Consider the following 71108-nt stretch of genomic DNA (forward strand, 5'->3'; position numbering starts at 1 on the left):
ACTGAATGAATGAATTAAAGAAACAAGTCTTCTGATGTCTTTTCTGATAGTATGCAGAGATAAAGAAAAAGAAAACAGACAAAAATAAGTCATCATTATTCAATAATAGTAGTACTTACACTCTTCTTCTTCTTACCTTATCAAAAACATCAACCTCGTGATTAATGAATCAATTTTTAAGAAACATTTTGACTCAGAACTCAAGTACTATCTCCCGCTCTCTTCTTTCTTTTTCTTTTGTAACATCATGTCAAGAAAGTAGTCCATGTTAAAGAGAAGATATCTATAGGTGCAATGGGTAATTCTTATTTTCTATTTTTTGGTATTTGTTGAAGTTTTCTTGAGGAGAGGGTCTTTCAGAAACAGTCTTCCTGCATTTTAAGGCAGGGATAAGATCTGTGCGCACTTTATCCTCTCAAGATCTCACATTGTGAGATTTCACTGAATATGTTGTTGTTGTTGTTGTCATTTGTTGAAGGGTTTAAGCTATATTTTTACACTACAACAGAGCAACAAAGCTCACAACAACAAAAAATAGCTCTAACTTTTATTTTTTACAGACTTTAGTGAGTGTAATTTGTGTATAATCAATGTGTATACATTATATGTTGCCGATGATAGCTACTGATGGTTATGACTAAGCGGGTAAACAAAAAATAAGACTCCTTGGTAGAAATGTTAAAATCCCTAAGCTAGATACGTTATTATAGATACGTTGTCAATATAATTTAAGTTGTTATTGCAAGCTATTTGATTTTTTTTTTCTCTGAGTTATTAGATCGTTAATCTGACGTTTTTTAAGGTAAGTACTTCATGAGATTGTGTAAAATATTATAAGTACACTATTAGTGCAAATAAATTCTAAAATGCAAAAGGACGCAGCTATTTCCATAGAAGCACTCATCTCTCTTCTTCCATTCATTTTGTTTTTCAACATTATTGATTAATTGTTGTCTGAAATTCTAAAGTACATTACTAATGCAGATGTATCGCACTGTTAAAACCACTGACAAACCTGCAGCTTCCTCAGGTAACTAATTTTTCTTGCTCTAGACTTTTATAACATTGATTAAGGATTAATCAACAAAAATTAAGTATTATTGCCTAATGTCCATATAAAGTACATTGAGTATTTAAGCATTAGAATTTGATTTGTTATTATTTCTTGAAGGGCAATCAGATGGATCAGGTGAAGAAGATCTGTTAGCAATAGACAGGATTTTGGATCAGAGAGATGGATCTGATGATCATCCTTCTACTACAACTCCTACTCTTTGGAGTAACTCCTCAAGGTACAAAACATAAATAAACCTTTGAGTATGCTTATATATGTTGGTTTTTCTGTTAAGTTAAATTAAGTTATATATACTGACGGTATAAAAAATATTTGTATAATATTACGTTGCTTGTAAGGTAATTACACGTAAGTTAATCTTTATGATAAGCAATACTTCTTGTCTCATTTAATATGACACACTTTCCTTTTTAGGCTGTCCAAAAAAGAATAACAACCTTCTATATTTAAAAACAATGTAAGGTAATTACACGTAAGTTAATCTTAAGACGTGTGCCCGTCCAACACATACATTGGGATGGAGAGAGTAAATCATAACCTGATAAACTTTGTAATAAACCTGCTATAATAGGTTGAGTTTAAGTTTATGTGCATTGCAGGTGTAATTAGGAATATTTCACAATTAAGTAACTTAAAAGGTGCTTAAATGTAACTCTATTTAATAAGCATTGATTAGTATAAACTCGAATAAATTGTCAAGTAACCTGCTATAACTAGATGAAATCCGATAATAAAAAAGGATTTACATTATCATTATATATAGCTTAAATTAATGAGTCAGATTACTCTAATCGTCTAAAATGTTTATAAAAAAATCAGTGTATATATGTAAATTCTTTCGTTATTCTTCTCCTCTTCTTCATAACATATCCTAATTAAGGAGTACTCCCTCTGTCCCAATTTATCTGGGACTTTTCATTTCCTGATATTTAAATTGTATGAACTTTAATCAATATTTTAAGATGTTTGTTTTCGCCAAATTGATATAACAAAAGTTGCAAATTATAGTACTTTTCATGTAGTTTTCAAATATATAAATTTTAATCTTAAAATATTAAGTTAATCTAATCCTATTTAACTTTAAAGTTTAGTTGAATTGACTCTCGAAATTCGTTGGGACGAAGAGAGTAATATTTTATAAATAACTGAAAAATGGGTGGAAATATTTCACACGTTCAACTTTTGAAGTAATGATGGAGTGATGAATAAAATTGATAAAGGTGGGGGTTGTAGATTTTCTTCTACTTTTTGCATGGAGAATCCTGAATCTTTAGAAATGCAAACCCACGTACATCATTTTCTAAATTCTAAAGAAATATATAAAAGAATTCTTGTGACAGCTTTTGCTTTTCTCTGCTATTTTCCTTCTCTTTTCTCCTCTTTTTATTATCTTATTGTTTGGTTCATATTTCTTTTCCACCTGAAGATTTATCGACGTACACCCTTTGTTTTAATTAAAGAAACACAAAAAGAAAGATAGTACACAAATGGTAGTACTTATTTACTGCAACTAGCACTTTATCTTTTCTTTTTCTTTCTTTGCATTTAATTGGAATTGTTTTATTTTATTTAATAGACAGACCCTTTTACTTTACTTTGTTGTTATTCTCTTCACGAGGAGACTTTAACACATAGGTCCAAAAAAAGGACCTGTCTCTTGACTTAAGTGCTCTCTTTTTCTCAAAGTTATACTAAGTACTATTTATTTGTTTAAAGAAAGTATTTATTTATGTATGGTGTTTGTGTGGACGTGTATTTGTCTCTTCTGTGTATAGTTAATATAGTATATGTATATATAGAAAACAATGTCTATAACAGAAACCAATGAGATCTTGTTAATTGAAATTTGAAATGCAGCTTCCATGTATGTACGTATTAGGAAAACCCCTGCACCTATAGATTGTCCTTTTCCTTAATTATATTCTATTCATGAATGCCTTCTTCTCCAAAACATATATCCATAGTCCAAAAACTCACATAAATTCAATATAAAAGACTGAGCATTCAACCCAAACCTTTAGGTTATATCTGTAGTGGCAAAACAAGATTCTAAGACATTAATTATAAATCCTTTTGAAAACTCTTATGTAAGTAATAAAAAATAAGTGTATTCTGACACCTTCCACAGTATAATTAATCTAGTTCTAGGGGTTACACGACTATATTGAATTCCTTTTTTTTTTCTTTCTTTTCTTTGTGTTTTTTCTTTTTGAGGAGAAACTGTGGCTAGTGAAGTAGGGAAAAAATGAACATGTTGAAGACCACGCTTGGAGTAGAGAACCCGGCTGGAGCTCGAAGGGTGCGGGGGTCAATTGAATCCCATTTGTTAAAAAATTATACGACGTAGATAGGATAAAATAATTTTTATTTACATATATAACTTTGTTGAATCTTCTTCGCATTAAGAACTTTTTTTTTCTGAATCCCCATACTTGAATTCCTGGCTCTGTCACTAATAAAAGAAAGAGTAAGCTCAATAAGCTAAAGGGGTGGGGGGGTGGGGGGCTGGAACAAATGTCACTGGCTCGATGGGCTAAAAAAGAGAGATGAAAAAAGCCCAAAACGGCTTGATGTGCTGATTTGATTAATTAAATGAGACGTTTAAGAGAGATATACAATGGATATTTTAGAGAGACATTCTAATAAAATTAAGGCTATTAAATGTCTTTCTTAAGAAGTTAATTAATTAATTGTGGATCTCTTCCCTGTTTCATTACTAAGGTTATGGACATAACACGTGCTGAATATTTTATTTTCTACTTGAATTTTCAGCAGTAGAGAAAAATGGTCACAAGCTAACTTCAATGAGTCCACTGGCCTCATCAGATCATCCTCTGTTCCATCTCAACAAAGATCCAGCCACCATATAGAGGTATACTTCCCTCAGCCGTTCCTTGTTTTTCTTATAATCATGATGTCAGAATCAACTTGTGCGTATCTTAACTACTTCCTCACTCTTTTCTCGTTTTATACCGTAGATTAATGCCCCTATCTTTCAATATAGTGGAGTAGTACTTTTGCTAATATAACTTTGCGTGGAAGAACTATCAATTGTTTAATTTTCTGTTTTCGCCAATTGTAGTTTAAATTTCAGAAATTGTTCAACTTTTAAACCAAAAAGGGATAATAACACTTTTGCTCCCTCGGTAAATTCTGATTTGGTCCTTTTGATATCTCAAAAACACATTATGTTAGCCTTCAACTAATCGAAATGTGACTTGCAAATGTTTTACTTATGGCCCCCTATTCTTTTTCTTTCGTATAGTGGTCTACGTTTAGTAAACTCCAGCACTATATGGAGATTTTATTCAACAACAAAAAGCTGACACTAGACCAACAATAACTACGTCTCAATTTCAAAAAAAGTTGAGGTCAGCGAAAATCTTGATGTACTAAATGTGTGAAGAAATTATTTGCAGGAATTTGAATATTCAAGGCCAGTGAGCTATGTAGGTTGCAGTTTGGATCAGAAAAACCCTAGCTTGGAGTTCACATTAGGAAGACCAGATTGGGTTGAAAAGGAGCATGACTGAAATATTGTTCATCAATCCTTCAATTAGTTTTGTTTTTTGTTTTTGGCTTAGCTGATTCTTTTTTTTTCTCTTTTGTAATTTGAGATGAAAGAGATGTGACATGCATCAAAATTAGAATATTAAGAGCTATTGGATTAGAAAAGAAAGCCAAAAAAAAAAAGAAAAAAAAAGGAATGGTTTTCATTAGATAGCATGGCTAATTAAGTTCCCATGCAGCTTCAACTATTGCTGATCTTCCATGCATATATAACCTAAGTTGTGACTTGTGACCTACCTATATATACAGCCTACATTATTTTTTTGGTTTTTTTGATTTTGTTAATTTGACTTTTTTTCTTCTGTTTTTTGTTTATTGTTTCTTTTTCGACCTCTTGGGTTGGCTCTATGTAATGTAAAAATTGTTGGAAGAGTAATGTAGCTTGAGGCTTGAAGTTTCTCTTATTCGTATTAACAACTACTCTAAGGGAATGTTTTTTTTTTTTTTGCGATATAAGGACATTATTATTCAGAATATTAGCGCAACAACAAATAAATTAATGATGAGTCACTCAAGATCCAACAGCAAAACATCAAGAATATAAACTCAAAATTAAAGACTGTAATACCCAAGAAGTAGAAGTGATCGATTTATGTCTTGTGTATTTAGCTAGCTAGCTTTATGATAAAGTCTTGAGGAGTCAGATAAAATGAACCTCTTAATTAAATTTCCCGCTTTCTTGAGTTCAAGAACAGATTCTTGCATGTTCCTTGTCCATCAGCTAAAGGTGGTAGCAAGACATAAAGGGAGAAGATCGAAATAAAAGTTGATTCTTTTATGATAGATTGAATTTGGCCAAATGAAAATAGGAGAAATTTCAAAAATATATAATTTGCTCATTTACATTGCAAAAAAATAGCCCAAAACTTACATTGCAAAGCTTTAACCCAAAAACACTTTTATACAGTATTATATACTTATATACAAAAGATAGGTACATTATTTATATAAGTGTTTGAAGGTGCATTATGTGTAGGTATATACACTAAATTATACAATATTATACCCGAAAATACGCAAGTATACACATTTATACACAATTATACAAATATTGTATAATGCGATAGGTATATACACTAAAAAATATAATTATACAATATTATACCCGAAAATACGCAAGTATACACATTTATACACAATTATACAAATATTGTATAATGCGATAGGTATATACACACTAAAAAATATAATTATACAATATTATACACTAAAATACACACGTATACACATATATACACAATTGTATAATGTGTAGGTATATACACTAAAAAACATAATTATACAATATTATACACAATTATACACTTATACACAGCCTTTGCTTTCTCTTTTTTTCCCGAGAAATAAAAAACTAAATAAAACTGATTGTTTCTAATATGGTGAAATATGGATGGATCTGGAAAACCAATAGACACAGTATATGTAAATAATATGGAAGATTTGTAAGATACGGTGGTTTACGGCGGAGATGTGGTGGTTCACGGCGGCGAAGAAAGGAGAAAGAAATGAGAAAAATGAGAGGATAAAGGTGGTGGTTAGAGACTCTGAAGTCTGTATTGTCAGTTCCCGCATTTTCAGGCAGCGGGCATAATTGGGTTTTGATTCTAAAAGCTTCAATGATGCGTCGACGGTGGCAGAGAGAGGAGGCCGAGAGAGGGTGAGAGAGAAGAGGCAAAAAGAGAGAGAGAGTGATAGAAAGAAAAGTTTGGGTCAAAAAGATTTAAAAAGGTGGGTCAATTTTGATAGCATTGTTATCCTAATTATCATAGAGCGTAATTAACTCATGAAAAGGAGACAATTTTTTTATTAGAATATGTATAACATGATGGATGAAATTTTCTTTTTCTCAAAAGGTGCCTTGGATCACGTCTCACAATTATCTCGCGCTAGGAGAGGGGAACATGAATTGGGACACAATTCACAAAAAACTATTTTTCAATCCCTATAATTAAAAAATGGTTATTGTCATAGAGTTAGAAATTTCATGATAATGGCTAGCTCGGTTATTAGTACCAGAAATCACCCCTTTAGGCCTTGGCCCAAATTTCGTGCATCAAAGCCCAACTGCGCTGTCTCCTCTTTTGTTGGGTCATTTGCACTTCTGTTCCTGTTTTGTGCTGGTCTTTAATTTTTGGCCCTTAATGTCAAAAATATTTCCTTTTAGTTATGTCTTTAATACTTTTATAAGTTATATTTTCGTAAAAAAAAAAATATATATATATATATATATATCTCATACGTGATGCCCCGCGCACTTAGAGAACTTATGGCCGCTAGACATAAATTGAATTGCTAAGGACAAAAATTAAAGATCAGCCCATTTGAAGGGCAAACCGTGCAATTTCTTCTCTGTTTTTTTCTTTTTCTTTTTCAGGCTCTACCTCCTCTTTTTCTTTTTCTCACTACAAAAAAAGGGTTAATTTCGTAATATCTCATACGTGAGGTTGAGAACTTTTGACATAAATTCGTGGAGGTTTTAACCTGTTTTTTTTTCTTTTTCTTTTCGCTACCTCCTCTCTTTTCTTTTCTTTAATTTGCGAAGGTTGAAATTTGTAATTCGCGGAGGTTTAACCTCCGCTATTTGCTAAATGAGTTTAAAACCTCCGCGAATTGTAACTTTCAACCTTCGCAAATTACTCATTTTTTTGTAGTGTCTTTTTTTCATTGAAACTAACCACTTTGTATTAATGCATCAACGGATTACCTAGTTTAAATGTAGCCTTAGCATCACGTACAATCAGCTTGGGAAAACCATCTTCCAAGAAATCTCCTTCAGCAAAGAAATAGAAAAACTAGTTAAATTATGAGCTATTTTTGTTCCAACATCTTATCATATATATATAAGGCATAATACATAAATAGGCCCTCCAACTTGGCTTCAGCTGGAAAGTATGCCCTCCAACTTTAGGTGTGCACAAGTAGGCACCTCAACTTGTATAAAGTTGAACAAGTAAACACGAATGATGACGTAGCACTGACGTTGGCTAGAAAAAAATTCAGGTCGGGTTGAGTTATTTTAGTGGGTAAAAAATTATTTGAGGGTAAAATTTTGAAAGGCTGGGATAATGCCACGTGGCAGCTGTTAGACATAAGGGTATAATTGACCCCATAGTATAACGGTAAGGGTATAATTGACCCTAAAGTATAACGAAGGGTATGGATGAACTATTTTTCAAAGTTCAGGGTTAATTTTGGCCCTTTTCCGTTTTGTATTATTTCCTAGCAATTTCTTAGTACTTTACTTACATCTTTGATTTGAAATTGATATATTCGAGCTTATACAGCTTTTAACTTGTTTGTGATGTCTAGGTATATTTAAGAAGATTGGAGGAGTTCCGAGCGTAATTCGCCAAAGTTTTGGAAGCGTCGCGCATGAAGACGCAAAAACAGTGAAATTCTCATGGAGCAGTTGCGCCACCGTGCTGAGCAAAGGTGGCGCAAGACTGATAGCAGTTGTCATGGTGTTGTGCAGCGAAGGTAGCACGAGAAAATCAGCATTCTGAAGAGTTTTTGTGAGAAACAATTATTAAATCAGAAATTCAAATAGAAAGATCTAATTTTGATTCATGGAATACAAATATATCAATCATTATTACTTCAAGAATTTAGATTAGAGACAAGAATATAACCTATCATGACAATGTATGAAATGAAATAAAGAAATAAAGTAAAACGAAGCAAAATATGAGACATTTTGTAGAGATATGTGAAGTAAAGGTCTTTTAAATGAGAAATATAAAAAAATAAAAATAATGTAATTATAAAAAGAATAATATTTTAAAAAAGAATTCTAAAGAAAGAAGCAACTAGCCGCAAACAGGTTGTCTAGCTAAGATGTGGGTTCAAGTGCATGTGTAGTTGAGGAATTGAGAAAATAACAAAATAAGCAGCGGATATAAAAGATACTACAGGATTTAGGACAGAGCTACTGCCCCCTGTGTGTACACTTCTTCCACTCGGGGAAGGAAAGGGGCTGAAAGCCACTCTTTAGTAGGGTTCGACTTTTTGCATTATTCCAAAGAAAAAAAGAATCTAAAGAAAGAAGTTGTTTTTCTGTCCTTTAGAGAACGGATTTTACTCATAGAAGGCGAACACTAATTTTGTGTGATGACAAGAACTAAACAAAGAAATCAGGATTAATCTAACTTTTTGTCTCGGTAAAAGGTTAGCAGGTATCTGTTGGAACTGTTTAGAATCGTCGGGCACAGCTTGAATTTTACTATTTCAAAACAAGGACCTGCTTCGGTCTTACAATTCTTACACTTAATTTTTTCTTTTACACTCACACTCTAGCAACTCTCTTTGTTTCTCTCTACTATTGGTCACTTGATCATTCACTTGTTGCTTGCTTCAGCAACATTCTTTACTTGAGCACTCACTCTTATCTTGAGCAAACACTCCTTACTTGAGCACATGTTACTTGCCCTCACTTCTTGAACTCCTCTTACTCTCTTGCATGCTTGCTTACAACTCAAATGGCCACCTCTATTTGTAGGTGGAGATGGAATGATCTAGTAAGAGGTATTTACTACTCTTTTCTAGAGTCTTTCTAACTACCTTTTTCTAGAATTATACTTCTATTTATTTCTAGAGTTATCCTTTCTAGAATCTTTCTAGACTTCACTCTAGAACTTTCATTCTAGATTTTTTCTTTCAACTCTCTAGAATTACTTGCACATTCTAGATTGATCATCTATTGTTTTGGATATTAAGTTGGTGATGACTTTTAACACTTCCCCTCAGCACTAACTTAATTTGTTCTTTGCATCCGTTGTGAACGGTTCTTGAAACTCTGCAAACATCATGATGTCCATGCCCTTGGGGAATATCTTCTTTTGTCACACCCCTACCAGGAGTATGACAGGCTCCGACCCGTAGGCCGGGAACCACCTGACTTATCCGTTACTTTGAACATTATAAACCATAACTCAAAGAACACATGCACGAAGAAAAGGCCCAACATAGGAATAGCCGATCATTCAGCACATATGTTCATATGCGGACCGACAAGGTCGCCACAACATAACGTATATCCTAAAGCCGACAAGGCTAACAGTAAAGTATCAAGGGCTCAAAATAAGGTCGACAAGGCCACCAATATATTATACAACAATATGAACCGGTGGAGTGCTCCTGAGAATTTCGATAGAACACCTATGGGTCTGATCTATCTTCCTGCCTACCTGCGGGCATGAGCGCAGCGTTCACAAGAAGAGACGTCAGTACAAATAATGTACTGAGTATGTAAGGCATGAATAACAACATAATATAGATATGAAAGGTGACATGGAATATGAGAGATAACCTGTACATCTGGATGCCTCATAAAGCGGTGTCATGCATGCTTAGCCTTTTAAAAAAAATATTTTTATACATATATATAGTACTATGCCCGGCCATTAAGGCTCGGTGTCATATATATAGTATCATGCCCGGCCATTAAGGCTCGGTGTTATCATCATTAGCCCGCGTCCGGACAATATTATAACATTCCCACTACAGTGGTGTGCACTCTACGTGCCATGCCCAGCCGACTATAGCGTGGCGCCGTGTGAGAAAATACATACATATATATAAAGCATGCGTGAGAGCCCAATCAAAAGCCACAAATATATCGGAGTGACGTAAGATCGGTAGCCTCCGATTATATTATGGATCAAGCATCATCGTTTATCCCACCTTGAAGGAACAGGGGTCATAAGGTGAGATTACCAACAATGAAGGAAATTAAGAAATTGCAAAGTAAGCTCAATCACCTCATAATAATATAAAGCTCACATACTTGGAAATCTTTATGAATAAAATCATCTTATAATATCATGAAATCCGTATGCCTTGGAGCTTTGATAAATAAATCCCTCATAATCATTGTCATGGTTATCAAAAAAAAAAAAATTATTCACCTTTAGCATCATAAAAACTTTAAGAGTCATGAATCTCTAACATTCTTGGAAATGAGGATTTTTATGGAATTCATGCATGGGTTGGTAGGAAAAGAATCATGCCTTTAAAAGAAAGAGGAATAGCCTTAACATACCTTTTTGGTCGCCTTAACTTTAACTACTCAATGCTTGTCCTCCCAGGCTCGTAAATCTATATTCAAAAAAATTTATACTATTGTTAGACTCACCTTTATACGCTTATCTTAATCCTTCAAATAAATCTTTCTAGAGTTGCCGAAATTCGAGCAGCATCTCCCCTATTTATATGCCTAGCCCGAAATCATAATTCAACAACCAACAACAATAACAACAATACCAACATCCATAACATCATCTCTAACACCATTATGTATCATAAAACATCCCTCACGATGTTTTTCAATTTCCACAACTAACCAACCCGCTATACGATTATTTAATGACTTTATCTTCGTGAATAAACTAAAAGTAATATTAATAAGGAGAGATTCATACCTTATTCTTGTTAAGACAGCAATATCTTCAATATCCACTTTGAATTCACACCAAAATCCACCGCAAAACAATACTAGAACCATAACTATACGCTTCCCGAGCCTCGATTAACCAAAATCAATTCAAACACTCAACTTTTTATGACATAATTGCCCTTTGTGTGTGCTGAGCCTAAAATCTGCTTTTTGGTGAAAAAAAGGGGGTTTTGCCTTTTTTATAAGGTTCTAGATTCGGGTCGGGTCACTGTAGCAGTACTGTAGCAACGCTGTAGCAAGTTCGTTACTGTATCAGTTACTTTAGCATGCGTTTCTGCTCTGTCAGCCTAACTTGTAACGTCCATAATTCTCTACTATGATGTCGTATCGACGAGCGGTTTATTGCGTTGGAAACTAGACTCGACGAACTTCATTTTAGGCTTTTGAAACACCTTAAAATTCCTAATATACTAGGAGATATACCCCTCCAATTTTGACTAAAAATCTTCCCAAAATCGTGCCAACGTTTTCCAAATTTTCGTCAAACTTATTTTCTTCGATTTGCTTGATCCTGAAATCTTCCGAAACTCTCCATACATGATATTTATCACTAATAATACTTGATAATGGTCATGTCCTTTGGTTCCAAGGTTGTCTTTCCCGGTTACGACTTACAAGATCATAATTCATCCTTTACTTAAATAATATACTTAATAATGCTTCGTTCCTCAGACTCCAAAGTTGTTTTACCGAGCCATAGCTCGACATACTTACATTCAAATTTAACCAGTGCTTCTCCGAGGTATGGGGTGTAACATCTTCCATCCAATTACTCTGGTCCCTACTCTTTAAAGCTTCTTCAAAGGTAGTAGTCTCTTTGATCTTGACCACCTCAGCTAACGATGCATCTATATACTTGGGGTTTGGATATTTTATCCGTGTAGATCTCCTTAGTTGCAGTTGTGGTGCTTCTTGCACTTCCTCTTGCAAGAAAGGTTCTAACTATGGTTTGAATAATTAATAAATATTTCATATATTTGCTTCCAAAATTTTAGGAATCCCACAATTATAGCTACAGTTATTTTATCCATAAATATATCAAAAGAACATCTCTCTTCCTACTTTTGTCCTACGTTGTTCTACATTTTCGTACTTCACCACAATCTATCTCCCAATTTCTCTTTGTGTCGATCCTTTTATTTCATTTTAACGATTCTGTAAACTCAGCTATCAGTAGGGATGACTGATGACACAACATTTCGACATAACTATCTTCCTTTTAATTATGCTAATTGATTATTTTTATAATAATATCCATGATGCTCAATAGTGCTATTATATTAATTTGCTCGAAACATGTTCACGAAAAGATATTTTCTCTGCCGCCATAATTTTTGGTGTTACCAACTTATTTTTTTATTGCAAATAGGAGAATAAATAACAAATGTTGGAAGTTATGAAATCTATCATATATATGTAAAAATGCCTATTTATGATTTTTTTAAAAAAAAATTAATTCAAAGTGGGCCGGGCAGGGAGCTCGGTGGGCCAGAACGCGAGCCTATTGGTGGGCTGGGCTACCAGGCTATATGGCATGTCCGGCCTAGCCCCCTAATTTTTTCCACTAGCCCAGCCCAGCACCCTCTTACCGGGTTGGGGGCCGGGCCGAGTTAGGTTTGCTGGTCCCGGGCCGACCCTGCCTAATTGATAGGCTTACCTGTCATTAAAGTTTTCAAATATATCCCTATCTTAACGGAAAATCCCCAAATCCCCCAAAATAATCCGATTTCATTTTTAAACCCGATCCAACTACATAAAAATCTATATACGACCAACTTGTTCCAGAGTCCTACATATGGAGCCACTAGGCATAAGAGCGGATAACCCATGTGCGTTTTTTTATTTATCTGGGTCGGGTTTAAATGTAATGGGTTTAAAAATGAAATTTGGTTATGTTGGCGATTTCCGTTAAGACAAGGCATATATGAAAACCTTAATGACGGGACCTAAATTTGTAATGAAGGATATTTTATGCCCTTTTTCGCAAAGTAGAGGAGCATTTTTGACCCTTTACCCATTAGAATATGGAGGAAAATAACCAATTATTCAAAGTTAAGGGGAGAGTTTAATTTTCAAGGTAAAAACTGGGGAGAGGTAAATAAATTTTACATTGGGATTCAACTCAACAAGGGTTTTATCGCTTTCTCCATTCTCTTTCTCTCCACATCGTCGGTATGAACACTCTCCGACAAATGAAATGGATAGCCCTTTCTTCTCCACGTCACACGTCTCCTGTGTTTACCATACGCCAGTTGGGGTAACAACTTTTGTTACTACTTTGTATTACTGGTATTTTTGTAGTTTTTAATGTAATTTTGTTTTGTTTTATGTGAATAACACAATGTCTATTTTTTTTTTTTTTTTTTTTTTTTAATGAGGATATAAGATTCATGCACACATAAACTGGGGTATAAAAGTAGTTCCTGAGAAAAAGGCTTTTGTGATTGAGCGTTTTGGTTAATACAGTAAAACACCCACTCCCGGATTGCACGTACTGATACCTATCATGGATAGGATCGCGTACGTGCATTCCCTCAAGGAAAAGGCTGTTTATATATTTGACCAATCAGTTGTTACAAAGGACAATATACACATTGTGATTGATGCTGTCTTCTATATCAAGGTTCAACAACTCCAACATTCTATTCAAGCATTTTTTTTTTTTTGACATGTAATGATAAAAAAAAATTGTTTGTTGTTAACTGTAGATTGTTGACCCAATTTTGGCATCGCATGCTATTGACAACCCAGTGTATGCAATAAAGAAACTAGCAGGCAAAACTATGAGCAGAAAGGTTGGTACAATTGCCCTCGACAAGCTTGAGGATAGGGAGGCTTTTAAAGAAAAGATACTGGTAAGTACCCCTATTTGGACGGTTTTTTCCCGTGGTTCATTCTTGTGTCATTTTCATTGATAACATGTTTGTTTCCATCATTCTTAAAATATATTCCATGTTGTTGTAATCCCATTGTTGTATAACCATGAAAAGTCTCAATTTTTTGTAACCACGAATTTGGTAGTTTTTGCGTGGTTACTTATTTCATTTACCCGTTATATCCCTATTTATTTTTTGGAGAAATGGGAGGAGTTAATGGCAAGGGATTTTAGGTCGATGGTGTTATCGGCTAAAGTGGGGAAATAGTTGCGAGTAAAGAGTTAAAAGGAAAATTTGAAGTTTTGAGGGAAGAAGGGGAAGTGGAAGAGATAATGGTGACTGAATTGTATAGAGTATTGAAATTGATGGAAATGGATTTGGTTGTGGTGAATGCGGCTAAGAAAGAAGAGACATTGAATGAGAGACTTGAACAAGCTAAGGCACATTGTAGTCAAGCTATTCTTGTTGCTAATTCTTTTTGAGAGATAGAAAAAGCTTGAATCTTTTTAATAATTTGTAGTAACATTTGTAGTATATTTAAGTGTGATCATGTTCGACTTTGATTCCATGTAAATGAAAATGCAAACGAAAACCTTTCATAAGGAGTTTTTACAAGTTGTTCTGTTTACCTATGTTCTAAAACTGCAATAAGGTCTAAACTGCAATACTGGTAAGTAGATTGTTTTTAACTTTGGAGCTTTTCTCTAAATAATTGAAATTTATTTTGATTTGGCTCAAACAAGATTGAAAGAGATTAAAAATGTTAATGAGTTGGTTATTTAGTTCTGTCAGTCCTCTGACACACAGATGCCCACAAAAAGATATCCAATTCCAGATTTAGAAGTGCCTTATGAATATGTTGTGATCAATCCTCTCACAATCGTTATGTCATGTTTTATGTTCATGCACAATCTTTTATTTTTGATAAGTAATCAAAGATTTTAGAAGTGCTTGCACTAAGCCGGTTTGATAAAAAAAAAACATAACTACAGATTATGGTAGATCCTGTATTGTATCTTGGCCTCAACATCCTGTACAATAACAAGGTTGCACCGTAAAAGCTCGTAAAATAAGACATCTTTGTTTAAGGCTATGTAAATTTCTCCTATGACCTTAAAAAATTCTGTCATTTCTTTCAAACCAAACCATCCACCGAATGGCTTGAGGGATGGTATTCCAAGTCTTTAGTGATTTCTTGCATATCCGTTCTTTGTTCCAACATTGCAGTAGCTTCCTAGAGGATTTTGGCATGGACCAGGCCATGCGTAAGATTGACAAAACATGCTCCATAGCTGAGTAGTAACTCTCCAATGCAAAAATAAGTGGCCAAAATATGCTTCCAGACTCCCGTGCCATGAAGTGTTGTGGCTACTTTGGTACACCATTGACTCTCCATTGAGAACTTTTCAACCAAGGTGTGCTTTGTCTTCCTTATTGAATCTCTAGTGCCATTTGAACTATAAACTTTCATTGTGGTGCCTCAAGTTCTTGATTGCTCGGGCCATATAAATGAGGGTCACATGGGGCCGGGCCGGGTCGGGCCATAGTTAATGGGCCTGGTTGGGGGCCGGGTTAGAGGAGGGATGGGGGTGTTCGGCCCAGTCCTCCTACTCGGGTAGGGGTACATAGTGGGCTAATTATGCCGGGCCTAGTTTTAGTAAGTGGCCCGGGCCGGATTTTAATTATTTAAAAAAAAATTAATACTAAAATTTATTAAGTTTCATACTTTAAAATCTAGTTGCTGTAACCTTTATTGTCACGACCCAAACCGGAGGGCGGCGACTGACACCTAGGACCCTACTCGGCTGAGTGCCATACTACCATTCTATTCATAAGTCACACCTTTTTGTGAACATTTAAATTATGAAATGACGCTTCCGTCAAGTAAAACACGAAAACTTTTAATAGAACTCTCTCAACATGTCAGTGACTTCTCCCTTAGCGTTAAGTCAAAGAAAACCTTTAGTCAAAATAAAATCTTTAAATCAATGCATATGACACATCGACCTATGTGGCCGCCTTACACAACTGTCGACATCTCGAAGCACTATCCACAGGACACTGTCTGCAAAAGTCTCTAACAAGGACCAAGTTACCACAACACAAGTTAGGACAGGGCCCTAACATACTCGTAATGCATCTGACTCGAGGACATACATAAGTACTCTGACTCGGCAACACTCTGAATAGAAATGGAGTTCACCAATCCAGCTGATAGCCCGGGAACATCCTATAGCAAGAGTCCTTTATCCATCTGTGTACACCTGTGTGGCATGAAACACAGTGCCCCCAGGCAAAGGGACGTCAATACGGATGATGTACCGAGTTTGTAAGGCGCCCGAAACAATATATCTGGACTAGATTGATAAAAGAGTAACAGACTCAATATGTACCTGTAACCGACACTGATAATCATGTATGTGCATATGAACTTTTAAAACATCATGTGTATGTGTGTGTGTGTGTGTGTGTGTGTATATATAATGCATACCTTCTCCCTGCTCGCAGCCCCTTCGCCGTACATAATAGCATAATGGCCCCGTTGGGCAGCCCCTTCGGGCATTATAATCATCGTGGACTAATCGATCGGTGTGATTTGCATATATAACGCCATAGCCCTTCCCATTCCCCATAAAATCATGTCGTACATATATATAAGTGTGAAAATGCATGATAATCTTTGTAAAACATCAAAAGACTCCCTTCGGAGCAACTTTTAGTTCAAAATGGGAACTTCTTCCCCTTTTCATTTGTCTCCTTCGAGACTTAAAAATCAAATATGAAATGCATATGAATAAAGAAGCCTTATGAATGTCCCCTTCGGGATTTAGACATCATTATGAAAACCTACAACTTGTGGATGCCCCTTGGGGACTTAAGAAGTCAAGGAACTCAGGATATGAACAACACCAATATAAACATAGGGACATGAGCTCCTACATCTAGGAGTGGATTCCTTATGAGTATTGTCGCGTTCGTACTTATCATAGATCATGCCAAAATGAAAGGAAGGACAACCTTAACATATCTTGAAGTCTATCTAAACATCCAATGTCTACTTCTCAAGCTCGTAAGTCTACAATCAAGATAACATAAGTCACAATTAGATCATCTACATCTCTTACCATTCCATTCAAGCATGAATGAAACCTAACGAAATTCAAGTAGCATTTCCTCTATAATTCTTATCCCAATCCAACTCCAAACAGCCCACAACATACATAACATCATCAACAACAACAACAACAACAACAACATCATATAGTAACATAATCAAGTAAGAATCTCTCCAAAAATTCAATCAAAAACAGCCCTCAAGGCAACCATTTCAACAAACTAGTCTATGCCTTGATAACACAATTTCCTTTAGTTTAAACTAGGGAATTCTCCCATGAATAACTCAATTGACAAGAGTAGGGGATAATACATACCTTAAAATCCATAAAACCCAACTAGAGCCTTAACTTCAAGTTCCAATAATCAGCCCCACATCAAGGCATCAATACTACAATGTCACGACCCCAAGAACTTTGATGCTAAGTTTCTGAATATTAATTGTCGTGGCCAATAATTTCCTCTAAGACGTGATGCTAAACTAGATGATGAGATGAAAATTTTGGTCGAATTCTAGAGATCCAGCTACGTAATTCCATTACACTCCTAATAGCAAATGTTCTAATCAACTTTATAGTGGCTAATTCCTATGGTTCAATGTCGGTTAATACATATATATTCTGGCAACATTTATTTTGGCAATGTTGCTTAACGTGGAAGGAAATAATAATGCCAAATGTTCCAACATAGTAGTGAAACCTTATCTTTAAAATGTTAGGTGGCTGGCCACTAATTCCTCTTTCCAAGCTCTTTTAAATTGAAGAATACTTATAAATATATTTGAAACATGACAAGCTAGGTTCGGTGGAAATTAAAGTTCAACAACTTTTGATATTTAACAATTAACATGGATAAATTTCCATATATCTTATATTATAATACAAATAGATCACAATATAACTTATAAATTTATGACACACACTAACCTTTCATAACAATTCTGACATATAAATTAAGGTATAATTTATCAAATTCTAATTTTCCAATCTAATCTCTAGAGTACAATATTTTGATACTATTAGTTCTCAAAACAGGAAAAGATAACTTTCTTTTCTTTTGAGAAAATAAATTCTATCTTTATAATAAAGAAAATCTCATTTATAAACTTCCTCATATCACGTGCAAATTTAAAGCATATCCAAAAATAGTAATATTAATAACTATATAAAATCATATTTATCAAACCTCTACAAAAATTGTTTTTCTTTAAAGAAGATACAATATAAAGGCAATATATGATGATTTCAAAATTCGTCAAACTTACGGGGTCTTACATCTATAACCTCATGTATGATCTTAATCCTCTCAAGCTCATATGACTTTACTATGACACATCCCAGTGTATGAAAAATACAAGATGTAACATTTATTTTAACCATCAAGTTCCTTAAATTAATGACACATGGCATGAGTTAAAATTAATGGTTAAGTTTTACTTAACTAAAGTAAGGTTCTAACTATAGTTTGAATAATTAATAAATATTTCATATATTTGCTACCAAAATTTTAAGAATCCCACAATTATAGCTACAGTTATTTTATCCATAAATATATCAAAAGAATATCTCTCTTCCTACTTTTCTCCTACGTTGTTCTACATTTTCGTACTTCATCACAATCTATCTTCCAATTTCTCTTTGTGTTGATCCTTTTATTTCATTTTAATGATTCAGTAAACTCAGCTATCAGTAGGGATGACTGATGACACAGCATTTCGACATAACTATCTTCCTTTTAATTATGCTAATTGATTATTTTTATAATAATATCCATGATGCTCAATAGTGTTATTATATTAATTTGCTCGAATCATGTTCACGAAAAGATATTTTCTCTGCCGCAATAATTTTTGGTGTTACCAAGTTATTTTTTGACAAATAGGAGAAAAAATAAGAAATGGTGGAAGTTACGAAATCATCATATATATGTAAAAATGTCAATTTATGATTTATTTTTTTTTAAAATTAATTCGAAGTGGGCCGGGCAGGGCCCCCGGTGGGCCGTAACCCGGCCCGTTGGCCGGGCTACCGTGCTACATGGCATGTCCCCCCCCCCCCCCCCCCCCACCAAATTTTTTCCACTAGCCCACCCCACAACCCTCTTATCGGGTTGGGGGTTGGGGGCGGTTGGTTAGAATGTCCGGGCCGCCCCGCCGATTGACAAGCTTACCCGTCATTAAAGTTTTCATATATATCCCTATCTTAACGGAAATCCCCAAATCCCCCAAAATAATTCGATTTCATTTTTAAACCCGACCCAACTACATAAAAACCCATATGCGACCAACTTGTTCCTCTCTTTGATGTTGCTGTGCATATTCTGTCAAGTGAATGTGGAGAACTAAAATGAGTAATTCTGGAACTAGAGTAAAAAGCAAAATCCAGAAAGTGTGAGGATGATGATTATCTTGTAGAAATATGCAGGAGTGGTGTTATCAAAAGAAATATACAAACTGAGAAAGAGAGTGCTCGCTGTAAGACCTTTAAAGAATGATACTACAAGACATTTTGGTACTGGTTTTGGGAAAAACTATGATCGAGCAGTTTGAATTGTCAGTTCTTTATTCATTCTAATTCAATTCTCAGCTATTCAGGAACCAATTACAGTCATTTGGATTAATATCTTTCCAAATGGAAAACCCCGTAACGAGGAATTTCTGCCATCTAAGCCAGTTGCAATCATTTAAACTTGAAGCAAACAGTAGTTTAATGAAAAAATGTGTCATAAACCATAACTCATAACCGAGAACATTCAAAAATGTACAACCAGGAATTCCCAATATGAACTGATCATGCATTGAATATGAAGCGAACGGTTGAACTCAAAATCATCTTCTTTTCATTTTCATTCAAAATCATCTCTTGATCATTTACTTGGTTATCCAAGAAAAGATTGGCCAGAAATGTCAAGCAGTCTTTTTCTTGCAAATACAAGTACAGAAAAGCAGATTAAGCAGACTAAATTTGAGTAATGCAGAATTGAATCAATATCTTTTCAATTTTAATTAATTATTACTACCCATTGAGTTTAATAATTCACCAGCCTAACATGGAACCAGAACACAGATTATGGAAATCTCAAAAAGTCAATAGAAATCTAATTTAAGTGTACTAAAATAACAACTTGGGAAAGATAATACAAGTACAAAAAGCAGATTAAGCAGACCAAACTTGGGAAAAAGAACCATCTTATATTCATACTCCATATATTCCAATTTTTTACAAGCAAATTGGTGACAGCCCCTAATCACATTTAAATCAATATCTTTCAATTACAGCTCCTATAACACTATGACATCTCATTTTTGTTTGTCCTAATTCTTGAATCATTTACAGAATTTCACTAAACACGAACCGGAGAAAGTAATTTGAACAGAATACTCAAAGAAAGTGCAACTTTTACAAGCTAATTGATGACAACCCCTAATCACAGTCGAATCAGTACCTTTCAATTAGACAGTTCCTATTAGTCTATGATTATATAATTTTTTGGTCCTAATTCTTGCACCTGAGAAAACAATTTGAACATAAAACTTGAAGACCTCGGATCCCAATATATTCCAATTTCATCACCAACACTCAATCCACGATCATCGAACAACACCATACATGATAGAAAATAGTCATCATTACACAGCTGCTTCTTAAAACTAACACGCGTCATCTTAGGATCATTCTCCTCAGTTACATCCCATATGCTAACACCCCTCCCAACCCCATTAACCAAACTCTGAACATCAAATCTCTTCCAGTTTCGAACAACGTACTCAAACGTCTCGAAAAATGGGATCACAAGCCTTTTAAGAGCAAACTCGTCGCGAGTAATCTTTTTCTTGATCTGCCACGGGTTTTTTAAGTCGATTTTTGGGGGAGGGTATATGTCCCTTATCTCTATTATACGTCGTCGAGTCACTATCCATGGTGTGTTGTTAAATTCACCCGCTTCTTCTTCGATTCTTGATTTGAAGAAATTGTAAACGAATGTCTTTTTTGTGGTCATCAAAGGCTCATTTTCAGGCATTGTTACTATCCATGGAGTGTTTTTAAGTTTGCATGCTTCTTCTTCAGCTTTTGATGGAAAGAAATTGTACAAAAATGTCATTTTTTCAGCCATTGACAAAGAAACTATCAATGGCTGAAGAATTGGAAATTGGAAATTTGTGAGAGAATTTGAGCGGGAAATATAAAAATGTCTTTTTCTTGATAAAATTGATTTCTGAACTGTACGTGTTTGTCTATTTATAGGATGTTAACAACTTGTTATAGCCAATGGCACGTGATTAGCATATGCTGAACTAGCTAAACTCAACCGACCTTTATTTTTATTGTAGAATTTCTTTGGCCAGGCAAACTTTTGGGAAGTAAAAAATGTTTACAGTATTTTTTCAAAAATAATGTTTATTTTTAAAAAGTGAGGTGTGCGGTTAAGTTTTTAGGAGAAAAAATAAGTGCTTCTGAATACTAATCCAAATTGTTTTTCAGAAGCTAAAAAAAATATAGTTTTTTTCCAAATGCACTTTTGAGAAGATACACTTAAAACCTTTGGCCACAAACCAATTGTTGTTCAAACATGTTTTGAAAATTAATTGGACAAACACAAACAGCTTTTTATCAAAAGTACTTTTTTGAAAAGCATTTTTAAAATAAATTGATTTTAGAAGCTTGGCCAAACATGCTATAATTAAAATCCTTAAAAAAGGACCTTCGTTTGTTCATCGGATTTAAGTTTTTAATGTAACATGCAGATAAGTTAGTTTTGCTGAGGTAAGCGTGATATTTTAAGAAGTTATATACATCGAGAGTCAATCTCTCAAATGGCCACTCAATTAATATTATTTATCCCAGAAAGTCTTTCTTTATTTTATTACAAAAAAGTCACTCAACTGATAATAATTATCTTCAAAAGTCACAAAGAAAAAAAGTCACTCAACTGATGATAATTATCTCTGAAAGTCACTTTTCTTTGTTTTGTAACAAAAAAAGTCACTCAACTATCGTCATTTCACCTATAAATCACTCAACCAATTGTGTGATACTTAAAGTAAATATCGTTGATGTGAAATTTTTTTAAGCCAAAATTTTAAAATAAAAAGCGATTCATTTTAATTAACCATTGAATTGACCCGCTTCACTAGTCAATTTAACTCAATAACAAATTTATTGGACCATTCAAAATCATAAACCATACTCGAATAAATATTACTTCATCCGTCTCAATTTATGTGATATAGTTTGATTAGGCACGAAGTTTAAGCTTTTTTTTTTTAAACTTGTGGTCTAAAACAAGTCATATATATTTGTGTGGTTGTAAATTATTTCATTAAGGAAAAATGGAAAGTTTTTAAGTTAAATTATTTCTAAATATAGAAATGGAACATTATTTTTGTGACAGACTAAAAAGAAAAATGTATTACATAAATTGGAACAAAAAAAATAAGAAATAGAAACTATGAAATTTTTTATAAGGCCTATTTATAAGTTGTGTTATAATTATAATTTCGGGTGTGTTTGGTACGAAGGAAATTGTAAGTTTAGACACATAATGTAATGCAAAACATGTTCAGATCAACAAAAAAAGGGAAATCCGACCTACCGGATTCGAACCAGTGACCTAAGGATTAGCTGTGGATTTAAACCCGACTACAGTCCTCCGCTCTACCAACTGAGCTAAGGTCGGTTTGTGATGAGTGGTTCTTTTACTTTTATTTATGCTGCTATTTCACAAGCATATTTTGGCATTTACTTACACGTGTCAAATCATATATACATTGTTTCTTCGAATTATGAGTGATAATTCTGAACAAGGATATCTTCATTCTGTTCCTCATTCGATGTCCATTACTTATTTTGGACTCATTTAACTCATATTCGCGTCGAGAGATCTTATAATAAGATATAAAATGCTCTTTACCAAAATTAATTCTATTCTCAAAGTTCAAATCCGGAATTTCTAATTAAATGTGGAAAAATACTTACATCTCCAATATAGTCTTTAATGATCATGACCAAGAATATTTTCTTTCATAATCCCAGCTTGACTCTTATGTAACTCATTTGCAGAACCCTGCAGTTACCTTTTTTTGTGTAAACTAGAAAGAAATAACATTTGAATACCTTTACCAACATGAATAAGCAATATAAGGGGGCAACATTGTGCTTCTTGTATTCATTCGTTACAATATGCCTCCACTCTAAAGGTGATCTTTAAAGATTGATATTATCCTGGATCAGTTCTTAAAGATGTGATGGACAAAATTTTAAAGCAGCGCTAAAGGAATTTAAAAGTTAAAACAAAGCTTTTAGACTTCCATTGTGTTAGGTTGTTAAAATAAAGGTCGAACACATTGATCATTCATAATTTTGGCTGTATTTTCATTTAAACACCTAAATTATAGATTCAACGTATTTATGTCATAAAAAATGTGTGTTAGAGCCCATATTCACAATTTTAAACGAGTTTAATGTTAGCGGGTATGCATCTTTTGATTTATTTATGCGTTTGGTATACATCATAAGTGTTTATAAGTCAATAGTCATATTGGGTGTTTGATCAGTAAGTCAATAAGTCGGTCAAGCCAGCTTATAAACATTTTTTTGACTTATCTACGTGTTTGGCAAATAATAAAAATGTGTTTATAACCAAAATCAGTTGTAAGCGATAAGTTGGTCAAGCTCGAGTCCTCAACTTATGAGTTTTATGGCTTAAAAGTACTTTTGATTTGATAAAGTCTTTTATGATTTTTAATTATTTCTCTATTCTATTTACATCATTCGTTCTTTTTTACATAAAATACTTTTAAAATTATATTTTTCAAAACAACTTCGAGGACATTTTTATCATTTTAATAGAAAAAAGTAATTATCGACATCTTTTTACCAAATTATTATCGATATCAATCACTTTACCCAAATATGTAAAACATGCTTATAGGAGTTTAATAAATATAGAATATGTTTTCTTGAGAAGTAATAAGTGTTGTCTAGATAAAAATAAATTAGATGATCTGAACGTTAGGTGGCAACACCAGTGGATGAACACCCCTCCCCCCCCCCCCCTCCCCCTAATCATTAAAGGTAAGATAGGTCGTAAGTATAACATCCATTTTTAGTTTAATGGTTTGAGCTTTAGGAATGAAATAATTTTTGATATGGAACATTTTATCCTTTTACAAAGTGGGATTTTCCGACATGAATTAAAAAAATAGATACCGAACATCGGGTATATATAAACTAACAATAAAGAAACATTCTAAATAGCCACATTGTCATATTCATTTTGAATCCCTTTTTTCACCTTTCAAACCCCATATCTTGGTGTAATGGGGGTGTGACATTGAAAATAAAGTTCTCTGTATGTGTAGCAGTTTGGTAAACAACAACTAAAGTTTCAATGTTGAGTTAGGTTAACAATGTAGATTCTCATTATCCGACGTACTCAATTTAGACTCGTTTTCATTCTTATATTCTTTAAATTAGGTTTTAAAAAACAAAAAATTGACATACAAATCGTCTTACTAAAAGGACGATTTGTATTCAAACTATTTGAAAGTATCAACAAACAATGTTAGCCTTAATATCAACTGGTTAATATTTACCGAACAATCTATTAAATTCAACAACAACAAAAAAAAAAAAAAAAAATTGGTGGTATTTTGAATTTAACCATGTCCTCGTGTTTATGATTTGAATTGAGTTGTATTGGTACATGTTGAAATGCTTTTCAACAAAATAAAGTAGCAAAACTTAATTGAATCTAATCTGATGATGAGTCGAGATGTCGGAGCTAGCTTGCTCGTTATTTCATCAAATATTTATTATCTTTCATTAGTAGAGCACGGAAATAACTATTCCCATTAATTAAAGACTTAGACAGATTATTTGCAGTAATTCTCCCCGTCTTAAATTATATGTCACGACTTTCTTTTACACGCTCCTTAAGAAACATTAATTAGGTGGGACTTTTAACTATTTTACTCTTCATTGATATTTTAACTATATAGTCATGAACTTTGTCTAATGTTTTGGAACTTTGAATTTAACTAATTAAATCTTTATATCTACCTATAAGATTTTTAACAATAAAAACCAAGGTATTGTATTTCAAAAAATGACTAATATTTTATGAATTTGAAGGAACCTATCCCAATTAGATAATAATAAGAAAGTGATACATATTAGGTACTAATAAATGTTCATTGTTCATATATATTGAAGGTTGTGTTGGATCATCTACGGGGTAGAGGGTGTTCCCGAACAAATATCCAGTGCAAGAGGTTGTGTCCAAGTCTCGCTATCAGGAGACTCATCGGCACCCTTGGCACGAGTGCGGGGCTGCGAGGGTTGTGTACGAGAAGAGGTAAGAGCCCGAGTAGTAGCTACCGTGGCACGCTTGGCACCCTTGGAGCGCTTGAAACGACTAACAAGCATTAATTATATGACTAAATATTAAAGAAAAATCAAATTAAATTATGCATTTTCACTATCTAAATCCATGTAGAACTAAGAATAGATATCCAATTTTTTTTTTTTTTAAAAGCCAATATTATTTTTATTCCTACTGTTAGAATTAATTTTTTTTTTTTGTTAGCATTAGTATTGCTTTGATTTTGATTTGGGTTTATTTGAGTTACTAACATTTATGGCCTATAAAACTTATTGGGTCATTCAAAATTCTAAGTTCAAGCTTGAAATAATATGTGAAAAGACAAAAACTATGAAAGAATATGTGAAACATTTATAAATTACATTACAAACAAATGTAGTTATGTATAAAATATTTTTAAAAATTATATACATGTAATGTCGGGTTGGTTTGGTACAGTTTGACTTTTTTTAGTTAAAACTAAATCAAACTAATTATGATCGATTTTTTTTTCTAATACCAAACCAAGTCAAATTAAACCACTAGTCGAACTTTTTTCTCAGTTTGACTCCAATTATCGACTTGGTGCAATTTGTCGGTTTTCTTTGTACACCCATAAGTAAACTTAGAAGTATCATAACTCTCCTACAGTTATATCTCTTAATTAAGCCGGCAAATACGCCATAGATTAACCAAAAGAATATTAATACACATTTCTAAAATTAACAAACATTGGCGTTCATAACACGATTAATAACTCATAAATTTCTTAGTCTTCAATACAGTGTACTAGTTGTCGGCACAAAATTCTCCATTTCTTCGATCTTAACAAAATGCGGAGGGTAAATAAAGTCACCTAATTCCCTTCATAAATCTCTTAACAGCCTATAGTTATATTTTTAATAGCCTGTTTGGTCAAGTTTAGTTTTCGGAAAATAGCTTCTATTATCCTTCAAAAACACGTCTTTTATCCTAAGTTTGGACAAACACCTCTTTTTTTAAATAAACGCTTTTTCTATATAAAAAAAAAATTACTCTCTCTCCACGCCAATTTACGTGACACCCTCTCCTTTTTAGTTTGTCCCAAAAAGAATATCACCTTTCTGTAACTAGAAACAACTTAAACTTTAAATTTCTCTTTTTACCCGTAATAAAATGATTCACAAATTTCAAAAGTTTCCTTTTTCTTACTTGAGCTTTGTATCAAGTCAAACGTGCCACATAAATTGAGACCGAGAGAGTAAACAGTTAGGACCCATTTGGCCATGAGAATTTCTCACTTTTTTCCAGATTTTTTTTCACTTTATTTGATTATCAAATTTGGCCATGAAAAAAAAGTTGTATTTGGAATTTAAAAAACCGCTAACCCTTTTTGTCACTTTCATTACATTCAAACCACCAAATATTCTTTACAAAAACTTTAACTAAAAACAACTTCATCTTCTACTCCATCCAACTTCAAAATACCAAATAAAAATGAAAAATATTTGATTTTAATGGCCAAATGCCTACTTGCATCCAAAAGGTTGGCCAAACAGGCGTAAAAATTACATTGATTATACACCATAGATTAATCAAAAAAATTACAAATTTCTAAAATTAACAAACACTTGCGTCCATAACACGATTAATACCTTTTCTCAATTTCTCACTCGTAAATTTTTTAGCCCTTAATCCACAGTGTAGTAACTAGTATCGGCAAATTTCACCCAATTCTTCACTACTCTCACCTTCACACTAAGAAGTAGTACTAGTACATATTTGAAGCTTCAAAGTATTCTCCATTTCTTAGATCTTAGCAAAAAATGCGGAGGTAAATTCACCTAATTTCATATATAAATCTTTTATATTCACAAAAATTCAAGGTGTCCGAGTCCGCTTGCTCAGACTCGTTTTATCAGATAAATCTCTTATTTATTAATACATCATTTCACTTTTACTTGTTCATGTTTAACTTGATACATCCTTAAGAAGTAATAAATAAAATGATAATTTTACTATATTACCTTTAATTATTATAAGTCATCTAATGTTAGGAAATGAATTTGAAATAATTAAAGCATAAATAATAAAGATAAAAATATGTATAAAGTGATAAATTATCTTTTGATTTTCAAACTGAACAAATAAAAAATGAACATCTATAAGGACTTGTTTGGCCATGAGATTCACTTTTTTCCGGAAAACTTTTTCACTTTATTTGAAAAATCAATATTTACGTATTTGAAAATTTCAAATACAACTATTTAGAATTTGAAAAAGTACCTAAAGCCTTATTTTCATTTTTTCCACTTTCAATACATTCAGACAACCAAATAATTTACTGCCAAAACTATAATCAAATACAACTTCATCTTCAACCCCAACTTCAATAATTCCAAATAAAGTGAAAAGTATTTAATTTCTACGGCGAAACACCTACTTAATATAGTGGACATATAAAAACGGACGGAGGCACCAGAATAACTCTTCCCATTAATTACGAGTAATATTTCTTAATTAATAAGCCAGTAAGTAAAAATAACATTGATTATACACCATAGATTAATTATATGTTACAAATTTTTAAAATTAACAAACAGTGGCTTCCATAACACGATTAATACCTTTCCTCAATCATAAATTTTATAGCCTTAAATCCTCATAGTATAGTACTAATTTCACACTAAATTCTTCACTATTCACTACTCTCACCTTTCACACTAATAAGTAGTTCAGATTTGAAGCTTCAAAGCCTTCTCCATTTCTCAGATCTTAACAAAAATGCGGAGGTAAATTCACTTAATTTCATACATAAATCTCTCATATTCACAAAAATCTGCTAATTTACATTTAATTCTATTCATTATATTGAAAATCGCTTTAATCCATACTTAAAATACTTATATTTACAAAAATCTGCAAATTTTCATGTAATTATATTTATTATATTGAAAATCGCTTTAATCCATACTTAAAATACTTATATTTACAAAAATCTGCAAATTTTCATGTAATTATATTCATTATATTGAAAATCGCTTTAATCCATACATAAAATACTTATATTTACAAAAATCTGCAAATTTTCATGTATATATGTCCATTTTATTGAATATCGCTTAATTAAATTATTAGAAATGTGGTGATTTAACTAGAAAAACTATCCTATTTTGCAATTTGCTGTTGAAATTAGTTTTGTTGATTATTTTTATAGATTTGATTTGGTAATATCCTCAAAATTACATGTATTTATGCTCCTTTTATTGATTATCACTTAATTTTTATTAGAAAAATGTGGTGATTTAACTAGGAAAAAAAAATACAGTACCATTTGCTGTTGAAATTAGTTTTGCTAGGAATCTATAGTTGATTACTCTTATAGATTTATATTCATTTCATTGAATATTTTATTTGAAAGTGTGGTGATTTAACTAGAAATATTGTCCTATTTACTGTTGAAATTAGTTTTGTTATTGTCAAAAAAAAAAAAAATTAGTTTTGTTAGGAATCTACAGTTTTATAGATCTAATTTAGTAATATCCTCGAATTTAAATCAATCTCTTATTTTCACAAAAAATCTTCAAGTTTACATGTATTTATATTCATTTTATTGAATATCGCTTAATTTTATTAGAAATGTGGTAATTTAATTTAACTAGAAAAACTGTCCTATTTGCTGTTGAAATTAGTTTTGTTAGGATTCTTATAGATTTGATTTAGTAATATCCTCGAATTTACATAAGTCTCTTATTTTCACAAATATCTGCAAGTTTATATGTATGTATGTTCGTTTTATTGAATATCGCTTTGGATCTGATTGTTAATTGTGGATTTTCCACAGGCCTGGGTATCGGCAACCATTTAAGCAGCAATTAGGTGGTGTTAAAGCCATGTTCACGAGGTTATCGATTGCCGTTATCGTTCTCGTGATATGTATGTTCATGCTTATGTCTGCAATGTCGAGTAGTAACAGTAACAGTTCTTCAGCTGAGGTACGGCTTTAAGCTGTTTGTAATAGCCCGGCCTGCTTTTGTAGTTTTTTAGTTGCTTAATTTTTTTAGAAATGTGATGATTTAGCTAGAAAAACTGTGAGGTACTGCTTTAAGCTGTTTGTAAATAGCTTGGCTTGCTTTTGTAGTTTTTAGTTGCTTTAATTTTAGCTTGAAAAAACAGTCCTATTTGCTGTTGAAATTAGTTTTGTCATTATAGATTTGGTTAGTAATATTCTCGAAATTTCGATTTTATTATATGTTTCGGTTTCTTTAGGTTCATGCTTATGTCTGCGATGTCGAGTAGTAACAGTAATAGTTCTTCAGCTGAGGTACTGCTTTAAAAGCTGTTTGTAATTAGGTTGGCTTGCTTTTGATAGTTTTCAGTTGCTTAATTTTATTAGAAATGTGGTGATCTAACTAGAAAAACTGACCTATTTGCTCTTGAAGTCAGTTTTGTTAGGAATCTACAGTTGATCACTTATAGATTTGATTAGTAATATTCTCAATTTTTTCGATTTTGTTTTATGTTTCGGTTTTCTTAGTGAATTCATCTTGACCTTTTGTTCAACAAGTATGTAATATCTAAAGGCCTTTCAGCGGTTTTATCTTCGTAATGGCCTTTTTCTAAATTTATTTTTTCTATATTGCGCATTCTTGTGGAAAAGTTTGGCTTTGGTCTTAATCACCTTTTTAAACATGTTATATCCACCTTTTGGGGAAATATTAGTACTGAAGTCCGCGAGGATAACTCTTCAGATTAACTAGGTTTTGTAGCCGCATAATAGTCTATATGCTTCAAATAAGGATGCCCCATAAATTTCACTTAAAACCTCAGCAAAATCGAGGTCTCTAGTTATGGTCGTTAAGACTAGAGTATAGCCTCAGTAATCATTTAAATTCATAGGCAGTAGAAGGAGGTAGAGACACGAGAGGTGGTCTTATTAAATGAGGCTCCTTGATTCATGGCATTGTCTGTGCGAGGTCTTATTAAAAGAGGCTTCTTGATTCATGGTGTTGTCTGTGCTTGCATAGTTGGAAAGATGAGTCGAAAAAGAAAAACACCAGTTTAGACAATGCATAATTTCATACAGATGATAGTGTGCTACTTATAGAGTGGGATTTTGGTTACCTTTAACATCTGGCACTGTGTTGTGAGCATGTTACACATGCGGGGTAAGTAGTGAGCTTTCTCCGTCACACGCTGTATCACCTTACCCAGTTGGCTTTTGTCCTCCCACATCCTCTTAAGGGCAGCACAAACAGCAATCTGTGCATTGTTGGATATGCTCCTCTGAGGATTGCTGTCATCTGGGGTGACCGTGCTTAGCTCGAAGGGGCAATAAAGCCGGCAGGCGATAAAGCTGGCAGTGGTTGGGCCTCCGTCCATCATTCTCCTAGCACTTCTGCATCTGACCTCGGTTCTTTCCTCCATTATGGAAGTGCTAACTCTGTTGGTGTTGGCAATGACAATAGCTAATAAGACTAGGAGGAGAGAAGAAAGAGAAGAAAGCTTTGCCATACCAGCAGTAAGGCTTGTGAATAGAAGAGCTAAATGGTGCTTGTGACAATGATCGTGGTTGTCTTGAAGGGCATTTATAGCAGTTTCAGTGGTTTGCGTGCAAGCATTGGGTGGTAGCTGAAGGCTGATGGAGGAAGTTAGGTGACGTAGTTGAGCGTTGAGGTGGCCAGCTTTAAAGCAGCCTCCGCATAAATTTACATGCAAAAGCTGCCAAAAGCACCTAGTTTGGATGCCGAATGTGAATTGTCTTTTCAAAACTTTCCATAAGCATTTGCATAACATAGCTTCTTGGCTGTTTCTGTTTAGATGACTGTACACTATTCTGTACTTGGTTTGCTGGAGATCATACAATAATCTCTTGATAGGAAGTTGGAAGTTTATTAAAAAATCTTACTTATGACTAATGAAAATCTCAGCTACAAATTGGGTTGATAGTTCATTTCATGTTGTTTACATTTTCCTTCTTCTCTAAACAGGAATTGATAATTGCAAAAATCTCTGATACGCTCATCTTTAACATAAATGTGCAACATATAGTAACACATAATACTACCTAATATAGAATATTGCAATAGCTATGTTTCAGCTATATTTGTGTATAAATCTGTAGCCTGTTGTCCATCATGGAATCTGAACCAGCAGTTCACTTTTCATCAGTTGATTATTATGTTATGTATTTTTATGTTTTTTCCTATCTGAGCAGATCGATGCAGAGAAACTCTGGGAAACTGCAGCTTCTGGTGGTTGGAGGCCGTCATCTGCTCCTCGATCAGATTGGCCTCGTATGCAATTTTACCTATCTATGCCCTAGACCAATTTAAGTTAAATACATACGACGTCAAAATTATTCTGTAGCTGTATGTCAACATTTCTCTATCTTTCTCTTCTTTTGCAGCTCCTCCCAGTGAAAGCAATGGCTATTTACGGGTTCGGTGTAATGGTGGTCTGAACCAACAACGTAGTGCGGTGTGTAACTGATTCCTTAGTGTGAGATTATGAATATTGTCTCCTTATAATGTATTTACTGTGGATTAAATCCCTCGTACTACCATATTGACATTTTTTTGGTCAAAGAACATCAATTTCTGGAAGTAGGTAATAAAGTTAGTCAACTAATTTGGGATTGATTGGCATCTCTTTGTTCGTTCTTTATGTTGCATAAATTGCATATACTCGACATAACAAATGCTTGTGACTTTATAGATCTGTAATGCAGTTCTTGCTGCAAGAATTATGAATGCTACACTGGTGTTACCTGAGTTGGATGCAAATTCCTTCTGGCACGATGATAGGTACTTATTTTCTTGAGTTCCTAATACTTCTACAATTTAAAACATTTGATTGACGTTACTATTTGAGTGTATTGCTTAAATCTCTGCACTTTAATGATGTTCTAACTTCTAAGTATGTCCTCAACTACATGCGTGTTATTATTCCGAATCTATCATTAAAAGGAGTATAGGGGCTAGCCGATGACAAAAAAAAGTAAAAACCAGTTTATTGTTCCTTCGCATGAAGGGAAATACTTTCAGTATATCTGTGCTCTCTATTTATTTATTTGGAAAGGGGTCATATTTACCCCTCTACTTTTGAGAACTAGTTTAAATATACCCTCCGTTTAAGTTTTTGACTATAAATACCCCTACCGTTATACTTTGCACAAATCTACCCCTCAATCTAACAAGACTAACCGCGCAAAAATTAAGGCGTAGTTAGTGCATTGACGATTATTTAATAACCACTACATATTCTCTAGCTTAAAGAAGGAAAAAGAGGGGGGGGGGGGGGGTTGATTAAGTTCTTACCATTAACTGGTCATAACGCGTAACTTTTTTTTTCTATTCAGTGGATTTCAAGGTCTCTACGATGTTGAACATTTTATCAGGACATTGAAGTATGACGTAAGAATAGTGGAAAGCATTCCTGAAATTCGAAAAAATGGGAAGGTCAAGAAGATAAAAGCAAAACAGGTATACATTGCTCCAGCAGAGTTTGATCATGCTCTTCTTGAGGCTCTGATGGACTTTAAGTAAACATTACTTTTTTCAGATTCGACCCCCTAGAGATGCTCCTATCAGTTGGTATACAACAGAGGCTCTAAAGACGATGAAGGAACACGGTGCCATTTATCTTACTCCTTTTTCACATCGACTGGCAGAAGAAATAGATAATCCTGAGTACCAGCGGCTGAGATGTAGAGTTAACTATCATGCTCTTCAATTTAAGCCTCATATTATGGAGCTAAGCAACTCAATAGTCAGTAAACTTCGTTCACAAGGCCACTTTATGACAATACACCTTCGTTTTGAGATGGATATGCTAGCATTTGCTGGGTAAGTTACTGATTATTGTCTGCACCTAAGTAGATTAAAGGCAAGTGGTGCTTTAGTGCCATCTTCTGTCCTTTCTGAAGTGGCCCAAAGTAAAAATGAAACAATGTAAGAAAAGAGGTCGAAAGAGAGGAGGAACAGATTCTTCAAATCTCTTTCTCGTTTTGTTTCTTTTTCCTGTTCCTTTTGTGGGTGGAAAAAGTTACGAGCTATTACAAAAATATTTGCTCTATTCCACTTGGTATCCGTATCCCTTGGAGTACTCTAGTTGGTGTAGACCAAAAAGTCTTTTTTTTTTTTTTTTTTATTTGAGATCTGCTTAACCTTGAACATAATTTCCCCAGGTGCTTTGACATATTTTCTCCTGAAGAGCAAAAGATTTTGAAGAAGTATAGGCAGGAAAATTTTGCAGAAAAGAGACTTGTTTACGATGAAAGAAGGGCAATTGGGAAATGTCCACTAACTCCAGAAGAGGTAATCTTATAGATACTTGTACACAATGTGTGGATGTTGTTCAAATTTACAAGTTTCGTGCTATAAGTTGCTTGATTTAAAGCCACCTTAGAATGTTAAATATGTATCATTTGGATGAGAGTAAAGGTTAAAGATGCTTAGTATAGCTCCATTGTTTTTACGATAACACTAGTCTGTATCCTATCTGACTCTGTTGTTGTACCAAAAAAGTAACTACGCATTTAAGGAAGTGTATCTATGTAAAAGAGGAACTCTAGAAATCATTAGAGAAGATTATCCGTTGGAACTTGATGTATCTATATTCAAGGTATGAGAAGATTTCTGTCTTTAAATATCCTCTCAAGGACTTCTAGACGAGGTGCGCGCAAGTTGGCCCGGACACGTCAAAAAAAAAAAAAAAATCCTCTCAAGGACTTGAATCAGTTTTTGGAAATTTCTCTACTCTGAATTGCACATTGATAAATTGAGAATCAGCTCAAATACTAACTTGACTCTATATAAATGAAAGTAGTGCAACTTGCTCTTGTTTCTTGAAGCTCAACCTTTAACTTGATTATGTGCAGCCAGTGTTTACAGTCAAAAGCCCCTCAAACAATATTACATTCTTTATGAGTTGTTTAAGTATATACATTAATACTTGTATTGTTAACTGGAAAAGTTAATAATGGTTAACTGGAAAATTGTTATTAAGGTAACTGATAATTTCCCTTCTAATCTGACAGGTGGGTCTTATTTTACGTGCAATGGGTTTTGACAACTCTACTAGGATATACCTTGCTGCAGGTGAGCTCTTTGGTGGTGAACGATTCATGAAACCTTTCCGTTCCATGTTCCCCCGCTTGGAGAACCATAGTACAGTGGACACCTCAGGTGAGCTGGGGAAGAACTCAAGGGGCTTGTTAGGTTCAGCTGTGGATTATATGGTCTGTCTTCTCTCCGATATTTTCATGCCAACATATGATGGACCAAGCAATTTTGCAAACAATCTCCTCGGTCACCGGCTATACTATGGTTTTCGCACGACAATCCGACCTGATAGGAAAGCACTGGCTCCAGTCTTTATCAATCGTGAAAAGGGTCATACAGCTGGTTTTGAGGAAGCAGTTAGGCGTGCCATGTTAAAGACAAACTTTGGTGGACCTCATAAGCGGATCTCACCTGAATCATTTTATACTAATTCTTGGCCCGAGTGCTTTTGTAGAAAATCAGCTGTAAATCCTGCTGATAAATGTCCACCAGATGATGTTTCTGAGATCTTAGATAGTCAACTGGAGAATGAAGGAATCAGTGACTTTGAGGCAGGAGGATCAAATTTGACGTCAGCTGTAGATAAATAGATGTTATGTGTGAAGTTTCTGGGTGATATTTTTGGATCTTGAAATGATGCGACGCCCTGAGTTCAAATGGAAGCAATGAGTTGGATTTCCTTATCTACGGGTTGGTTTTACAGGTATCCCTTGTCTCAGATCATTCTATCTCGCTATTGTGATGTTTTACTTGTACATTTTTAGTCATCACCTGACATCAGTAAACATAGCTGCCAATGGATAAAAGCAGCGTAAGAGGTTAGGTTACAGGAACAAAATGATAACAATTTATGGAGAATATGCTCGGTTGGTAATTTGAGTTAATTTTTCAGCTACGGGAATCCAGGGAAGCTTTGTATGTGAGAATAAGGGGATGAATCGGCACCTTCTTTTGAGCAAATATCAGTGTCATTTGATGCTGGAGATATCCAAAGCTGGGCATTTTATTTTGCTCTATTTTTCAGTGTATCTTTTTGGGTTTCTGAGGATGTGTACTTCATTACACGAACCATTGTTGTATCTGATTTGGTATTTCTCCAATATGAAAATAGGCTCTTCCTCATATTTCATCATGTTCTCCCCGAGACTACTGGTTTCTGGTATTTGCAATTATACTTGTTATTTCAATTTTCAAGTTCCACTGCTGAGATTAAACTTTAATTGTAAAGCTACCGCGCTCGATGTATGCCTTGTACTTGCATTTTCTATAACAAATAGTTTTATGTACATCAGAAAGTACTTGCTCCCTAAGTTTTAATTAACGTGAACTTATTTGATGGGCATGGAGTTTAAGAAATAAACATTTTGAAAACTTATGATTTTAAATATGTCATACTAATGCGGCTATAAGACTTTCTTTGTGTTATAAAAATTTTAAACTTGTTATCTTACATGCCATAACATTGGTTGAAAACTTGTTTTCTCAGACATGATATTTGTATGATTATAAAGACATTGCATTAAGGGTAAAATAAAAAGCCTAAATTAAATTGATTCCAAATTTTATAAGGTAATTCTTTTTTAAATGGATTGAAATGTCACCTGAACAGAAACAAACGGAATCTCTTTCCCTGCTTGGCAATGAGGAATTGGACAAATGGTAGTCTTTGATGCATTATAACGTGTTCCATCTGGTAAATTGTTAGACTTTACCAGCAAATGAAATCATCACTATAATCTTTGTGAACTAAAACTACGTATAGATTCAAGCAAAACAAACAGTTCCTAACTTCTTAGTAAAACTCAAACTAAAATTGCAAATGACACTAATCCCATCTCATCTCTGAAGCAAAACACGTGCCTACACATTCATCCTGAAGCTAAAAGCAAGATTGCTGACCGTGGGATGGGGCTGATTACCTATCTCAGACATTTACATTCTTAAATATTGCAACACATTGGATTTTGCGGAGGAGAAATACAAAGAAATAAGATATTGCCCTCCTGATTAGAAGTTCTAACCAGCTGATTTAATACGGAGTTTATTGGCAACATAGAGAAGGTGACTGATGTTAGTAGATGGATAATTTTGCAGTAGCTTCAAATTAGAAGTGAAATCACCACCAAGTAAACGCCTCCGGACAATAATCAACATTGCACAGCAGACCCGAAGCAGTGTTTCCTGCAAGTTGATAAGTAATATTTGTTATTTATTACAGTAACAAAAAGTATGCTTCTCCACCAGATCACAAGTATCTCATAGCCACAGCAGATCGAATACCCTCATCATCCCAACCCTTAAGGAAAAGAATAAAAGAAACACAAGAGTTTAGGCTTTCGTTGTTTGAATTTACACTTAGCACGTCCACTTAGCACGTCCTCAACTCACAGCTTAGTTCAAGTGGCAAAAGTTGAGGGACTTGTGACTTGGGTCACAGGTTCGAGCCATGTGTCATGTGAACTAAGCCTGGTATTTAAGTGGAGAACGGTGAAGGTACGGGCCCATTATACCCGAGTTTCGAAGACTGCCATTGGCCCCATATGGATTTCTCAGTCCTCAAGAAAACAATCTACACTCAAGTCTTAACAATGGCACAAGAGTCCAAAAATCTCACTTCTGGAGTTGGACCACCTAGCTTACATGAATTTCATAAATAACACGCTGCGATGAAACTATTAATCGAGTGGAAACCAAAGATATTATTTCACATATATTTAATCCCTCTCCAGTTGAGTCAGTGAAAAACGACCTCTCAATTTGCGTATTCTACTTTCTCCTCTTCTGGAAGGACTTAACAGTAAAGTCCCTAATGCAAAAACATTAAAGGATAAAACTATGAGCTCATGCAAGCAACTCCTTAAAAGTAATATAGCTCTAGAAGTGTATTTGAGTAAGGAGATGGATGATGACAACCCCCATATGACTAGGTAATTCAGAGGATCAGATATTGGCAATTATTGAGGTGCCTTGCGGACCATTAAACAGCCCATTGGGGTGAGCAGAAACCAGAACGGATAGCAACATTAGTGGAATATGAATCTCTCTCTCACTCTCAAATTTTGAAGCACCTATATAACTTTATTGCTCTTTGTAGAGAATCACTTTTAAATTTCTCTGTGTAGGATGTGCAATTTTCCCCTACAAGTCAATAAAATTACTTATCGAAAGAAAAAGGAAAAGAAAAGGCGTATCGAGATGGACATAACAAAAGGATGGAACATCAAATTTTAACTCCATGACATCTGACCTGAGGTCCTTCAGGATCACTTAGGAGCGTGTCCCATATAAAAAGACTGTCTGCAAAATTGAACTCTTGCGTCAGAAGGAGAGTTATCCACCTGAACGCATAAAACTGTGGATTCACCTGTTAACATCAAACATCATACATATAAAAGATCAGTGTCAAGCTAATATCTAGCATCTAAGGGAGAAATAAGAAAATGCTGCACTTATTGTACCATCTATGCACATGCCATCAGTTAAACCAACAAATTCAGATGTAAGAAAGCACAAGAAAAGAAACCTCTTAATGCACCAAGAGCAATCACAAACATATGGGATGTCGTATGACTTTAAAGTCGTCTAATCCAGGCAATTGATTCTCTAGCACAGGAATTGGACATATACAGATTCTCAGACACATGTTTCGAATATATCCTCTAATAGTAGATTGTACCACCTGCTCAATATTACTTGAAAGGCCAAAAAAGAAGAAAACTCCATACAAATCCTACTAAAGGAAGGTGGATAACTAGGATCTTGAATCGAGAATATTGTTCAGCTCAGGACAGGCTACATGCGTATCTGAATCAATTGTCAATTGGTTAACTTTGCTGCCCAGAATATATAAAGTGACAGACAATGAACCATGGTTTTCATTCCAAAGGAAACAATTCACAAATGAACAAGCCCAACGTGTTTCATGGAAAGCTGTTGGGCTTAAAATTGACTTCTCCCAGGAGTGGGCATAGTCACCTGCACCCTATGTTACGCTTTACCTTGACGTACACGTGTCGGACGGGTATGATAAGGGGTGTAGGTGGTCTCTTATACTTCAAAATACACGAAAAGTTAGCAAAAAGTTTGATATACCATACCAGATACACACCCATAAGTGGACCATGTAACATAGGTTGCACTCAAAAAATAAGGTTGCGGACAAGACTAAGCCTCCAGGTCGACAAGTCCATTAACGCTTCAGTTTTTTAAATAAGTGACTACACTGATATTATAAAACATGTCATCAATAGTGTAAATTTGCAAATAGCAGAATTAGCAACCAGAGAGAATGCCTAAATTAGATATTCTCAAGACTTGAATAAAACGGAATAGCCAATAATGCACTAAACAAGGAATTTTACATTAGTTGTCACTTCAAGATGCCGCCATAGCTCTTCATCATGTTCTTTCAAAAGTTGAGATAGCCTTGTAATTGTGGCACGAATACCAACAACACTATTATCAAGTTGCTGACAAAAATTATCACGCAATCCACTCAACAACTCCACAAAGCAGAAGAAAGTATCTGCTTCTGCGATTGCCTGTATAATTTCGCGGATGGAAATGATAAACAGACTGATTGACGAGGACATTTGAAGCTTCATTCAATAAACAGCTGAAAGAATAACTCAGTCTAGTAAAAGGATATAGCATATAAAGGTTTTGACAAACTGAGTAGCACTCTTGACCAAACCATCAAGATACAGAACCACAACTACCATAACCGTAGAGAACTAGAGCACACAAAGGAAAACCAGTAAGGCAAAAGCAAGAAAAAATAAAGAAATGTGTTTAGAACAATTCATTGGCTGAAGATTAGCAGTTGCAGGTTTCGGAGAATTCAGCTGGCCCCAAATTCTTTAGGGAAAATTACCAGCTATCATGTTCTGCGGGTAACAACCAGCAAAACGTGACTAAGGGAACAAAGTATCACTTACTGCATCCTCCTCTTTGGGATCATTCCTGAATACATAGAAAAGTGGTGCCAAGATCTCATTCATCCCTTGCACATATCTAATACCAGGATTCAGTTTGGCAAATATAATGAGTATAATCCTCAAAGCATCCTGAAACCAAAAGATATACCTAGTCAATCCACAGTGGTTTGTATTTATCAAGCCAAAAAGACTAGCTCTTGCCTGGTTAGACTTTGCAAATGGCGTGTCCCCTGAGAAGAAGTGCAGATCTGGATGGGTGCGCTTTACATCCCGATCAATCTGTTCGATAATTTCTGTGTCCTACAAGCAAATAGTTTAAGAAAAATTCTGACTTACTCCTATCAACGTGAATTTTTTAAAATGTTCATTGTGTACAAGGGACAATCATGATGGAATTGATACTCGTGGCAGAAGTGTCCGGTGTAATGTAAGTATGGTTGAGGCAAAAATTAAGTACATAAGTTGATAAATTACTAAAACCGACAACAACTTCATAGCAAAAACTAAATTAAGAAAAGCTACTTTCAGAAGAATCTGATCCATTTGTTCCCTCTCAGAGTCTATTATGGTCACAATATAACAAAATACAGTGTTTGGTGGGGGTATCAATTCTTTTAGGGGTCGTTGTTACACCTCTCACATTCATACGTTGAGTTTCGCCAAAAGCTAATTGTCCTAGCGGACAAATTTTTTTCGAGGTCATGGGGATAGATATGTCCATCTTGAGTATATAATGGAGTAAAACCATGTTTAGTAAGCCTCGGGAAGGTTTAAGACTCGTCGGATCATCGGAGTTAAGTTTCGGCGGAAGTTTGGAAAAAAATCACAGCACAACATGCGAGCAGCGCGCTTTGCGGTGTGCTCAGCAAAGTGTGCCAATGGTGAAGTACATGCGTTTAGCAAAGCAGACGCTTTGCGTCTGCAAAGCTCGCCGCATGTTGTGTCGGTCCAGAATTTTCTGGACCACTATATATAATTCGACCCAAATTCATTTTACCATTTTTGGGCATAGTCTGAATATTCTCCACACTTCATCCACAAAACACAAAGGAAATTGATGATCAACTTCATACAGGAATCAAATGTGAAACCCATTAAAGTCATCTAAGCCAAGAAATTCCAAGAGAAGTGAACTAGGGTTTTCATAGCGAAGGATAACTAAAGGCTTGTTTTTCACTATCTAAGGTAAGTTTACTTTCAGAAGAATCTAGAGATCCATTTGTTAAACACCTCTCAGAGTCTATTATGGTCACAATATAACAAAGTAGTATAAACAAAGGAAATGTTCAATTTTCTTCAGATTGTTTAGCTAATGGTCGTTGAAGGTAAAAACGTGTGCATTAAAGGAGAACGAGCGTAGATTGTTAAAAAAAATTCCTTTCTTTCTAAGGCATGAATCTTATAAAGAATTTCCTTCTTCAAGAAAGCAATACTTGATGAATAATACAGATAAGAGATACGTTATGAGTATGATGATGGCTTAAGTCTAAAGATTCTAAAGTTCATGATATCTAGTTCCATAAACTATGTATACGATAATGTTTCTCACAATTTAATGACCCTATTTACGCAAAGGTTGCTCGTTGTGTTGCGCTCACCTTAAATGTTAGTTCCTTGAGGTGAGATATGATGAAATGATCACTCCATAATGTAATCGGGGGTTCTCGACCTTATGTCACTCCGATATTGTTCTGATATAAGCTCTAAATGCATGTTCCGAATGCCTATGTTCGCTTAGGGGCTTTCATATGAGGTAAAGATACCGTAAATAATGGTAATGAAGAACCTAAGTTTAGAGACTATAAAGCCCATCATACGATATTTTTATGAGGTTCATGCTACGAATATGATATGATTTTCATAGATTGTCTTTAAATTCAAATGAATGCTCTATGAAAAGTTATGATAAGTTATGAGATGTATGTGATATTGCTTACGTGGGTACGGATAAGGTTTAATGTGTATGTACGGTACTATGATATGTATAAGATAAGAAAAGGTAAATGCGACAAACATCTCAAAAGGTATTTGATCTTTCATTTTTTATCTTTCTTCACGTTTACTTACGTTACTACTATGTTTACATATAAAGATTTAACGGGGGAGGTGACCCAAAGTTACTGCGATGTAGCACTCGCGTTACTTCGGAGGTGCTATGTTGAATTGTTATTTTGTGTATATATTTGGACAATGTCTTTTATGTTAGTACTCCGGTAGAGGCTAGTAGATACGCGGTGTGGGTAGTATAATTTGTATATACATATATGTATTATTTTGATAACCATATAAAGTGTATATGTTTTAAATGACAATAGTTTTATGATTGTGAGCGTAAGAAATATGAATGAAAGCAGATGAGTAATAGAATGAGTGGTGCTCGGTGGTTAATGGCCTTAGTCGGGTCGTTCGTTTGGTTGGAGTGATTTGAAAAAATTATCGCAAAATAAAGTTCTGCATGAAATAATACAGTTTTTGATAGCAGGATTCAGAATGCATAACTAATGTAGCGTTCGGTTGGCCGTAAAAGAAAAACCTCCCTTAACGAATGCAATGCTTGGTTGGCGGTACTAAATATGCGAATTCAACTATTCAAGAGTTTATGTATTATATTATGTGGGTTAGAATGTGTCATAAGATTATAACCATTAGTAATACAGAAATAAAAGATTTAAAGATGAAAATGCCCTTAAAGTAGGTAATCCCTACATAACATACCCTGTATCTTTATGCACTGCATAACAACTCACATTATTTTTTACCATATAACAATCCCTTCATTAATACTCAGTATATAAATAATCCATATATTATACCCCGCATAGCTAGCATAAGAGAATGTACAAAATTGATTGTGACATTCAGTTTTGAGGCTTTTTTTTTTTTTTTTTTTTGATAAGGTACAGTTTGAGGCACTTGTCTTGAAGACATGTACTCTTATGCTCCCATAATGGTGCTCAAACAGAAGAACCCCAACATAATCTTAGAGGTAGATACTGGAAAAAATATATAATTCGAGAAAAGGTGGTACCTGGAAGAACTGATTCCAAATGCTACTTTTCCCAAGACTCAAAGGATGCTCTCCCTGAGTTACTTCTGATCTTGAGAGTACACCTTTGCCGTCAATGTCTGTTCCTGTTCCATCATTCTCAAGAGTTGCAGACTTCTCCAACCTCCTCGCAATCTCTGACTGCCTAGCCATAACAACATTCAGGAAACTGTTGTACTTGGAAAATAAATGATGCTTCCAGAATATTAGAACTCGCATAGTATACATGAATTATTGATTCCATGAGAGCACCTTTTGTTTCTCTCCTAGCCCTAGGTATTGGTTCCATGAGAGCATTTGTTACAATCTTTCTATAACCTTCTCACCAAGTGGACTAAGATAACATGAAACAATTGTAACTGGACTTTTTTTTCAAGCATCTTCAATTAAAATGAGCAAATTCAGATTAAGCACCACGTTATACAATTTTCTGAATTGGATCGACCTTTTTTTCTTCAACCCTTCACATTAACTGACAAATAGGAAAAAATTCAAGAAACATGACCATCATAGTGGAAAGCTCTTAAATTTGCAATAAGCAATTAACAACTGATGAACAATTTGACATCTTCTACAAAATCAGACCAAGGGTAGATTTAAAGCGACATAGTCTCAATTTTGTAATGATAAAGAAATAGAAAACTTTGTTTTTGAAATAGAGGCAATGCAGTAAAAGTCATCGCTTCAGTGCTTAAAGTAAAGAGGTGATGCCAAGTCAGTAATTATTGCTTTATGGGTGAAGTCATGTGCTTAATATAGGCGTGTGCTTCAAACAATGACGCACAAAGTGAGCAAAAAGAAAAGTGGCGGTTTTTGGATCTCAAATTTGAGTAATTGGGGAATATTGATTAGTAGGTACTAGACTCATTTATATTTGGCATTTGTATCATAGAATTGGGCGTCTTCACTTCTTAGTTTTCATTTCATGCCCATGGACCTTGTTGCTTTTTGTGTTTTTCACCAGAAAGATGAGAAGCACCCAACAGACAAAGGAGGGATAAACATGACCCTAAAGGTCTTTTATGGTATTTTATTTATTATGAATAATAAGAAGTCACGGATTAGTGAAAAAATCAGAACTTACAGGATTCATTAGGAGCTCCTCTTTAAATTGCTTGTACTGAGACCTCTTTTTAGCCAATTCCGTTGGCCATAATGCTCTCTCAGTTGGCAAATACCCCAACAACAGCTGCATAAGACACTCAAGATTGATACATATATTTGACAAGAACCTAAGATAAGACCTTTTCCTATCCACAAACTTCTAGAAAAAGAATTCTCTCCAATATTTAACCAGAATAAATGCCAGAGAAATAAAATCTTTATAATATTAAGTTGTGAGACACATTTTGTACCTTCCACACTGTAGAACGAATGCCAGCTCCATCTGGTATCCCTTGTGATGCTAGCCTCCGGACTTCCCCCAAATCAATAATCTTCCTTGACAACTACATCCAATAAAAAGAAAACAGTTGATTAGCAACAAGAAGAAAAGGAAACCCAATTTATCTCAAAGCTACCCTTGCCCGAAAGCGGAAGAGGTAGCTCACTAACCTACTGGAGTAAGTAGTCTTGTCCGAAAGCCTCAGGCGAAAAGACAGCATAAAAGTAACAATGTTCTGAAAGAAAAGAAGCCTTAAGGTGAGTAAAGGTGTGCAGGTAGGTTAAAGTGACTAGTCGTTCTTATCCGAGAGCAAGCAAGACAACAAGGGAGGTTTAGGCAACTCGCTGGTTCCACTATGGGTTTCCTTGCAGGCGTGTCCACTTGTTTTCCTATTCAAGTTGTGTTTCAAATTTTAGAAAGTTCAGATTCTTATTGCCACCACTTAGCATACACTGGTTAAAAGGTTAAATGGTTCATTTTTCTTAACTTCAGATGAGTTGGGTTCTTTACACCAGGCCTTCCTATCCCAAAACTAGCTACTCTTTCTGACGTCCTTCAGTATCAGGTCTCTTTAGCCCTCAAGCAGCATAGTAATTTTATCGCCATTGTGTGTATTCAAAAGACAAAGGAGACTAACAACCGTCATTGACTAATTAAAGGTTTCTCATACTCATACATGGTGGATATTAGGGGTGTTTTTAAGTGTGACAATAGGTTGTTTGTTGGAGGGGGGACTAAAGTAATAGAACTTCCTCCGTCCCAAAATACTTGCGCTAAGATCTTATTTTCTTGATATGAGAAGAATTGCAAGTTATATTACTTTTCGTATGATGTATTCAAATATCTAAATTTTAATTTTAAAATATTAAATTTATCTAATCCAGTTTAGCTTCGAAAATTAGTTAAATTGACTCTCACGAAGCAAAAAGTTACAAGTATTTAGGGACGGAAGGGAGTACCTTATTAGCTAATACAACAAACATTATAATCTAGAACTAAGTAAAAACTAATGCCTATCACTCTTTTGTATTAAAACAAGATAACTAATCCCAGTATAACTAATACACCTGATATACAGTACTATCCTTATACATCCTTCCAAACGACCCCTTTAACAAACTATACATTATAATCCATGCTATGAACAGTAGTATATGAATCAAATGAACTCTTAATTAAGTGTATTCACCTCTTGTGAAAGCTGAGCCTGGCGAGAAATATCCTCAGTTGAAGAAATAGTAGTTGAGCTCCCATTTTCATCATCACTACTTAAATTACCAACAATTTCCGCCTTAGGTCGAATCTCAGCTCTTATCACAGCTGGCGGCATCACTGGAACTGCCAAATTAACCGATGATTTTGTAACTGAATTCGTTGATCGATTCATATCCTCACTGTAATTTGAAGTTTTCGAACCTAAATTCGTCGAGCGATTCGTATCCTCACTGTAATTTGAAGTTTTCGAACCTAAATTCGTCGAGCGATTCGTATCCTCACTGGAATTTGAAGTTTTCGAACCTAAATTCGTCGAGCGATTCGTATCCTCACTGGAATTTGAAGTTTTCGAACCTAAATTCGCTGATTGATTCGTATCTTCACTGTAATTTGAAGTTTTCGAACCTAAATTCGTTGATTGATTCGTATTTTCACTGAAATTTGAAGTTTTTGAAGGAGTTAACGGTTGTTGAGGTGTACGAGAAGACCAGAGAGAATTGTTGAGCCAATCTGGAACCTGATTTTTCGCCATTTCTGATTTGAATTGGAGAGTTGTGAGGAATTGAAAGGCGAAGGTATTTATAGTCTGTTGTGAAGTAGTTGGAATTGGGGAAGCGCCATTGATGAATTGCTTAGGGACATTTGGGACATATCACGTGACAATCTCGTGAGCATAATCTTTTTTAATGGCCAAAATACCCCTAAATTGTTCGAAATAGGATAATTGTGACCTTTTCGTTTTGTTTTGTTGGTCGACTACTCCTTCCGGTCCGTTTTACTTGTCATGTTTATTGTTGCATGTCTATTACAAAATATATTAATTGAGAGGGTAATTTGACTAGATTATTTTTATTTATTATTTGATCTCAATTTAATATTACTCTCTTTTTTCACCACATTAATCTTCACTCATTTGTTGAGTAAGAACTCTAAAATGACAACTACTCCCTCCGTTTACTTTTACTTATCCACTATGGACTTTGGACACCTCTTAAGAAATAATAAATGAAGTGCATAATTTACCATGATACCCATATTATTTGATGTATATTTTTAATGAATTTGAAAAGTGATTTGAAATGAATAATTAATACTATGGGCAAAACAGGAAAAAAGAAATTATTTTTTCTTGATATACTAAAAGTGATAAGTAAAAGTGAAAATTTATTTTTAAAATACTGGACAAGTAAAAGCGAACGGAGTGAGTATTTTAGACCATTGTTTTTAGCAAAGACGGCAAGTAAAATAGACCACAAGAAGTAACTCAAACTTGTCACTCTTACTAGGTAAGTACTCCCTCCGTCTCAAAATACTTGTCGTGTTATCATTTACACGCTTTTTAAAAAAACATTAATTAGGATAATGTTTAATTATTTTACTCTTATTTATGTCTGAAGATATAATCTCATTTCATTGAATATTTACTCTATATTTTGAGATAGAGGGAGTAGCTCAAAAATATCCTTTCACTATCGGTTACTCTAGAACTGGAGGAAAAAGGCCAGTTTTACCCTTGAACTGTTTAAAAGGGTACAATTTTACCTCGGATTATTTAAATTTTATTAACATAAATACGTGGTTTAGTTCAAAACTATTTGGTTCTCCCAAATTCATACAGTAAACCTACATCCACCCCCGTTGCTAAATTGAAACATCTCTTTCAACACGTTTAAAACAAAGGACCTACACAAGATTGTGATATATTTTATACGTATCGAGGTCTTTCACTAGATTAGACATTATCATCTCACATCAAAAGTTTACTCTCACTAATCTAGAATAAGAACAAGCAGCGGCGGGCCCAAATGGACGTGGACTCCTACTCTTTCAAAAAAAATTATATATATACCTTGAGAAATTAATATATATTTAATTATGCACTCTAACAAACGAAAGTGTCTTTCGCAAGCGTTGGTTGCAAATACATCGCTTCCCTTACATGTCACCCCGGATCGAACCTGAAAGTCACTTTTAATTATTTTTTTAGCCTATTTTTAGGAAAACAATAAGCGTTAAATGAGCTCGCCCAGATTCGAACCTGCATTGTCACCACATGTTGCATAGCCTTAGCCACTGAGCTATCTCTTTCATTTGCTTCATTGTGTTAAATTTTATTTATTATACATATTTGACCTATATACTTGTATTTTCATCACTGCTACGCTATTAGTGACCGCCGTCCGATACGGTATTATCCCTCAGTGGTCCTTAAATTTTTTGTTGGCGTTTATGTTAAGATAATGGTGCCGCCACCGTCTTAAAATCCTGGGTCCGCCTCTGAGAACAAGGACCAAAATTGATTAGGTTGGAGTTGCTAAATTGGAACAATATCTCTTTTGGCACGTTCAGAACAAGGACCTACACAAAAATTGATTATGTGTTCTCATCTCACAAAAAGAAAATGCCCTCATTAATCTAGAATAAGCAGAAATGATAGATTGTTACCTATTGAAACTCCTTTGATCTGGATGTTATGCTTTGTCCCAGGTGAGGTAAAACATCTTAATAATTTTAGGAGATATAATCAATTGGTGAACAAGTTGAATTATCTTAAAGAAATTTTACTTTGTGATGAATGATTTTTGAATTCCCATTTGATATTTATCCCTTTGTGTGTATAAAGATCTGCTCTAAGAAGACGATTATGAAGGATTAAAGAAATGAATGGATTATTAGGTGTTTAAACATAGTGTTGACAATGCCACTTTCTAATAGACGTTTTATTTTCCGCTATTATGTTCTGGTTGGAAATACTAGTATATTTGTCTCGCAAGAAAGGAGTTACAAGATCAATGTAAAACGGTAAAAGCAAAACTTCATGTAATGGCATTGGCAATTTGTGAATTCTTATGGATCAAACAATTATATAAAAGAGATTAATCACTAATCAGATTAAACTTGCGAGGTTCACTTAACATTGTATTGAATCGAGTGTACCATGAGAAGATCAAATATTTAATGATCACTTCGAACATTCTGGAGTGGTTTGAAATCTATTGGTATCTTTGCAATAATCATAAACCATATGTTTGCTTCTAATGTCTTTATATGATTTTTCTTGACTATGATTAAGTTTCCAAAATTGCTTAGAGTTCCACCAAAACTTTGTAGAATTGCACTTGATACCATTAGAAGAAGTGCAACCTTCAATATTGAAGCCTTGGAATTGAGCTGTGAATGGAGAATTTGACCAATTAATTTTGGCACTTCCATTATCTGTTGCCCAAGTTTCTCCATTCCATATTGTGGCCTCTGATTGCATTGGTTGTGAAGGGTATCCAACTCCTCTATGGGAATTGTTCTTGTAAACCCTAATGGGTATTTCATCTACAAAAAATCTATAAACAAAAAAAATCAATTAGACGATAATCATGTATTCATTATCAAATGAAAACACCGAATGATCATTCAAAGGCATGGTAGGATGGTTGAAATTTCTTAGCCTTTAACGAGATATTTTGAGTTTGATCCTAGAAATAATGAAAAACCTTTTGCTTGAAGTCTTTTGAGTTTGATCATTCAAAGGTATGGTAGGATTGTGATAGGGTGGTAAATACTAGTGGAGGATCTAGGGGACTGGAAACCCCCGTCCTTCGCCGGAAAATCACACTACATGCACAAGGTCACAGTTTTTTTTTTTATGTATATATAGTAAATGTTGAACCCTTTTAATTTGATGAAAATCCTACCTCCGCTATTGATAAGTACCGATCATCCTTAACCAGATATCTCGGGTTTGAGCCTTAAGAAAGGCAGGGAGTGCTTTACTTTCAAAATGGGATTTTTTGAACAGAATTTGAATTCATTAACAACAAAGCTGAGTACCGAATATTGGATGGAGACACACACACGAAAAAAAAAAAAGAAAAAAAAAGGGTAAACAAACTTACACAGTCTGATGTGAGTTCCAGAGGATTGAGTACTCATGAAAGTTTGCTGTTGGATCAAACCAAAGTTGAATTCTTTGCTCTCTATCACCAACACCATTTGCAAATACGTTTGTTTGCAATGTGTATGGTTTCCCTTCTCTATTACCCAAAAACTCGAAATCCAATTCATCATGGTTACTTGTATGTGAATGTAGCTACCAAAATGTCAAAAGAAAAATAGAAAAGGATAAACAATACAACTTACAAAATAAAATTGAGTGAATTCAAAATAGTCAGACCCTAAATATAATGAAATATTTATAAAACCTACACAAACTAAAACAACAACTGCATCCCAAGCTAGGCCGGCTATATGAATTTCATTGCCTATGTCACTCTATTTAAGGTTGCTCCAGTTTAATATTTGTAAATAAAATATTATAGTACTATAACGGTTTCTGAAATATTTTTATGGCATATATGTCTCTAACAAGACTAGAAAGGTCCAACAAATATTGTATCTAAAGTAAACGTAATAGCATGACTAAAACTTAATCTCAACAAATTGATACCATCTGTACATTTTTTTTTCTTGCTGTGCCTTATTTTTTCGTCAGATCTGTATGAATTTCAAGAGACGAATATTTATAAAACTTATGGTTAAAGACTAATTGCTTTAACTATCAAGAAGTGAACAATTTTGAGCGTATAATATGTTCTTACGTAGAAGGTTGTCACTACTCCAGCCGAGTCTTTGCTTGGGAGCTTTATTCTCATTTTGAATGATCCAGAGCTATAACTTTGTTTGGACTGAATTCCAGACCCTGCAAATTATTTTCTTAAAAAAAAAATACTCATTTGATGTTTAGGATTCTAAGAATACAAAAACTGGAAAAACAAAAACGAAAAAGGAAAAAAGTTCAAATTTGTTCATGTACTATTCGAAATTGAGTAACTTTGCCTTCAATTAAACTTTTGGTCTAATCTTACTGATATTGTTAAGGAAAAGTCTCATTTTTGCCATTTATCCTTAACGGAGCTCCAATCTGATAGTGATTTTAAGTGATTGTGAAAAGTTGAGGGATAATAACTATGCACAGTTTTCCTCGAAGAATTTGGATGCATGGAGTCCAACCATTTCACTCTGGAGCTCCATTAATGGTACAGGCAACTACGAGACAATTTATTGACGAGAAGGATATTGAAGAGACCAAAAGTCAGAAGGCGAAATTGAATAATTTCCGTTAGTATAGGGACAAATTTGAAACATCTCCCTATTTAAAAAGTAGTCACTTTATATTTAGGATTGAAAAAACTAAAAGAAACGAGAAAGAATACTGCAAAGGAAAGATCACCAGAAAATTTATCAAGGGATAGCTGAATTTCTTCTCCATTGTTCAGTGACTTCACATTGTTATTCCCCCAAGAAATGTTGTAATTTTTATCAAATGGTAAAGCTTGACCTTCAAAAACTCTACTTAATACCAAAAGAGCACTTAGAAGTAGATGGAAACCCATTCAGTGATTAACAAAATTATCTGGGACTGATTTTTTTCTTTAAAAATCTGGATCCTAAATATATTCAGGAAGGCTCTTTTCGTTTAATGGTTGAATGAATAAGTGGTGTTTTAAAGTAGCTTAACTTGAGTTACTAGATCAATAAATATGCTTTCAAGTCACATGAGCTAGTTCTGTTCTTAAGTGAAGTAACTGTTGCATGGGGCGTGGGGGATGGGGGCACTATAAGTAACTGATGTGACAAAATGCAAATTTTCTAACAGTATTCTATTAATTCTCATTAATAGACTGAAAAGTTACAATGACAAATGTTGGTATTTAAAATGTAAAATTGTTCTCTTAAAACTAAGGAATCAAGCTCATCTGGCAATAAGAGAATTCATCCTATATACCAATTCAATTTTCATAAAAAGAATCACATTCTCAATCTCATGGTACATTCTAAAATATGTACTTCCTTAAACAAATGCACATCAAAATTTGGATAAACAAAAATGGGTGTTGATACTGGAGATAATAGTACACTCACTCTCCCCTCCCACACCCCCTCCCTTCTCTATGTATGTGTGTCAGTGTGTGTATGCCCAAAAAATTATCATATAAATTAAGAAATTTATATCAAGTTTCTTCATAGAATAAAATGTATGCATCAGCTCGAAGAACTTCCTCCAACGAGACCTCACGAACACGAGAGTCACTTGCATAATACCACGCAAAATCTTCCGCATTCTCGTCTTTCCCTGTGATCTTGGGACCTCCTCTAACATATGCAACATAATGACCTCCCCTCATCGTCCCCGAATGTACCACTACACCAATAAGGTGGTATTTGTATGTCTCCTTCTGCAGGCACCTGCATAGGCATCATGTATCATCATGCCATTTCAGCAGAGACATTCCATTTTGCAGAAACTTGTTAGAAAAATGGCATATTGCATGTGCACTGAACATAGGGCCATTTTATCGAAGAATCTTTGAGATCGCTTAAATACTAGGACATTGGACTAATAAAGCATGAAGCTAACACACCACAAAACTGTATTGAGAAAAATATACCAGTAAAATTTAGTAACACAGTTAATAAGCAAGCACGACATGCACCAAAATGTCTCCTCCCCCCCCCCCCCCCCCCCCTCTGCACGTTCTTAAGAATAAATTGCAGTCTTGTCAGCTTTTACTTTCTTTCTCCAATACTATGATTTTTGCTGCTTCCTACTCCACAGCTTTTTTAGACAGTCTTGAATCCTTTTATCAAATGTTTTTTCCCTCTTCTTTTTTTCTCCCGTTATTTTGCCTATAGATGTGTTTGCCATCACCTGTCCTACGCATGTCTCTACCTACTCAGCCACTCTCACCATTCTTCTGAATAAGCTTATATTATTCCATTCTACTAGATGATCCAAATTAAATATTTATTCAGCAGCAAACCAATAAATAATATGGACAGGACTAACTAGCTTTTCACAGAGAAGAAGTGGACTCGGAAAATAGATGAGCACAGAAATGAAATGGCAACAAGTAGCAACTTTCTTAATCAATCAGATGTCTTCTTATCTATACTCAAAACATATTAAATCTCTGTTACTGCATTGTGACACAAATAATCTAAATCCACCACTTCCCTAGAAAGGAAGATGAGTCATTACTAAATAAATAGTGGCATTCTTGACAAAGATTCTAAAACTGCTAAACGACGCATGCGAAATTGTGCATGTGCTCATATTATGTTTAGACCTCTAGCTTGTCCTCTGAACTTCCTAATATGGACCCCAAAGCTTTTGACGTTGCTTGTTGAATTTTGTGTAAATATGAATCAAAATATTAGAATTTCAGTCTAGTGAACAAGGGATAGTGGGACACTCAAAAGTCCAGAAAAAATTAAATGCCAAAATGAAGGAGAATTAACAAACCTGGTGTCAGCATATGGTTTGAGATCAACAATATCTCTAAAATTCACATGGCCACTCAGCTTACTCAACCGTCCCCGAGCATCTTGACTGAACCTCTTTAGATGAATTGTCAAAATAGGAGGGACCTTATCAATCAGGATCCGTTTAGTTGCATCTCTCTCAACTCTAACTCTTTTAAGGTCCGTCTCCTCATTCTCACTTTCTTCAGATTCAGATTTAGCAGAAATCAGCGGAGCGTCCAGCAATTGAACTTTATTGCTCTGATAGTCGCTATACACTTGACTACTAGCTTCACCCTGATGTTCCCGTGTGCCGTTTTCTGATAGCCAAGAGACCGAATCTCTCTCAGCTTGAGGGCTGGTTTCCTTTTGGGATAACAACCTGTCCTCAAAAGTTTCTAATGCATCTTTGTCTGTACTTCCATTAGATGTTCCTGAAGAAAACACACCATCTGGATTTTTGTCCTCGTCTCCGTTCACTATACTTTGTGATCTAGGCTTCGTCAATTTATTTTTAGATCTCATTCTCTTTTCTTTTAGAACTTTTGTGCAGTTTTCACATTGCCATGCATGTTCAGTTTTGGAAAGAAGCTCGGGCTTTGTAAAATAAGCCAAACAACTCTCCACTGATACTGGAGCATCTGTATCATCAACCTCGTCCGGATCAGACTCGCTGATACCCTGAGAAACAGCAGCATTGCACAAAGGCTGTTCAGAAGGCTGTGCATCAGAGTCGGGTTCATTAAATAAATCTCCAAAACCATCCAAGTCCAATGAATCTTCTTCCAAACCAACAGCAGCTGAGGATACCTCACAACCTTCTTTTAACATGTCGCCAGCAGTTGAGGTTACTTCTTTGTAAGGAAGTAACAGAATCTCTGAATCTTGTAGTTGTAACGGGACTTCATCTTCCGATAGCCTCGTATATGAATCTGTTCCAAGATTTGAATCCACATTTATGACGTCTGTCATTCCAGAGTCTTTAATCAGTAACTTTTTACTGAATTCCGAAGCTAAATCACAGTCTGGTGATTCGGATTGTCCTTGATCATCCAAACACATTAAATCATTAGGAGAAGAAATGTTGTCTATACATGTTAACTTCATCTCTGTATCAGCATCCAGATTATTCTGCAGAGAGTCAACAGGTTGAACAGAATTTCCAGTTTCAGAACCCTGATTAGTCAGGACATGGTCAACTTGTGAAGCTCCGTCATCATCATTTGGCAGTGTATCCTGATCGAGAAAATCTAACCATGTTGAATCATCCACTGAAGTCAACTGCCTAGTCACACCCTTGCAATTTTGCTCATTATGGGACTTCTGAATGGAACATAAGTCCTGTGACGTGAAACCCATATCATCAACCATAGCACTAACATCAATGTGTTCTAGCGATGCATCAGAAGGAACTGTAGGATGCACATGGCTCTGAGATTTTTCTCCATTTACAAGAGCACTTTGAGCATTAAGATAAGCTGCATAACTACTAATTTTAGGTCGAACTTTTCTACTTCTCTTTGGAGGTAATAATTTTGCATTGGAGACTGATTGAGCTCCTTTGGATGGAGGTTTTCTAGTTGGAACGGGCAATGAGAGATCCAAGAATGGCTCATAGACTACAGAAGTGTGACCGCACTCAATACAACTAACAGTACTAGAGAGTCGACCACCAAAGATGTCATCAACAAAAGTTGGACATGAACTCAGAGATTTAAAGCCATCCTCAGAAGATTCGATTCTCTTTCGGAGGGTCAATTCCTCACTACACAGACGATCAAGTAAGCAACGAAGCAATTCGTGACTGTCCTGCTGTTGGTATCCTCGAAACTGTGGAGCCTTTGCACAGATTGAACCAAACAAAGATTTTGGATTTACAGAATTTTTCGAGGCAGCTTCATTGCTCGTCTCAGTAAAGAGCTTCTTCAGAGCAGCGGTAAGAGGACCAGCAAAACCATCAAACTTAAGGAAGTAATCACGTAGTCTATTCATTGCCAGTAGGTTCTGCATTACTGAATTGAAAAAACACGTGTTCCCTAAATTAACCAATCCCCTAATTACATAACCACCTTTTCCACCAGCATTAACAGAAGCAGAAGCTTCTAGTTTAATCCCACTAGTGACACTCCCAGCTTCCACATCAACACTAGACCCTTCAGACAGACGCCTTTTAATCATCTTGGCTATGTCCCCGAATACATTTGTTTGTTCACTGCCATCCTCTACTTTCTTAGCGTGAAGTAGAGTATTGCATAGAAAACACCAACGAAGTTGAGGATTTTCAAACTGTATAGCGAGGGGGTGATGGTAATGTCTCGCATGCCGAACTGCATGGCTCTGAGGTGTAGTAGGGAACCCAACACCTCCGCACGAGAAATGGCCACATACTAAACAGACCCAAATGGCTTTAGACTTCTGCTTGAGATCTGCACCTCCCTTATTTCTACCTTTTGTCCTACTAGCTCGTCTATCAGCTCTTCCTTCCCTGCAATCTGCGCACCTAACAGGTTCCGAAGACTCAAGTTTAGCGGAGAATCTGTCCACATCAATAACCTTATCAATATGTGGACATCCTTTTCTTTCATTTACAACAACAACAACTGCATCATCAGGAGTATCAATATTCTGACTCTTTTGTTCAATAGGATTTGCAGATGCAATGCGATTCCGCGTCTCCTTGACAGCACTTCTGGCCTTTTTCTTAGCCTTTTTCCCCATAATTCCCTAAAAACGACCACAAAAATCAAATGAATTTTAACTTGCATACCCTGACGGTGCAAACAATTTTTACACAACAAAGGGGTCGTTTAGTAGGTTGTATAAGAATAGTACTAAATAGGGTGTATTAGTAATGCTGGGATTAGTAATCTTGGGATTACTTATGCTGGCATTGTTTTTTATCGATTGTTTGATTTGTTGTATTAAATAACATGCATTGCATAATTTCTGAATAGTACTGAATAGGGTGTATCGGAATAGGAATAGTACTGGTATTGTTAATGTCATGGTTTATAATAAGAATAGTACTGAATAGGGTGTATAAATAAACTGGTATTAGTTGTACCAGACTTAGATTTGCAACCAAACATTGTACTAAGATCTAGTACCAGCATTATTCTACCTAATACACCCACCAAACGGCCCCTTTGTGTAAATTAACTGGTTATAGTAGGCTAGTTAGAAATTTTTTTAGCTACCAATCTGCACCTACCAGAGACATTTACATTGTGATTAGCTTTTTAATGACCAGATTGCATAAGTATTTTAGAAATCAGATGTTTACACAAAAGTTAAGCTTAAACCAAATACACTTAACAACACATTCTATATATGACTGACTAGTCAAGTTGACATATAAAGGCTTGAATTCATAGCGCACACTATATATAACTGGAAACACACAGAATCACAAAGTTCTAATTAACACAGTCATGAACAACAACAATAACAAAAAGAGATAATGGTCAAAAACACACCTGAAGTATCATTTTTTTGCGAGTTTCCTACCTGAACTATCAAGTGTTTGTGTTTCCTACCTGAACTATCACCAACTATTTATCAAAACACACCTCAAAGCTGGCTAGACCAAGTGTTTGAATACAATCGCCAAAAGGCGCGTGACAGCTTAATTTGCCCATAAAATTTCGTCCACATGGCAGCTGACTCATTAATTTCGAGGTGCATTTTCATAAATAGTTGGTGATAGTTCAAGTAGGAAACGCAAACACATGATAGTTCATGTAGAAAACTCACAAAAAAAAAGTGATACTTCAGGTGTGTTTTTGACCATTATATCTTCTATATTTAACTGACTACTCAAGTTAATATAAAAACGTTTGAATTCATAGTGCACTATATATAACTAGAAACATGAAAAAGCACAAAGTTCTAATTAACATAGTCATGAAAAACAATAATAACAAAAAAGATTATGGTAAAAACACACCCGAACTATCATTTTTTGCGAGTTTCCTACCCGAACTATCACCACTATTTATCAAAACACACCTCAAAGCTGACTAGAACATGAATAAAATCTCCAAAAGGCGTTTGACAACTTAATTGTCCATAATATCCCGTCCACATGGCAGCTGACTCATTAATTTCGATGTGCGTTTTGATAAATAGATAGTGATAGTTCAGGTAGGAAACGCAAACGCAAACGCAAACGCAAACACCTAATAATTCACGTAGAAAACTCGCAAAAAAAGTGATACTTCGGGTGTGTTTTGGACCCATATCTCTTCTGACTAGTCAAGTTAACATAAAAACGTTTGAATTCATAGTGCATATATATCTTCTGACTAGTCAAGTTAACATAAAAACGTTTGCATTCATAGTGCATATATATCTGGAAACGCGAAGAAGCACAAAGTTCTAATTAACACAGTCATGAAAAACAACAAAAACAAAAAAGATAATGGTCAAAAACACACCCGAACTATCATTTTTTGAGAGTTTTCTACCTGAACTATCAAGTGTTGGCGTTTTCTATCTGAACTATCAAGTGTTGGCGTTTTCTATCTGAACTATCACCACTATTTATCAAAACACACTTCGAAGCTGATAGACCAAGTGTTTGAATACAATCGCCAGAAGGGGCGTGACAACTTAATTTGCCCATAAAGTTTCATCCACATGACAGCTGACTCATTAATTTCGAGGTGTGTTTTGATAAATACTCCCTCCGGATCAAAAAGAGTGTCCACTTATCAAATCAAGAAAGAATTAACCTTATTTTTCCAGATTTGCCCCTATTAAGTGCTATGTGACCAAATCCCAATTACCTATTTTTGTCTAGAAGTTAGTATTTTCTTAAGGAGTGTGCAAATGGCTAAGTGAACACTCTTTTTGATACGGAGGGAGTAGTTGGTAATAGTTCAGGCAGGAAACGCAATCGCAAACACCTGATAGTTTAGTAGGAAACTCGCAAAAAAAGTGATATTTCAGGTGTGTGTTTGACCATTGTGCACTATATATAACTGGAAACGCGAAGAAGAACAATGTTCTAATTAACACAGTCAAGATCAACCCAAAAAAAAAAATAGCTTTTTGCATTGAAGTGGGTGAACAAATTGCAAGTCTAGCCAAGATTTCAATTTTCATTCTAATTATTATCAGTTCCCCACAAGTAACAAAATCAAATTTATGATTCTGGAAATCTAAATAATAACATAAATCAAACTAAACATCAAAAGAAGATATTTTTGAGAGATTTACCAGAAACTATGGAAAAAAAACAGAGATTTCTTCAATGGAGTAAATATTGGTTTATCAAGTGACTCATCAGTTTGGGGGTGGGGGGGGGGGTTGAGTGCTGCTCTCTGCTCTCTCTAGTTTGGTGCCTAAAGGGGAACAGTGTTACTGTTGTTGGGGCAAATTCAAAAACCTCAATATGGTAAGCCCTACGGGAGCACCCTTTCCTTTTTTATTTTTTTATTTTTCATGCGATGTCTGGTATCTATATTAGAGCCGGATTATATTCGAATTCGCGGCGTAGGGTCCATTCGGGGGAAAACTCTCCCTATCAGGAATTTTTTCATACTAGCAGCCTCATCCGCTACACCACATTCATTTACTGGTATTTATTAACTCTTACCGGTATAAATATGAGATAACTCTATATACTAAAATTTGAACAACATGTAGTATTTAGACAAATTTAATAAATGAAAAATATATTTTTATAGATATATTTATCTCAAATTTATAATTAAATAACTTTTTTTCATTTTAATTTTTTTTGTTGTTAAAGTTAAATTCATCTATTGAATGCAAATAAATGATTATCGATTATTTAGTGCATAGTTAAAGAGCCCTCGTTTACGTTAAATGTTAATGTTAATCATAAAGGAAGAAGAAAAACAAAGTATATACAATTTTGTATCTAAGGAAAATAATCTGATTTTTATTCTATTGCAATAAATTTTACACCAAAAAGTTAACTCGTGTGGTTGTAGTGTAGGCGGTATAAAAATTTGAAGCTTATGAGTTTGAGATTTTAGTCTAAGTTATAACAATAGATTTCTTACGAATAGAGAATTTGAACCAAAATTATTGCGTTCAGCCGAACTCATATCACATACTCTAGCTCTACCCTATTGTAGTAGATTTATTATCCTAGTTAAAGAGTGTGCGACTAAAAAAAAAAAAGTTTGGTGGTACCACATGTTATTATCAATTGAAAATATATATAATTATATACGACAGAAACAACAAAGATCATCTTATATGTAACATAATAAAATCGGTGCATACCTCTTGAAGCTAAAAAAAACAAGGGAGAATGACGAATATATACATAAGAATAGAGTATATTTACAAAATATGACGATACTTTTCAGTTTACAAAACATAACAATAGATTTCTTACAAAACATATAAGAAAATTTTCGCACAAAATTTTGTGTATGAAAACTATATGAAATGTGTATATTTCACTCAAGGGTAAAAACTTTCGCTCAACTTTTTGTGTATGAAATATGTATATCTCACTCAAGGCTTAGAATTTTCATATTTTTCGTGTATTAAAATCGTATAAAAATAGTATGTAATATGTATAAAGTTCATGTTAGGTTTTGAAAAATTTAATACAACTACAACAGCACTCATAAGTCACGATTCTACCATTATTTATACAATTTTGTGTTTTATAGAAGTCACATTCTACCATTATTCATCACTCTTCACCCGCTCCAATTCCATAAACACACCAGCACAATAAAGAGCAAAAAGAATTCTTTTTCCATTTTTCACTCATAAGCACCAAGAGTTAGAGATGACAAAGTGTAATTGGGATTTTGGCAAAAAAAGTGAGCATTAGAGGAAAATCCTGAACATTATAATGAATTAGAGAGCATGGGCTCTCATATAGACAAATCAACATAGTAGCGAAGTCGATAACTATGTGAATCACTGTACCCCCATCTCCTCCACCAATTTTTCACCTATGCCGCTATGCGCCACCACCGACAAACAACTTTGTCTCAATTTTCTCTGTTTGGTTTACCTTATACATAAAGAAACACTCAGGGACAAGATTGCACTTCGCCATCACCGGCGACTCCTTTCAGTGCATCTCGATCGATAGAGAGAGAGAGAGAGAGAGAGAGAGAAGTAGATCAGAATAGAAAATGGGGAAAAGGGGAAGAGAAGTGGGGGTTTTATTTTTCAGATCTGGTATGTTTTGTAATTAAATTGTTATGTTTTATAAATAAGGAAAAATATTCTTATATTTTGTAATATAGCGTATTAACTAGTATTATTAGGTCATTTTCCCAAAAAACAAATACCTAAAAATGTTGATTTTTTTCATTCCGCAGTCTTCTATTGTGTGATCCGAATAATCAGCAGACTAAAATTGGTGTATGCAAGTACTCTTTCTAATAAAGTCGTTCTACTTGGAAGACCCATATATACACCATTCCGTTTCCTGTTCTCCCATACGAATTAGATTTAGTAATATTTGTTTTCTACTAAGAAGAGGTATAGCTACAAAAACAGAAGCTGGTTTTAGCAAATTTTGATGACGGTTGACATATCATTATTCCTTTCTGAATGCAAGAATCTCAATCCAGTCAAAAAAAGACCATTATGCTGTGATAATCTCAATCCAGGAGAAAATGGACTCAAATTGATTAAAAAAATTGGAACAATGAACATATGTCTCACAAAAATAGGAGGGGTAGGGTACATCTAACTTTTACAAGTAAACATTAAAAAAAAAAAAAAAAAACATTTAAAATCCAAACTTGGGTGAATTAGGATTCAAAGTCTCTACAGCAATTTTGTTACAATATAGAGGAATGCAAACTATGTTGACACATGAACGTGGATCAATTTCATTCACCTGATATAAAATACTAATTAAGTGCCATAATTAATTTGATTAAGCTAATTAACTATAGTACTTTGACGGGTTGGTTCATAATCCAGCCCTCATTATCAATGAATGAGAGGCTTGTTAACTGTTGTAATTCTTGTTGGCTCAACTTGGCTGCCCATGACACTCTTTGTGTAGCGATTGATCCAATCCCTTTGCAATTTTCCTCAGAAAATGTCAATTGATGCCTATATCATAAACAAGTGAAACCAATGTATTATAACTAAAATGTTGATGATAATGAGGAAATAATAAAATTGCAAATGCCAAGTTAAAAAAAGCAGTTGGTTGCATTAAACTCTTATTATGTGCAGGATTTGAGGAAGTGACATACCACATTAGAACATTAGATCTATTTTATGAAGGCTCATCGTGTATTTCTACAAGAGGCATTTTCACGAGTTATATTTGTAACCCCCAAGCATACAAAGAGAGAAAAAGAAACATTGTATAAGAATCTAAAAATACCCCAATCATCGAACTCAAAATTATTTTACAATAGAATATTAAACCAAATTCAATATGGACATTTAGAGAATTCATCTAGTTGAGCCATACTTGAATTATACCATGAAAATTCAAGTATTACTCAATTTAATATGATACTTTAACATCATAGCATAGTTTGATATGATACTTTTGTGCCAAATTTATTATATCTTATAGTAAAATGGAAAATCTAGAAGAATATAAATAACATTAGATAAAGACCATCATCCGAAAAGTTTATTAAAATTACAAGTAACTTTGACCAAAAATCAATTGAATTTCGAAAAGTCGCTCCAAAATATTTGATTAGATGATCAAAGATTTATTTGCATAAGAGAGGGCTAAAGAAAGTGTTTAAGTTTTATATAATGTAAAAAAAGTACAATAATTTAAAAGTAATTTTCTATGATAAATATTAATTACTGGTAATTTAATAAAATGACAATTAACTCAACCACCAAGAGATCCGGTGGAATATTAAAGGTTCATCCACCTTTATCAGGAGACTTGGGATTTTGGGTCTATACTTAATACTCGACCCAAAATCCCAAGTCCCCTTTTATAGGGAGGGGTTAAACCCCGTATAATGCGCTTTATGACACGAATCAAATTGGTCAATCTCTTGTTAAGGGCGGATGAACCTTTACAATTCTACCACACCTCTCGGTATAGTAGGGTTCGAGCCTACTAGTCCCTTTGATTGGGAGCGCCAAAACCCCCTATAACGGGCTTATATGAACCGAATTGGCCGGACAAGTGAATTTTGAATATCGAATTCAATTTATCCCAGTCAATTCCTAATATCATATGATTAAACAAAAAAGATTATTGTAGTTTAGGGAAAGGAAGGGGAACTTACTCTCGACCAATAAAATTCCAAGCAGCCCAACCTTGTTGAACGACGACGTCTGACATGGAAGAGTTATAGAAAAGGACCCTAGCATATTGCCTCCACGGTCTGCCCAAGAAAGTAAGTCCAGTTCCAAACACTCCACAATCTTTGAAAACAAAACCACTTTGATCATTAGGGTCTGTTCTTCCTTGGGCTGTAATAAACCCTATTAATCCATTTACTGCTCCTGCATTTACTGCTATGCTACATCTCTGCATATAAAACAAATATGCAAATAAAAAATTAGAAGTGCTTTATTTTTTTAAGAAATGATAATTTGTTCCACTTCAAAATGACAAAGTTTGAATAAACATAGAGCTCAAGAAAAAAAAAATTAAATTAGATTTTAGTAAACATGAAACAATATTTGTGTCATTTGCTGTATAATGGGACTAGATATCTCGTCCCGTCCCGTCTCGTAAGCTTAGTGGGATGGGACGGGACTAGTGTTTTGTCCCCGCCATCCCGTCACATTACCATCCCGGTCCTCTCATATCTGCTTTAGTTCGTCTCCCGCCCCGTGTCCTTAGAAAATCATGTTTGTATTTTTGGAATTTGCAATGTTATCAATTTAGTTTTGAAGTTTTACTTTAAATTTGTGTTCATTTATTAAAGTTATATAGTCTTGTATCACACTATCATATTTTTATAAATTTTTAGTGCTAAATACTTTAAGTAATACAATTTTTAAAAAAACAAAAAATCTCACTAACGCCCTCGACCCGTCCCATCTCATTAGCATAGTGGGATGGGACGTGTCTAGCAGTTCGTCTAACTGCCCTGTCCCCATAACGTCCCAGTCTCCCCTATCCTATTAAGAAATCGTCCATTTCTATCCCCTTATACTAAAATCATCTCGTCCTGTTCCGTTAGACAACCTTAATTTGTGTAGTTATAAAAGGTTCTCATAATTAGCTATAGTATATTGTAACTCTATTCTTTAAATTTGTTAACATTGAGCTTGTAATAGAGAGAGAGCTAATAATTATTGTTGTAGGTCAATCTATTAACATAATAATATAAGAAAATTATACATTATTGGTGCAAATAATTTAAATTCTAATACTTTATAGTCAAACATTTGCGGGAAAGGTTTTGACTCGCTTTTAATATCAAATTAAACTCATGAAAACTTAAGGAAAAATATTAATACCTCATAAATAGATTGACCATTACCAAAGATGAAATCAACAGCTCCAACAATCGTGCAAAGCTTGAAATAATGCCTTCCTTGTACATCCCACAGTGTATCTTGCAATCCTAGAAATCCACATCTATAAAATGTTGATTTATCTCCAGAAATCATAGCTGCCACTGCTGCTTGCATCATAACATTGCCATTTGGAGGAATGTTATAAGAATTCTGAATAAATATAAGCATTATTAAATTTTGTCAAAAAAATAATAATAATAGTGTCTAATAAAAAACATGAATTAGCGACAGATAGTATTCGAAAACATTTCTGATAAGTCAATTTTCAATGGATTCCGTTGAAAGTTCGTGTTTTTTGGTAGTGAATAAAGTTTCAAGAAATTGAATTTCTTTTTTGGGTCTTACGATAAAGGTTATGCTCTTAACAACTGTATAATCAGCCTCAGAGATTAAAGTAGCATCAGCAGCAATAGAGTCATGACCATCCCATGTCACATTTGTTTTTCTTTTTCCTTCTCCTTTGAGATAGATATATGGCTTCTCTCTAGGGATTCTCACTTGTTCCCTGCATGAAATTTCAATTACAAGTCAATCCTTGATATGTGATACCGTAACAACAATAATTATGCTTCAATCCAAAATAAGTTGGGATATCATAGAAATGCGAATTTTCGACGGATTATGTATGTTTCCTACAGACTTTCGCCCACAAATTCCTTAACGGCCAATTTCCAATGGAAATTCCGCCAGAAATTGGTATTTCTTAGTAACGGGGAATCTTATATATATTGTTCATATCATTCTATTTATGTCCATGTCAGTACAATGACATAAGAAAATTTATCTAGCTAGCATTAGAAATTTTTCACATTTTCTATCGGCATATAAATGTGAAACAGTAACAATAACTAGGCCTTGCTCCCTAGAAAGTTGAGATCGGCTATATGAATCCTACAGTGATCATGCCATTCCGTTTAAATCCATCTCAATCCAAATATCATAAAAGCTTAGTTTATCTAACACTAAAAGTTATGTACATTTTCTACTGTCCTAAATATCTAACAACACTAAAAAAAATTTAATTAACAAATATTAGATCTAAAGTAATAAACGTACTAACATGACTAAAATCAGATGAGCAAAGTGTTTTTGAAGTGGGAAAAGAGTACCTATATGCTCCAGCTTTGATGTAAATACATATCCAATTCTTGTTATCTTGAGGAACAGAATCAATGGCTGATTGAATAGTAGTGAAGTTGCCATGGCCAGATGGATCAACATACACTGTTGGTAAATTTGTCACTTGTTTTTTCCCAAAATAACCTCTATGAATTCTTGAATTTTCTTGTTCAGCCAAACACTTGAAGAAGAAAAGACTAAGAATTGTCCAGAAAAACCATTGAAAAGAAGCCATTTTTTAAACAAGAAAAATAAAATAAAAAGGATGAAGAACAATTAAAAAGCCCTACTTTTGGTTCAACTCTATATAAGGAGATGTTATGCTTTTTTGGAAGAAAAATAAAAATGGAAAATATGAGTCTAAGTAAACGGGGAAATCATTCAAATGATTTGCAATATCTGCTCTAAAATGATCAAGTAATTTTCTTAAGAGTTTACCTTAATTTTTCTTAAGTATTATTTCTGAATTTCTCTGACAAAGATATTTTTGGAAGATTTTGTTACCATTGATTGATCTTTAATTGATTTGTGTAATTTAGATTGCTGTTTAACATGGAAAGTGAATGTGTAGGGACAATAGCAAATTTGGAAAATAGATTATTTTCCTAGCTAGAAATTGGAAAGTAGTTTTTCTACAATGTACAAAGAATAAAGTACGGGTGGTTTAAATAAAAGAAAAAAAACATATTAAAGGCGTAGAATCTGCAATTATTTAGAAAGTATGAACGTGAACAATGGTACCTAATCAAGGGAAGTGGCCTTAATCTGATTTTTTTCACGAGATGAAGCATTACTATGATAATAATATACAACGGCTTTTAAATCATTTTCCCCTAATTTTTGTTCACTTTCCGTTAAACCTTATGAGATATATCACATGTCACAGAAATTGGATAATTTGGTAGTCCTGAATATTTAATATTTTATTTGCTGTCGAGATTTGAATCTTCTAATTGTTGCATTAAATCAAAAAGTGTACTATGCAATGTTCCAAATTGATAATGTTGCTTTGACTTTGGTTCTTTTCTTTTTCTTTACTGAGTTGAGCAAAAAGGCTACATTTTTTTTTTAACTGAATACTTGATTAATACATGATAGGCGACCGGCATTACTGCTAACTATAAACTGATATTAATAGATTCTTAGTTACAATCCAAAAATAGATAAGCCTTATAAGTCCTAACAAAAAGAGCTCCAATCTTGTCTGCTTCAAGTGTTTTCAAGATAAACAAAGGTGAAACTGTCCAATCCACAAAGCAATCACCCAGCGTTCGATATAGTCCTTCCTTCTTTTTAATGTTATTTTGAGATACATTATAAAAAGAAAGTTAACATTTGACCTTAAACGAAAGGAATTATTTATTACCATATGTCACAATCGTAAATTCATATAATTAACTTGTGTAAATTGAAAGTAGGAATTTGAAGGCAAAACTATCCTCGATTAGGTGGATGCGAAAATAGATATACGATATCATAATAATAAAAAGGCTAAACCCATCGGCCGCCACTCGTGGTAGACAAGTTTTTTCACTTAGACACTTCAAATACGCTTTATTCCAATTAGACATTTGAGGTGGACCACAATTGTTTCATTTAGACACATTTTACACATTCAGCCAAATATATGATGTGTGTGTAACCTACCCGCTAATGACGTGGCAAATTGACAAATTAAAGTAGTACATGTGGCGTATATATCCAAAATAATTATTAAAAAATAAAACATGAGTAAAACAATTATTTTTAAACTATTTAGTTAATTAAAAATTAAAAAAAAAATCCTATTTTCTAAACCCCATCCTCACCCACTCTCTGACTAGCAAACCACCATTAACGCAAGCCATTTTCTAACGTAGCCCACCACCATTAACGTAGGCCATTTGATCAAAGCTTCCATTTTTCCAACTGGGTCTCTCTCAATTTGATCAAAGATTGCATTTTTCCAACTGGGTTTTGCCCAATTTGATTAAAGAATCCATTTCATGCAAATGGGTCATCAAAAATAGTGATGTTGAAGTTGGAGTCTTCATATTTTCATCACAATTTGTTAACCAAAGTGACGAAACAGTGACTTTGATGGTTCCTTAAGATGATTTTAATTTCTAAAAAGGTGAAATTACATGTTTTTTAACTGGATTTCTTTATATTTTCTTGAATATATTGATGGGTTTTTTTCAATATTTTGAATCCTTAACCCAATTGGGTCTTTTGTATGCAAAAAACGCCATGCTTTTCTGTGCCACACCCCTTGTTTTCGTTTTGCTTCTTTAAATCATGCTCAATCAGAAAAAATGAAGTTCCATCGAAAATTATTTTAGACATAAATTTATTTTATATATTTGTTGTTACAGATGGTTTAGAAGGGTGGAGATTTGGTGGTTCTTGTGGTGGGTGAAGAGGGAAATGACGGAGAAGTGACGGTTCCGGTGGTAGCAACGAGAGAGTAGATGAAGAGAAAGGGTGAAGAAAGTGGTAGGAGGGAGGAAGAAGATGAAGGAGAAAGAAAAAATAAAAAAAAATAGAAAAAATGTTTTGTTTCACGCTCCACAAAAGGGTGAAATACACGCACAGTGCCACATCGGCAAAAAGTGTTCAATAACGTATTTTAACTCAAGTTCAGGTGTCTAAATGAAATAAGGGTTAGTTGAGATGTTCAAGTGAAAAATACGGATGACCATAGGTGGCTATCGATGGGTTTGGCCTAATAAAAACTAAAAATTTATCGGCATCAAACATTATCACCCAATTTAATCTAAACACCCTGTGAGAATCATTTGTTGATCAATGAATCCTTAAAAGAATGTCTTACAATCTCTTTCTTCTTCTCAAAGCTCTCTAATTTACAAGTAATTTGTTATAAAACTACAAGTTCAAACGTATTTTTCTTTAACTTCATGTCCTTCAAGTACAAGTTCAAAAGTATAGTTTTTCTTAAAACTTCATGTCCGATCAATCACAACGAAAGGAGTAGACCTATACTAAAATCTGAGGCGACGGCACAATTAACCACTACATCCAACGGAACAAGTAACCACTACATCCAACAGATTATTCAGGACACAAAAACAAGAAAGCACAAATTAGAAATATTTCTTCTACTTATTTACATACACACAATGACCAGTCGTTGGGCTTACATGAAACATTTGGGACCGCAATATGTACAAGAACAACTACTTCATTTGCATCACATCTCAAATTACAAACGTTCATACCATCATATATATTCAGTTTCATTAAAAAATTTAGGAGGCTGAAACTGGCCAGCCTCAGCAGTAATTCAAGTGGGTTGAATAGATCCGCACATATTATAGGAATAAGGGTGATATATGAGAGTTGATACCTAAGCAAGCTAGTTGGGTCATACGGAAGATTTTTAAGGCTAAAGGCAACATTACATGAGCTGGAATGACTAAAACTGATCTAGAAGCTGTGAACACCTTTTCAATAAAAAAGATGTACCTCAAAATTCTAGGGGATCATCTAAAAGTTCCATGGAAGAGATAAGACTTGTAGTAACCAACGATCGCCTAATGGATATTTTTGGTAACATTAGTAGCTCATGGGAGTCTGTATACAGGCTGGCAAAATAGGGACTGGTTGAGGATAAAAAATGTCCAGCGCGCTAGCAACTAATGAAATCATAGACCACCTGTTCTTTGCTTGCTTTGCAAGCAGTGTGGAATGCACTACTGTCTTGGCAAGGAATCAATAGAGGAGCTGCAGTATGGGAGGAGGACCTCAAGAGGATGATGACAGACCACAGAAGCAAGAATGCTACAGACAATGTTTATTGCATGGCTTTAGCTACATCATTTTATTATACATGCATGGCAAGAGAGGAAGTTGTATTCAAGAAGATCCGGAGGCAACCAGAAGTGATTAGTCGTTTGATAATTCAGGAAGTTTTTGTTAGAGGTAGTATGATTAAGATATTAGATAGGAGACAGCAGGAGCTGAATTTTTATCCATTGTAATGCAGTTAGTTTAGTAGTAGTTCTGTCGTAGGTTTCTACTGAGTCTGGACTAGTGAAATTCAATTTTGTCTTTGTGTGAGCTGTAAATATTTTTAATTTGGTAATAAAATGTCAGTTAATTATCAAAAAAATCTTGATTAACTTTTGTTAAAAAATAAAGCATAGGGGTATTCTCTTTAATGTGCCACTTTGGACTGTTGTGTGGTTTAAAAAAGGGAAAAAGACATTGAGAGATCATCAGTCAAAAAAGACCCAAAAAGGCCTCATTTTGGGCTTAATACAGCGAGGTGACCCTCAGCCCAAACTAATCTTAGGCACTAGCCGCCCAGCCCATTTATTACAGAAAAATAAAAATTGACTTTTTACAAAAAGTTCGCTGCAAAAAGAACAGAGGACTATTTGTGGCGACTAAAGATCAACGAAATAAATTCATATTGAGCCTTCAAAAACTGTATCATTGTTGTATAGAATATGTATCACTATTGTATATGTATAGAAAGTATGTATTGCATGTATAGAAATTGTATCATTATCGTTTAGAATATCTATCCCTAAAGTATATGTATAGAAAATATATCATTGTTGTATAATTTGTGTATAATAAATATATAATTAATGTATACTTACTAATTATACACATATTATACATTTTTTCTATACATATACGGTAGTGATATATATTCTATACAACAATGATATAGTTTATATACGTATGATACATATTCTATACAAGAATGATAACTTATGTACATATGCTGAAATTAGTTTTAAAAAAATGGCTAGAAAATGGAATTATTTTGAAAAGATTAAAAAATGACCTTTAAGATTCTTGGGCCACCGAGTGTCAATAGTTTCACCGGATGACAATTTGAGTCCTTATCTTTAAAAAAATCCCTATGTTTTAGTCTACCTTTATTGGCTTTAGCTGCATCACTTTCTGATTTACTCTTTTATTTATTTATTTATGATTTATAGTAATTCTCTCTTCAATGAAATGATATTGCCAAAAATTCCCCAATGAAGCAACTTTACATTACACTGTTAGATAAGGGGCATTAAAAAAAATTCTTTTACTGTCCTTCAAATGAGTTTAAGCTGAATTTGCCACCCCTAAATGAGTGTTTAGTCAATCTGAGTTGATTAATGGGCACATAACCAAAGTCAGGTTTGTTTGCTGGTTTTTAACCCATTTTGAGAAACTTTGGATCAGAACGTTAGTAGCCCAATTAACTTTGGAGTTAATATAAAAGGTTCTGTATGAAGTATGATGTAATTTGCTTTTTTAAAGATTTAAGTTATATACACATAAAAATTCTTTACACTATTAGTATAATTTAACACGTGATAGCATGCTACTTACAATTTTGTTACCAATTAATGCTTATGAAAAAAAAAAATTGTACTTTAGCTTATAAGTGATTTATGTAAAAACAAAATTATTCCGTTAAACTAGTTGAATTCCACCGTCTCATTGCTCGTACTAACAATGTTAAAACAATCACCTAAAAGGAGTGTAATTAAGCTTAAATAGTTTAGATTTTGTGAATTTTTCACATAGTAGAAAGCCTAAACTACATTTATTATGTAATTTATCTCTGTCTAAGAAAAGCAAATGTTCAAAGCATTTTATTATGATCTAGAGTCCTCGTATTATTGATGTTGAATGTGAAGACTGAAGTTAGTGATAATTACTTGACCTCAAAGATTCGAATAATAATTGACTTTAACATAGAAATTGTTCTTGGTAGAGAAATACTACAACAAAATATGCTTTTAGCGGTAATTAGTTAACGGCAATAACTTAATTGCCGCTAATTGTATTCTAGAATCAATTATTACCGCAAGAATACTAAACTTTATTTAATAATAAATGTAGCCATTAAAGGCTTTTAGCGACCTTGATCTATCAAGATTTAACCAATTCTTGGTAAATGTTTTTATAATAACTATCTTGCTAAAAGGAAAATATATTGCCACTAAAAGCCTCTTTTGGTATAGTGAAACCACATCACATGCAAATCAAATACAAATTAATACACTCCCTAGTCTTAATCTAACATATTAACGACAAAAACAAAACCCAAAAAAAGACAAATGAAAAGAAATTTCTGATATATATTATCCTAAAAGTTGCTGCGTGGAAAATATGAGTGTTGGAACAACTTGCTCTGAATTGTAAACATCACGTTTGAATTTGTAGAAACTACCTAAGCCTTTGTTCAACAAAATTTCAACAAGAATGGCCCTCTAATATAGTGGATGCTCGTAATTTCCAATGTCAAGTCGCTATATATGCTATAAGCTTGGATTGTGACGCAGACACTTGATGTTACTGTAATATAATCCAATTAATATATTACAGGGCCATTCTAGTTGACTTTTGTTGAACAAAGGTGTTATTTATGTAGTTTCTACAAATTCATGTCGCCATTAACATTCCAAAGATACTCTTACGACATGATGCGATATCGTCTGCGCTTAGTTCTCGCATCGCCTCCCTGCAAAAGCTCACATCATTAAGAAAGATTTAACTCCTTATAAGTAAGCTTTTTCTTTCCGCCTACCACCGCGTGCTTTTTCGTTCACACACCCAACAATCTCCCCTCGAATCCAAGTTCCCCGTGGCTCATTATCATACCTATTTGGATCGAGATTCAACACGCCCGTGTGCCACCCTTGTCGAGTATTAACGGTCACCGGCCTCAAAGGCCGTATGCGTCTTCAAAGCCTACTAAAGGTCAGAACCCGCCCCTGATACAGCAAAGCACTAAGCCGGCCCCACACCACACTCCGCCATCTTCATACTCATCCCGCCAAACCATCGACTCGATACCAAATAAGTCGCTAAACGTCCAAAGATCTCTTGCTTTAACATGATGTGATATTATCCCATTTGGCCAAGCTCGCACGGTTTTTCCCCAAAAGGCCTCACATCATTAAGAGTATCCAACTCCTTATAGGTAGCTCCTTTTTCCTTTCACCTATCAATGTGGTACTTTGTTCGCACACCCAACAATCTCCCCCTTGAACTAAGTTTCACGTGGCTCATTATCATACCACGGGTCAAAGATTCAACGCGTGTCGCGTGCCACCCACTGTTGCTCGGAAGTATTTACGGTCTCCGGCTTAAAAAAGGTTGTGAATGCGTCTTCAAAGCTACGGGT

At 34.3% G+C, this 71108-nt stretch overlaps 7 protein-coding genes and 1 non-coding gene across 14 annotated transcripts in view; 2 read left to right on the top strand and 6 right to left on the bottom strand.

The window, feature by feature from the left end:
• Positions 1 to 4915, top strand: part of LOC132068246 (transcription repressor KAN1-like) — a 7103-nt gene extending 2188 nt beyond the window's left edge. Inside the window, exons 3-6 of one of the 4 annotated variants that reach the window (XM_059461772.1) lie at positions 985 to 1030; positions 1181 to 1292; positions 3848 to 3947; positions 4495 to 4915. In XM_059461772.1, coding sequence (XP_059317755.1) covers positions 985 to 1030; positions 1181 to 1292; positions 3848 to 3947; positions 4495 to 4608 — 372 coding nt within the window. In that variant the 3' untranslated portion in view covers positions 4609 to 4915. Of the gene's footprint in view, positions 1 to 984; positions 1031 to 1171; positions 1293 to 3847; positions 3948 to 4494 lie in introns of all 4 variants that reach the window. The other 3 variants (XM_059461773.1, XM_059461771.1, XM_059461770.1) reach the window with 3 other exon arrangements.
• A 17753-nt stretch (positions 4916 to 22668) lies between these two features.
• On the bottom strand, positions 22669 to 22762 carry TRNAY-GUA (transfer RNA tyrosine (anticodon GUA)). Its single transcript has 2 exons — positions 22726 to 22762; positions 22669 to 22704 (listed from the first exon to the last, which is right to left on the bottom strand). It is a non-coding gene; the product is annotated as a tRNA-Tyr (tRNA).
• A 5299-nt stretch (positions 22763 to 28061) lies between these two features.
• On the top strand, positions 28062 to 35613 carry LOC132068248 (O-fucosyltransferase 1). 2 transcript variants are annotated; one of them, XM_059461774.1, is made up of 9 exons: positions 28062 to 28218; positions 29271 to 29421; positions 31644 to 31722; positions 31836 to 31906; positions 32144 to 32232; positions 32787 to 32910; positions 32990 to 33273; positions 33615 to 33744; positions 34467 to 35613. In XM_059461774.1, the coding sequence occupies exons 1-9, from the start codon at positions 28211 to 28213 to the stop codon at positions 35079 to 35081; spliced, it is 1551 nt and encodes a 516-aa protein (XP_059317757.1). In that variant the 5' UTR covers positions 28062 to 28210; the 3' UTR covers positions 35082 to 35613. The 2 variants fall into 2 exon arrangements, with proteins under 2 accessions (XP_059317757.1, XP_059317758.1); XM_059461775.1 differs by lacking the exons at positions 28062 to 28218; positions 29271 to 29421 and adding an exon at positions 29700 to 29750.
• On the bottom strand, positions 29760 to 30970 carry LOC132068249 (uncharacterized). Its single transcript, XM_059461776.1, has 2 exons — positions 30551 to 30970; positions 29760 to 30439 (listed from the first exon to the last, which is right to left on the bottom strand). The coding sequence occupies exons 1-2, from the start codon at positions 30938 to 30940 to the stop codon at positions 30428 to 30430; spliced, it is 402 nt and encodes a 133-aa protein (XP_059317759.1). The 5' UTR covers positions 30941 to 30970; the 3' UTR covers positions 29760 to 30427.
• A 585-nt stretch (positions 35614 to 36198) lies between the features above and the next one.
• On the bottom strand, positions 36199 to 45687 carry LOC132068250 (uncharacterized). Of its 3 annotated transcripts, none has more exons than XM_059461779.1 (11): positions 45479 to 45687; positions 45295 to 45427; positions 45048 to 45219; positions 43830 to 43922; positions 43559 to 43663; positions 42457 to 42615; positions 39630 to 39728; positions 39429 to 39557; positions 38853 to 39032; positions 37739 to 37855; positions 36199 to 36672 (listed from the first exon to the last, which is right to left on the bottom strand). In XM_059461779.1, the coding sequence occupies exons 1-11, from the start codon at positions 45603 to 45605 to the stop codon at positions 36508 to 36510; spliced, it is 1479 nt and encodes a 492-aa protein (XP_059317762.1). In that variant the 5' UTR covers positions 45606 to 45687; the 3' UTR covers positions 36199 to 36507. The 3 variants fall into 3 exon arrangements, with proteins under 3 accessions (XP_059317762.1, XP_059317763.1, XP_059317761.1); XM_059461780.1 differs by having other exon boundaries at positions 45295 to 45325; positions 45428 to 45685; XM_059461778.1 differs by having other exon boundaries at positions 45295 to 45686.
• A 2326-nt stretch (positions 45688 to 48013) lies between these two features.
• Positions 48014 to 50460, bottom strand: LOC132066289 (xyloglucan endotransglucosylase/hydrolase protein 2-like). Its single transcript, XM_059459628.1, has 4 exons — positions 50298 to 50460; positions 49666 to 49766; positions 48964 to 49157; positions 48014 to 48411 (listed from the first exon to the last, which is right to left on the bottom strand). The coding sequence occupies exons 1-4, from the start codon at positions 50458 to 50460 to the stop codon at positions 48036 to 48038; spliced, it is 834 nt and encodes a 277-aa protein (XP_059315611.1). The 3' UTR covers positions 48014 to 48035.
• A 317-nt stretch (positions 50461 to 50777) lies between these two features.
• Positions 50778 to 55327, bottom strand: LOC132068251 (ubiquitin carboxyl-terminal hydrolase 2-like). The gene is made up of 2 exons (XM_059461781.1): positions 52371 to 55327; positions 50778 to 51313 (listed from the first exon to the last, which is right to left on the bottom strand). The coding sequence occupies exons 1-2, from the start codon at positions 55085 to 55087 to the stop codon at positions 51079 to 51081; spliced, it is 2952 nt and encodes a 983-aa protein (XP_059317764.1). The 5' UTR covers positions 55088 to 55327; the 3' UTR covers positions 50778 to 51078.
• A 4732-nt stretch (positions 55328 to 60059) lies between these two features.
• Positions 60060 to 64525, bottom strand: LOC132066875 (probable pectinesterase 29). Its single transcript, XM_059460072.1, has 5 exons — positions 63955 to 64525; positions 63191 to 63350; positions 62786 to 62995; positions 61600 to 61844; positions 60060 to 60439 (listed from the first exon to the last, which is right to left on the bottom strand). The coding sequence occupies exons 1-5, from the start codon at positions 64197 to 64199 to the stop codon at positions 60271 to 60273; spliced, it is 1029 nt and encodes a 342-aa protein (XP_059316055.1). The 5' UTR covers positions 64200 to 64525; the 3' UTR covers positions 60060 to 60270.
• Positions 64526 to 71108: the final 6583 nt, after the last annotated feature.

Source organism: Lycium ferocissimum, chromosome 8, assembly GCF_029784015.1.
Source record: "Lycium ferocissimum isolate CSIRO_LF1 chromosome 8, AGI_CSIRO_Lferr_CH_V1, whole genome shotgun sequence".
NCBI lineage: Eukaryota > Viridiplantae > Streptophyta > Magnoliopsida > Solanales > Solanaceae > Lycium > Lycium ferocissimum.

What these genes read in the sequence shown, in the direction of transcription:
- LOC132066289 (XM_059459628.1), bottom strand. Translation starts at nt 50,460, where the DNA reads ATGGGTTTCCATCTACTTCTAAGTGCTCTTTTGGTATTAAGTAGAGTT. An exon ending in ATCCCTTGATAAATTTTCTG is followed by an intron (nt 49,767 to 50,297) that starts GTGATCTTTCCT and finishes AATAATTTGCAG; the next exon opens with GGTCTGGAATTCAGTCCAAA. An exon ending in TGGAACTCACATCAGACTGT is followed by an intron (nt 48,412 to 48,963) that starts GTAAGTTTGTTT and finishes TTTTGTTTATAG; the next exon opens with ATTTTTTGTAGATGAAATAC.
- LOC132066875 (XM_059460072.1), bottom strand. Translation starts at nt 64,199, where the DNA reads ATGGCTTCTTTTCAATGGTTTTTCTGGACAATTCTTAGTCTTTTCTTC. An exon ending in ATCAAAGCTGGAGCATATAG is followed by an intron (nt 63,351 to 63,954) that starts GTACTCTTTTCC and finishes AATTTCATGCAG; the next exon opens with GGAACAAGTGAGAATCCCTA. An exon ending in TTAAGAGCATAACCTTTATC is followed by an intron (nt 62,996 to 63,190) that starts GTAAGACCCAAA and finishes ATATTTATTCAG; the next exon opens with AATTCTTATAACATTCCTCC.
- LOC132068251 (XM_059461781.1), bottom strand. Translation starts at nt 55,087, where the DNA reads ATGGGGAAAAAGGCTAAGAAAAAGGCCAGAAGTGCTGTCAAGGAGACG. An exon ending in AAACCATATGCTGACACCAG is followed by an intron (nt 51,314 to 52,370) that starts GTTTGTTAATTC and finishes ATGCCTATGCAG; the next exon opens with GTGCCTGCAGAAGGAGACAT.
- LOC132068248 (XM_059461774.1), top strand. An exon ending in TGAACCAACAACGTAGTGCG is followed by an intron (nt 31,907 to 32,143) that starts GTGTGTAACTGA and finishes GTGACTTTATAG; the next exon opens with ATCTGTAATGCAGTTCTTGC. An exon ending in AGAAGATAAAAGCAAAACAG is followed by an intron (nt 32,911 to 32,989) that starts GTATACATTGCT and finishes TACTTTTTTCAG; the next exon opens with ATTCGACCCCCTAGAGATGC.
- LOC132068249 (XM_059461776.1), bottom strand. Translation starts at nt 30,940, where the DNA reads ATGGCAAAGCTTTCTTCTCTTTCTTCTCTCCTCCTAGTCTTATTAGCT.
- LOC132068250 (XM_059461778.1), bottom strand. Translation starts at nt 45,605, where the DNA reads ATGGCGAAAAATCAGGTTCCAGATTGGCTCAACAATTCTCTCTGGTCT. An exon ending in TCAAATTACAGTGAGGATAC is followed by an intron (nt 45,220 to 45,294) that starts GAATCGCTCGAC and finishes GAATTCAGTTAC; the next exon opens with AAAATCATCGGTTAATTTGG. An exon ending in AGGAGCTCCTAATGAATCCT is followed by an intron (nt 42,616 to 43,558) that starts GTAAGTTCTGAT and finishes ATGGCTAGGCAG; the next exon opens with TCAGAGATTGCGAGGAGGTT.